The sequence below is a fragment of the Micromys minutus genome (assembly GCF_963924665.1).
Source record: "Micromys minutus genome assembly, chromosome: 14".
NCBI lineage: Eukaryota > Metazoa > Chordata > Mammalia > Rodentia > Muridae > Micromys > Micromys minutus.
In genome coordinates this window covers 41823067-41884029 of record NC_137983.1, presented here as the reverse complement: position 1 = coordinate 41884029, position 60963 = coordinate 41823067, and the positions used below count along the sequence as shown (strand labels likewise).

The window sequence follows — 60963 nt, the reverse complement described above, 5'->3', positions numbered from 1 at the left end:
ACAAGGCTGGGATATAGCTTGGTGGTAGAGGACCTGCCTAGAATGTAGGAGGTTCTGGAATGTAGTTCAATGCCTAATCCTCTTCTCCCTGTCTCTCTGTCTCTGTCCATACATATATTCCTCTTCCTCAAATTCTCTGGTCCTCTCTTCTAATGAGGACAAAGTCTACAGTCCTTCACTTATCTGTACATGTCACCAAGTCACTGTGACCAGCTCTTCTTGTTTCTGTCTTGCACCCTCCACCCACACTGGCCCCCACTCTTTCTTGAACACGAGATGCTTCCTGCACTAGCTGCTCCTTCTGCAGGCAATGCTCTGAACCTACCCTTTTGTTCCTCTAGAAATCATCTCTCAGGCACTTCCCCAGATGGGCTTTTCCCATAGTCACCATCCCTTACCCTGGTGGATTTCAGTCCAGTTGTCTTTTCCTCAGACACTAGATTTTGTATCTCTAGTGGGTTATTTGCATGTTGTCTCTCATCCTCTTCTGCAGTGTCAGTCACATGAAACTAGACTCTGATTCACTGCCGTGTCTGCGATAATATCTGGTGCACCACAGATGCTTAATCAATACTGTTTATATGACTATGCATGATTATAGCCTCAGCAAAGATTTGCCAATCATCTAAAAGAAGTTTCTATGATTATTTGTTAGGCATTAAGCTAGTCTGAAGCAGCCAGGTGGTGGTGGTGCATGCCTTTAATCCCAGCACAGGCAGGAGGATCTCTGAGTTTGAGACCAGCCTGGTCTACAGAGTGAGTTCCAGGACAGAGAAACCCTGTCTTGAAAACAACAATAAAGATAGTCTGAAAGATATAGAAATAAATGAAAAAAAAAAAAAAAAAAAAACAACTCTGAGGCTGAATTATTGTTGTGTGACACTGTCCTGGGAAGACCTGAACAAAAGTCTACTCACCCCAGATAGAGAACTGATGACGGACCAAAGTGGAGATGCCACCAAAGTCCAACTTGGTAAGCCAATGAGTTTTACAGGGGTTATTTACAGGAGTCTGGATGAGCGGTTACTTATAGGAGCAGAAATGACTCAAAGACAGTTGTATCACCAAAGTCCACCCCACCATGGGTGACATCTCACAAAGCTGGAAACCAGGACACCTGTAGGCAATGCAACAAGTGCAATAGTTATCAACCTGTTGCATTTCCACAGGGGTCATATATCACATATCCTGCATATAAGGTATTTACTTCATAATTCATAAAGGTAGCAACATTAGAGTTATGAAGTAGCAACAAAAAATAATTTTATGGTTGCGGGGTTCACCACAACATGAGAAGCTGTATTAAATAATCATAGCATTAAGGACATTGAGAACCACTAGTTAGAGATCATTCTTTGAAGGTTGCTCAGTTAGTCTGAAAGGCCCAACAGTCCTTATTTATGGACTCCGGGAGGGCGGGACTTAGTGAATCTGATCAGTTTCGGGGACTTCCTAAAGTTTTCATGAGCTACTTACTTCCTGAGTTTAAAGTGTTTCCTTGTAGGAGGGAGTATTTCACCTCTGCTTAGAACATTCTGTTGTCTCACCTGCCTGTAAACACCCTGTGTCTTAATGAGCTTCCTCCCTTTGATGAAAGGTTCAATCTCTGTGGAAACTGCCGTACAACAGGTATAGTTCAGTAGTAAGGTGTGTTCTTTGCATGTTCAAGGCCCTAGGTTTCCTCTCCAGAAGCAGCAACAACAAAAACATGACTCAAAAGAAGCAGCTGAATGGCTAACAGGTATAATAAACCTGAAAAGATCAAACCAAAACCAAAACTAAAACCAAAAAAAAAAAAAAAAAAAAAAACAATCAAACAAATAAATAAAACCATTTTCTGGGCCTGGTGGAGTAGGCCTAGAATTCCAGCTATTTCAAAGGCAAATAAAAGGAAACTGGAAAATTCTAAGGCTGCCTAAGCTACAGAGTTAGTTCAAGGCCAGCCTGAGCAAATTAATTCAGTCTTGTTTCAAAATGGAGTAGAAAGAGGAGAGCAGTGCAGCTCAGTGGCAGAGTGCTTACCCAGCATGCACAAGGTCCTGGGTTCAATCCCGAGTACTGAGGGGGAGTCACTACTATGGTGCTGCAAACCTGTAAACCCAGAAGCTGGGGGGCAGCTGTAAGATAAGGCAGCATGGTCTACATAGCAAGACCTTGTCTCAAAACAAACAAACACCCACTTGAGACATTCCAAGCATTTTAGAATCTCTGTTAGGAACCAGAAACTAAAACTAACTGTGCCAGGCATGCCTGCACCTTAATAACATCAGCTGCCCCAGCCGTGGGTGGGAGCCGGGCTGGGTCGGAAGAATTCCAACCTGGGCTAATAGTGAGCTTGATTTGACACCAGCAGCCAATTGTACATAGCTCTCTCCCGCTCTCTCCCTCTCTCTCTCTCTCCCTCCTTCTCTCTCTCTCTCTCTCTCTCTCTCTCTCTCTCTCTCTCTCTCTCCCTCTCTCTCTCTCTCCCTTCCCCCCCTCTCCCTCTCTCTCTCTCTCTCTCTCTCACACACACACACACACACACACACACACACACACACACACAGAGGAGGGAGAGACTAATATATAGCCTATAACACAATGATTATCATCATCACATCTACTCAGAATAAATATGATTGTTAAGTAAAATCTCCAGTTGACTGGGCTGGGAATGTAGCTGAGGGTAATCACGTTTACCTCACACATGCAAGAGCCTGAGTTTGACACAAAAGAAATAGTTGCCTTTAGAAGCCATTGGTTTGAACTGAATTCCTGCACTAGGTCCAATAGAACAAAACAAAATGGAGTCTGTTGAAACTCCATGTCTTCCAGCTAAATTAAGCTCTTTTCTATAAGCTTCTGAGAAGACATCGGTAGGGAAAATAGCCAGGTCCTGGGCAGGCCAGCTTTCAGACATGTCCACACTTAAAAAAAATGTTAAAGATTTATTTATTTTTATTTATATGAGTACACTATAGCTGTCCTCAGACACACCAGAAGAGGGCATCAGATCCCATTACAAATGGTTGTGAGCCACCATGTGGTTGCTGGAATTTGAACTCAGGACCTCTGGAAGAGCAGCCAGTGCTCTAACCACTGAGCCATCTCTCCAGCCCAGGTCCACACTGTTTACCCTTTTCCTTACCCATCTCCGATCCTGCTGAGCCTCACATCCCCAAGTAGTCATCCCCCTGCTGCTCCCACATCAGTTTACCTTATTTACTATTGTTGTATGTATATGTGTGCAAACATGCGGTGTGTGTGAGTGTAAGCATGCTTGTGTCATGGCGAACATAAGTCAGAAGACAACTTTCCCAGTCTCTGTTTCCACTGTGGGTTCCAAGGATCGAACTCAGGTGTCGGGCTTGTACAACAAGCGCTTTTATCCATGGAGCCGACTTGCTAGCCTAAGAAATTTATTCCACACACGGAAGAAAGCACGCCATATTTGTCTTTCTGTGCCTGACTTATTTTTTTCTTTATATGACATCCTCCAGTTCCTTCTATTTTCTGCAAATGACTTATGCTTGTTCTTTATGGTTGAATGTGTATATGTATGTATGTATATATGTATGTATAAATAGATAGATAGATTATGGTATCATGGCCTACTTTTTCTTTGTGTGTGTGCATATGTGTGTGTGTATGTGTGTGTGTGTGTGTGTGTGTGTGTGTGTGTGTAATGTTACTCATTTGTATGTTTTAGGTCTCACCATGGATAACAAGTGCTGTGCTCTTTCCTGGGGAAGACTATTTCAATCACACACACATACACACACACACACACACCTCAGTACTCCTTAGCTGCCTGTTGCTCTTTGTCTAGGATTGAGACCTCACGGGTGCCCCACTTCCATGTGAGCATGTCTATTGTTATCGTCCTGGTTCAGGTCATGTTAGGCAGCCATGTTGGTGAGGCTTCATGGACATAGCTTCTGATGTTTCTAGGAGACAGTCTCACAGCAACCCCCCTGTTCCTCTGGCTTTTACAGCCTTCCTGCCTCCAACCACATCATGTTCTTTATCCATTCATCTATTGGCAGGCACCTAATCTGACCGTCACTTGACCCCTGTGACTCGCACTGCACTAAGTACGGGTAGAAAAGTAGCTTTCGTCCTGCTGCCTTGGTTCATTCTGCCGCATACACAGAGAGTGTAGCCGGACTGTGCGAGACTTCCGGTTTCACTCCTACACCGCTTTGGGAAAACTCCATACTGATGTGCACCAGGTTACAGTCTCACAGAAGGTGTTGGAGTTTCTCTGCACCGTCCTCACCTATATGTCCCTCCATCTCTCTTTCTCTGCCTCCCCCCCGCCCCGCTCCTGCCTCTCTCTTTCCCTTTCTCCCTCCCCCAGCCCCCATCTCTCTGCCGGGTCTTATTAAGTGCCTCCGGCTAGCTTGGAACTCATATGTAGACAAGGCTAGTCTCATATTCATAGAGCGCCATCTGCTTCTGCCTCTTACATGCTAGCCTTAGATTTACAGCATGTACCACTCCAGTCTCTCATTTTCTTTAAAACAAGGTCTCCTGTAGCCCAGGTACCTGCAAATTCTCTCTGTAGCCAAGGATGACTTTGAACTCTTGGTCTCTCATTCTCCTACCTCACCATGCTTGGTTTATGGGGTCCTAAGGATTGAACCCAGGCCTCATGAATGCTAAGTTAGCAGTCTACAACTGAGAGGCATCCCCAACCATGCTGTTTTTTTTTTTTTTTTTTTTCTTGATGATAGCTATTATGACTGAAGTGTGGAGAGAAGGGTTTTGTTCTTGTTTTCTGAAACACAGTCTGGCTATGTAGAGCACAGGCTGTTCACCTAGGATGCCTCGGCCTCCCAATCACATGTATATAACACAGTGCTCATCTTCAACTCAGCATAGTTTTAATTTATATCCCCTTGGTGGCTAAGAATGTTGGGTATTTTCCTATACATTCAATGACCAAAGCATTGTCCAGTTTTTTGCCTCTTTATTAACTGGAATATTTGCTCTTCTGATTTGCGTGTTTAATTTTTTAAATTTTTAATAATGTGATGGGTATTAATCCCTTATCAGATAAATAGGATGCAGAGATGTTTCTCCAGTCTGTAGGAATGGATGTAATTACAGTATTTCCCCTTCCCTTTTCCTTTCCCAACCCTCCCATTATAGCCCCGTCCCTTGCTCTCTTTCACATTCATGGCCTCCTTTTTCTTTGTTATTGTATGTGTTTTTTTTTTTTTAATCCCGATAATTGTTTATTTTGCTGTGCAAAGCTTTAAAATGTGATGCACTTCTTTTTTTAAAAAAGATTTTGTATATATATATATATATATATATATATATATATATATATATATATGATGAATACATCTGTGTGTATGTATATATATATATATATATATATATATATATATATATATATATATATATATATATATATATATATATATATGATAAGTACACTGTAGATGTCTTCAAACACACCAGAAGAGGGCATCAGATCTCATTACAGATGGTTGTGAGCCACCATGTGGTTTCTGGGATTTGAACTCAGGACCTCTGGAAGAGCAGTCGGTGCTCTTAACTGCTGAGCCAGCTCTCCAGCCCAGTGTGATGCACTTCTATCTGTCGATTTTTAATGACCTCCGGACTTGTCAGATTCCTACTCAGAAAGTCTCTATTCATGTTTATAACTTTTTAAGAGTTACTATTAGTTGTGTGTGTGTGAGAGGGAGAGGGAGAGAGCAAGAGGGAGAGAGAGAGTACCCAAAGAGAGCAGAAGATATCACATCCCTTGGAGTGGGTATTATATGTGGTTGTGAGCAGCCCAGCTGAAAAGTGGTGAAAACCAAACTAATTCTGCAAGAGCCTGAATTCTAACCCATCTCGCTTATACCTCGAAGTGTTTCCTTCTAAGGGTGTCAAAGTTTTGCATTTTACATTTTGGGTCTTATATCGAAAACTCTGCTCAATTTTGAGTTGATCTTTTTAAATAGGAAGAGAGACAGGAATCTAGTTTCGTTTCTCTGCAGGTGGTATTGGTTTTCCTAATACCATTTCTTAAAGCTTGAGCTCCCTCCCCCCATGTTTATGCTTGACCCCTTGGGCTACACTCAAGTGGGCAGGGATGATGGGTTTGCTTCTGTTTTGCTGTTGCTGTTGTTTTATTCTAACCCATCTATATGTTTGTTTTTTCTGTCAAGAGAAATAACTTTGAAGCTGCCCATCACCTTCCTTTTCTGCTTCTGCTTTCCTCAGCCCTTTTTGGTAAAATCAGCATCTTCTGCCTGGCTGGAGTGTCACCCTCATTTTATAGACTGAAGCATCGCCTGGTTCTAGAACCACAAAGACACATAAAAGAGAACAGGAATCAAAAAAAAAAAAAAAAAAAAAAAGACAAACAAAAACCAATTAAGCTTCTTAAATTAACTGTGTTGTAATTATGGGTGTTTTTTGCCCCCAACTCTTTGTATTGAGATGGCATTTCTTGTAGGTCAGAATGGCCATCTATCCAAGGATGGCCTTGAACTCCTGATCCTCTGGAATGTTGAAATCACAGCTGATATGTTTCGGAGAGACCCAACCCAAGGCTTTGGGCATGGTAAACAAGTACTCTATCAACTGACCCACAGCCCTGACTCAGTTATGACTTTTGACACTTAATTTTATCCTCGTTCAAAGAGGAGAAAGAACAATAGAGATGCGAGATCAGAGTCCATCCCCAGCTTCGGCCAGCCTTCTGGCCAGAGGGTCCCATCCTTTGCCACGCCACTTTGGGTGAATCCGGCTTGAATAAAGGCAGAGTGTGAGCTGTTCCCTGGGAAAGTATGGGTTACTTGTGGGTGTTTCACACATGGCAGCATTTGACTGCCAACGAGACGTGCTCACTGGTGGGTAACTAGCCGGGTAGCTCCCGACAACCTGGGTTCAGTTCTAATTAAGGCCCAAGCCATGTCACAAACTCTCAATTCGTGTGCTCCAGCAAGGCAGGTTCAGGGCAGTGCAGAGGGCTCAGCCTTCTAGAGTCTCTGGAAATAGTCTCTGCCCGTGACTGGGCAGCATCGGCCATGTGCTCACTGTGGCTCAGAGCTAATTGGAAGCAATGCTCCAATACCACATTACATATCAAGCCAATGGCCCACCATTATTCCCCTGCATTGCCAGGATCCTGTCTCTGAAAGACAAAAGAAAATGCATTCACAGAGAAAATGTGAATGGCCTAGGCACAAGCTTCAGCTAGCAGGAAGACGGGGCAAGGCTGGGTTGCTGGGAAAATGATACAGCAGTGGGCTTCAGAGGCTCCTGTGTGCTTGTGATCTGTGTATTCTTGCATCCCACACCCATGTAGAACATGCTAAACACATGCTCTACCACTGGGCTAAACCCTCAGCCCCCAAATTATACATTTCTTTTATTCATTTTTCACTTTTTCCATTCTTTTATGTATTTAATTTTTGGATGTGTTTACTTGCTTTATTTTTTGAGGATGCTAGACATATACTCTGCCACTGATCAACACCATTTGGTGCTTCATTGGGGCTTCTTTTTAAGGTTTTGCTGTTTTTAGATATCTTGTTATTTTATGCCGCGCGCCTAACGTCTCGCCAGCAAGAACGACGCACGGCAACAGTATTCTTCTGCGAACAACCTTTATTGTACAGTACTCTTGAGCAGGGGACCCCAGAAGTGCACTGCTTATATATGCCCAGGAGACTCGTATCGCTACCTTATTGGTGCGCCCTCCAGTATCTCATTAGCATGCCCTGAGAGCGGGCTGTGATGTGTGGTAAATGCGCACTACGTCCCTCGGGCTGGACAACAGCTCTGTTTGCTGAATCATCGGCAGGAAGCCGGCGCCATCTTTGGGTGCGGCACAAACGGCTACCAACAATTTTATGTGTGCAAATATTTTCTCTGTATATATGTATATACACCGTGTGCATGACAAGTGTCTTCACATACCATATGAGGATGTAAATTGAACCCAGACCCTCTGCAAGGGTAGCACTGCCAAGCTCTCCAGCCATTGTGCTTGAGAATGTTGAGACAAGATCGTTGTTTCAATTAGGGTTCCTATTGCTCTGACAAAACATCATGACCAAAAGCAAGAAGAGTTTATTTTACTTCCACTTCCACACCACAGTCCATCATTAAAGGGAGTAAAGGCAAGAACTCATCAAGAAGGAACCTGGAGGCAGGAGCTGATACAGAGCCCTTAGAATAATTCTGCTTACTAACTCATTCCCCATGGCTTACTCAGCCTGCTTCCTATAGAACCCTAGACCACTAGCCCAGGAGTGGTACCACTTACAATATACTGGGCCATCCCACATCAAGATTAATGTACCCATCCCACATTAATCAAGAATATGCCGGACAGACTTACCCACAGTCTTATGGAGACCTTTTCTCAACTGAGATTCTTCTTCCCAGATAATTTTTATCTAATGTTAAGTTGGAAAAAAAAAAAAAGGTAAAATAAAAACACATTAATCTATTTTAAAAAGTGTTCTGCTGAGAGAGAAATCCAAGGAATAAACATACAGAAACCCACCGGGGGGGAGTGAAACACTTGAGGGAGCCTTGAAACCTTTGTTTCTCCAGAAGATCTTAAAGAAGGGCAGCTAAGAAAAATCTACACTTTCTGGGGTATGGTGATATGCCCTGTAATCTCAGCACTCAGGGGGCGGGGGCAGGAAGACCTGAAGTTCAACATCAGGTTAGAAAGATGTCTCAGGGGCTGGAGAGATGGCTGAGTGGTTAAGAGCACTGACTGCTCTTCCAGAGGTCCTGAGTTCAATTCCCAGCAACCACATGGTGGCTCACAACCATCTATAATGGGATCTGGTTGCCCTCTTCTGGTGTGTCTGAAGACAGCTACAGTGTACACATACATAAAATAAATAATTAAAAGAAGAAAAGAAAGATGTCTCGGTAGTTAAAAGCATTTGCTGCTCTCACAGAGAACTTGAGTTTGCTTCCTAGGACCCACCATGAGCAGCTTACAACCACCTGTAACCCAAGCTACAGGTACCTACATTTACACACACACACACACACACACACACACACACACACACACACACACACGCTAGCTGAAGCAGACATTTTGTTTTTTAGACAGAGTTTCTCTGGGTAGCCTTGGCTGTCCTTGAACTCACTCTGTAGATCAGGGTGGTATCGAACTTACAGAGATCCACCTACCTCTGCCTGCCCAGTGCTGGGTTTAAAGTTGCGCACCACTGTGCCTGGCAGCACACACATTTTAAAACGCTAAAACCAAAGCAACAGCAACAAACACCACCACAGTTCAGGATCATCTTCAGCCACATACTGGTTTGGGGGTCAGCCTGCCTGTCATACAGGAGGTCCTGCCACAAAAATAAATTTTTAGCCATGTGTGGTCTTATATATTTTTAATGCCAGTATTCAGGAAGCAGAGGCAGGTGGATCTCTGTGAGATCAAGGCCACCCTGGGCTGCACAGCGAATTTCAAGCCAGCCAAGGATATACAGGAGTGACCTATGTAAGAAAGGAAAGGACGCTGTTGGACTTAGAGCTGGAATGTGTGTCACTCTGCGACAGAACACGTTTGTTCTCAGTCTCTGGGTTCCAGCCCATCACTGGAAAAAAAAAAAAAAAAAAAAAAAAGAGTATGGTTGTCCTTGTCTTCTGTTCAAATCCGAGTTGTTTCATTTACTATGAAAGTTTGGTGTCCTTAGTTTCCAATCTGTTAGAACCATCATCTTCAGGGGTTAAAGATGGCTCAGTGTTTATGATGATTTCACTTGCTGAGCAATCATGAGGTCCAGAATTTGGATTTCAGCACCCCTGGGTAACCCTATCCCCTAACCCGATTCCAGATTCCCTAACCTCTAACCCCAACCCCCAGCCCTGAGTTACCTTAACCCTAACAGACAATGCCGCCTGCATGCTGATAACCCAAGCCCTGGAATGTTTGGATAAGGGAGGGTCACTGGAGTTTGCCAGCAGGAACGCTAGCTTCATGGCAGCTAAGTAAACAGGAGTCTCGGTTTCAGGGAGAGACCCTGCCTCAAAGCAATAGGTAGGGAATAATAGAGGAGGGTGTCTGTCTGTCCTAGCTTCCTTTATTGCTGGGTAAACACCCTGACCAAAAGGAGCCTGGGGAGAAAAGATTTTGTTTCACCTTACAGCTTATGCTTCATCAGGATGGGAAGTCAGAACAGGAACTCAACTCAGCCCTTAGGGACACAAAGCAGCTTACTAGCTTGTTCCTCATATCACCTTCTCAGCCTAGTTCCTCAGGTCACCTAGGACCCACATGCCCAGGGGTGCCATCCACCCTGGGTCCTTCCCCATAAATCACTAATAAAAAGAAATCTTGGAAATCTTGCCTCCAGTCTTTCTCTCTCTCTCTCTCTCTCTCTCTCTCTCTCTCTCTCTCTCTCTCTCTCTCTCTCTCTCTCTCTCTCGACAGAGTCTCTGTACTGTCTGGCTGTCCTGGAACTCACTCTGTAGACCAAGCTGAACTCAAGTAATTCTCCTGCCTTGGAGTGCTGGGATCAAAGCATTCACTACTTAACTGGCTGAAGGTATTTTCTCTATTGAAGCTTATCTTCTTGGATGAGTCTAGCTTGTGTTGAATTGACAAAAAAAAGAAAAAAAGATCAACAAATGGGACTGGAGAGATGGCTCAGCAGTTAAGAGCACTAACTGCTCTTCCCAAGGTCCTGAGTTTGATTCCCAGCCACCACAAGATGGCTCACAACCGTCTTCTGGCCTGTCTGAAAACAGCAACAGTGTACTCACTAAATAAATAAATAAATAAATAAATAAATAAATAAATAAATAAATAAATAAATCTTTTTTTAAAAAAATTAACAAACAAACAGCTAACCAGGACAATGTACAACACCCTCTTCTGGGCTTCACAAGCATACCCACAGGGACATGTGTCACACAGAAACACACATACACACACACAGATAGATGATGGATAACTTGAAAACAAAGAAAAGTTCAATTGTCCTCCCTCATGTGAGGACTAACAAGCCAAATCCTCTCTCTTCTTCCTCTGAGACAAGCTCCTGAGACACACCCTGGGCTGCTCTATAACTCAAGGTCCCTGTCTGGGTCTCCAAGACCTGGAGTTTCCATCACGCCACCAGGCTAAACTCAGAAATTGTGAGATACAGCATTTGTATGTGTTTGTGCAGAACAGCACACCAATTTTGTTTTTGTATTCAATATGTAATTGTCAAATTAGTATAATAAGCAGTTCCCAAGCTGGATATGATACATGCCTGTAATCTCAGCACATGGGAGATGGGAACAGGAAGATCAGGCATTCGAGGTCATTTGAGGCCCGCCTGGGCTACATAAGATCCTGTCTCAAAAAAAAAAAAAAAAAAAAAAAGTAAAAAGTAAAAGCACTTCTGTACTCCTCACACATTAATATTAATAATTCCTATGTGCTGGTGCTTTGACAGCTATTCTGAAATATGTCATATAGGCTAAGCATGTAGCTAAGTGGAGGAGTTCTTGTCCAGCACACACAAGCCTTTTATATTTGATACCCTGTACTACAAAGAAAAGACAAAACTGTACCATAGACTAAGATAAGCAACAGTTATCCTTCTGTGCTACAGAAAACCAGAACCAAGATGCCTATCAACAGATGACGGTGGTATATGTCCATAATGGAATATTAATTGGTCTTAAAAAAAACAAGATTCTATCATCTGCAGCAATACAGCCTATTAGTGAACTAAACCAGGCATGGAACTGAGTTAAATCCCACCAACGTTGTTTAAGAATATGGCAAGGGTTAAGAGCATGGTGACATGTGCCTGTAAAACAAGCACTCAAGATTTGGAGACTGGAAGGTTTTAAGGTTCCAGGCCAGCTTCGGCCACATAAGAGTATCAGTCTAGGGCTGGAGGGATGGCTCAGTGGTTAAGAGCACTGACTGCTCTTCCAGATGTCCTGAGTTCAATTCCCAGCAACCACATAGTGCCTCAAAATCATCTGTAATAGGATCTGATGGCTTCTTCTGCTGAGTCTGAAGACAGCAATGGTGTACTCACATACATAAAATAAATAAATCTTAAAAAAAATAAAAATAAAAGAGTATCAGTCTATCTGAGGCCACAGAACAGGAACCTATCCAAAAGGAAGGGGAGGAGGAAGAAGGGAGGAAGTAAGCTAGTGTATGTGAACTGACAAGACATTTATGAACAGTTTACTAGAAACAGGTGGGTTATCATCTCTGCTCTTGGCCAGCCACTCCTATTAAATACAGTTAGGGAGAACAGTATAGCACAGTGGTAGAGCTTTGTAGAATGTGTGAGGCCTGGAGTTCAGCCCTAGTGTGTGTGTGTGTGGGAGGGGTGCAGACAAAGTCTATGGAGTCCCACAATGCACCATATACACACACATTTCATATATTGAATACACACACAGAGACACAATGTTTATTTGCATTTCTTGAGATAGAAATTCAGATATCCTAGGCTGGTCTCAATTTTGATATTTAACCAAGGCCAGTCAAGGCCAGCTCTTGATCCTCCGGCCAACAACATATATGTTGGTCAGGCTCCTTAACTAGGTTGCCTGAGAATAGGAGTGAAGTGTGGGTTTCCCTTCTATTTCAAAAGAGAAGCCTTGGGCGGGAGGTAGAGTGGGGTTGTGACTCAGTTGATAAGGTGCTTGCTTGCCTCACAAACATGAAGCCCTGGGGACCATCTATCCCCACCCAGCATTGCACAATTTGGCAATGAAGCATACAACTGTAATCCTAGTACCTGGGAGGCCTGGAGTTCAAAATCATCCTTAGCTATACAGTGAGTTCCAGCTTATTCTGGTTGGTTTTGTGTGTCAACTTGGCACAAGTTAGTCATCAGAGAGCCTCAACTGAGAGAATGCCTCCATGAGATCCAGCTGTAAGGCATTTATTTTTTCAATTAGTGATCAATGAGGGACGCTCAGCCCATGGCATGTGGGCGGTGCCATCCCTGGGCTGGTGGTCCTGAGTTCTACAAGGCAGGCTGAGTAAGCCATGGGAAGCAAGCCAGCAGGCAGCATCTCTCCATGGCCTCTGCATCAGCTCTTGCCTCCAGGTTCCACCACTGCTTGAGTTCCTGTGCTGACTTCCTCCAGTGATGGAAGTGTAAACTGAACTAACCCTTTCCTCCCCAACTTGCATTTTGGTCATAGTCTTTCCTTGCAGCAATAGAAAACCTGACCAAGGGCTGGAGAGATGGCTCAGTGGTTAAGAGAACTGACTGCTCTTCCAGAGGTCCTGGGTTCAAATTCCACCAAACACATGGTGGCTCACAACCATCTGTTATGAGATCTGATGCCCTCTTCTGGTGTGTCTGAAGACAGCTACAGTGTACTTATATATAATAAGTAAATAAATCTTTTTTAAAAAAGAAGAAGAAAGAAAACCTGACTAAGACACAGGCCAACCTGGAGACATGAAACCCTGGTTGTGTTAAGACACAATCACATTAAGTTCCCTCAAGTAGCAGGAAATGTAGGTGAGTACCAGACCCCAGCCTTTTAACACAAAAAGATTGTTATGCACACACAAGGACAGGCAGGAGAATATGACTTTGGGGAAACACGCTGAGCGGCTCAGCAGGGCACTTAGGAAGAATTTCAGAGGGAAGTGGCCATTCCTGCTCTTCAAAATTTGGGCTTCTTCCTCCCTATATACAAAATGGAGATGTACCCCCACAATGTACCCACACTCTGTACATTGTGCAGAAGTCAAAAGGATGCCCATCAGAACAGGAGTGCTGCATAAACGTCCCCACCTAGAAGCTCATGTCCACGACAGTGCGACTCCCTTCGATAGCCTGCCAATGTTATCTGTCATTTGTGAGCCTCAGAGGATTCATGGGAAACTTGCTCCTGAGCCTCTTTGTCTTTTAGCAAAAAGAAATCACAGAGAAAGCTGTGACTCCTTCAGAGGCCTCTCAGCTCTTCCCTGTCTCTGGCCCTGGCCTGGTCTGTGTGCCTGGCCTCTGCCCATCGCAGGCCCCTTTCCTGAGGAATGCAGTCTCTACTAGGCCCTGCCTAAGGCTCCTGCTGGGAGTGTCCATTCCATTTCCTCCATTTGCAACAACTATTTATTTATCTTTGGGAGCACAAGGAAACAGATCCTGCAACAGGGATTGACCAGGGACTCTAGTGAGGGAAAGCTAAGAAGCTAGTGGCTGGGGCCATCGGGTCAGGGAGAGGGGCTACTTCCCTGGAAAGGAGATGGGAGATCTGCTTGACAGGCCACAGTGGCAGAAAAGGCACTGTGCCCCTCTGTAGGGCCAAGGTGGGGTCACTCTGTTGGCACAGAAGGGTCATGAGCAGGAGTTCTGCTCCGGCCCTGAAGCTGGCCGGCTACCTAGCAACAAGGATTCTTATTAAGTGATAGAAAAAGGTCATCGTTTTCGGGGAACCTGGGATGGCAGCATCCTGGGTCCTCCGACCTCAGCCTCCTCTTCGTTGGCACTATAGTACCTCTGTCACCCACAGACATCGGTTGCTGGTCATTGCTACTGTTGCTTTTTTGAGGTAGTGTCCTTAGACACTTTGACTCTGCTCCCCAGCTGTCCTACCTACCTACCTAGGACTGGCCCTTCTTCCTCCTTCTCACGCCACAGTTTACATTTCTCTACAATGCACCAAGCAAGGCCCAAAAGACTACACACCCCTAGGTGTTATTTGCAGTAACAAGTTAAACAGCTAATAAAAAGCATCAGCTGGGCAGGAAACCTATACTGGGCTGGTGGTACAGTCTGCCCACACCTTATAGATGGTTGGGCCTTTTATTTCCCCCTTATTCATTTACTGCCCCCTCCCAAAACACACACACACACACACACACACACACACAAGAATAGCTTTGGCAGTGTCTGCCTTAACCTTTGACCTCTCCTTGGCCTAATGACATGCACCTCCTGCTGAGCAAGGTCGCTGCTCACTGGGTAAGGTCTATGGCCTCCTTGTCTCAGTCTTGTGCCCTCCTGCTGTGGCTTCAATCCAAGTTTGAGGGTGGGAACAGGACTCTTGAGAGTCAACTTTAGATCGGCTCATCGTGTCAGGGACCAAATAGAAACCTTAGATCCTGAGCAAAGATCAGCCCCTAACGCGGAGCACACCAGACATCCCAGGCCCAACCCGAATTTCAACATAAGTCCTAGGATCGAGGATGTGTAGGCTTGGTGAGAGAGAGTTTTCTGGGAAGTGATGGTTGCCTTGGAAGTCTGAGCTGGGTGAGAAAGTCGTGGCCCGTGAAGAGTCGAGACTGAAGAACAGTCTTGGTTCAGGGTAGGTGTATAGGAGTGGGTGGCTGTTCAAGCCGTCCTTTAGGCTTGCACTTGAAGGAGGGCAGCCGCCTGGCAGGGTATCAGGCGGCGCTAGGGCCTCGCAGAGTGACGAGGCGGTGATGGAGGCGGGCGGGGGCTGGCGGCGGGAGCGGCGCGGCGCCTAGCTGCCCCCATCCATGGCACGGAGCTGCGGCAGGGGCGGCGGCAGCAGGAGTCCGGCGCGATCCGCTAGGTCTCAGCGGCGCGCAGAGCCAGCCGGCCACGCTCAGGGGCCAGGCTTCCGTCGGCTCGGAGCGCTGCGCTGAGACTCGGGCCGCGCCGCCGGGGGCCACCCGCGCTGCGCTGTCAGCGGCGCCCGCGTCCCGCCCGGCCCGGGTGCTCGCAAGCCATGCCCCCGGGGCGCCGCAGCGGGGACCCCGAGGCTTGCCTCCGCCCATGGCCCCCCGCCCCGCCCTCGGGCGCCCGGGGCTCCCGCTGAGCACTCCTCCCGCACGCCCAGGTCCCTCCGGCCGGCGAGCCGTCCGGCCCCTGCGCTGTAGGTCCCCGCGGGGCGATGGGTTGATGGGCGCGGGGGGACGCAGGATGCCGGTGCCGCCCGCGCGCTTGCTGCTGCTGCCGCTGCTGCCCTGTCTTCTGCTCCTGGCTCCTGGAACTCGGGGTGCGCCTGGCTGCCCGGTCCCTATCCGCGGTTGCAAGTGCTCTGGGGAGCGGCCCAAGGGACTAAGTGGCGGCGGCCACAACCCGGCTCGAAGGAGGGTGGTGTGCGGCGGTGGGGATCTCCCCGAACCTCCAGATCCCGGCCTTCTGCCAAACGGCACCATCACCCTGTGAGTACCCTAATCTGTGCGGGGTCAGGTCAACAAGTGGGATCTAAACAGGAGGGGCTGGGGCGGGGGGGGGGTGGATCTTGCCACTTGAGACGCTGGGGGAAAGTCTGAGTCCAGGCGTCAGCCGGGAAACTTGAAGTAGGAAAAGGATCGGAGTTTCTAGAAGCCCGGTGTGTCCCCAGAGCGAGAGGCATTGCGGAAGCCCGCTCACCTGCACAGGTGAAGCACGAGTAGCTCTGAAGGGACCACTCCGTGTTCTTTGTCCTAGACGGGCTAGTAATGCAGCCTTATGGGGCACTGAGCTGGGTGGGAGTGGGAAGGCTGATAGGCGTCAGGGACCCATTAGGTGGCTGTGGTCCTCACCACCGTTGAGGCTTTGGAGCCCGCATGACCCGGAGCCTGCTGGCTTCAGCTGGCCCGCCTGGTTCCTCTAACTAGGATAACTCAGTCTGCGGTGCTCCACGCCGGGCCGGCGAAGCTCTGCTCCCAGCAGGGAGGGCTTCCTAGGGCAAGGGGAGTTAGAGCTCCGCTAAGCCTGTCCTTGGAATGCAGGAGCTTCTAGTCTCAATGAAACACCCTGTGTCCCAACTCCTCTTGGGCACTCTCCCACTGCGCACGTTTGGGAAGTGAATTTCGGTTGAGCCCCGGATTCCAGCCTATCCCCCCCCCCATGGAAATAATTTGACTTTTCATCGATTAACATATTTACCCAAAGATTTGGTAGGAAACCGAGCTGAAGGGAGGCACGTGCCTCCCGGCCTCCTTCCATACTTCTCCTTTCAACTCGGGCCTGATTAAGCCCTTGCTTTACTGGCCACGAGAGCCTGTGCGCTTTAACCCGGCAACCTTACACGAAGAGCCTCCCGCACCCCAGCAGTTTCCTGTGCTGACCATGTGCTCCAAGCTCCACGCACGACGTGGAGTTAAGGGTCGTGCCCTAGCGGCGGCTCCTTGCTTTCCTGTTGAGGAGCTAGCCTAAAAGCGTTTCCCTTTCCCTGTCATCCTGACCCCGAAGGCAACCTTTTCTCCAAACCACCCCTCGCCCAGAGCTGGGGCTGGTTTCATCTTTTCGATTGTGCCCAGAACAATACAGTAAGTCCTCTGGTGGGTTCAGAGGCAGCTGGCTTCCTGACAGGACACAACTGGTCAGCCTGTGATGTTGACCGGCTGGCCTGCGTTTTCTCCAGATGGGATGTGTGCCTCACAGCGGAGACTGGATTTCTCTCTCTCCCACCTCCATGCAAGCTCTGGCTTGCAGCCTTAGTGGCTGCTAAGGCTGTTCACAGTAGGTCTGGGTGTGGTGATGTTTAAGGGTCCTGGAAAACTTGGGCATTCCCCAGCCTACTTAGTTCTGGGGGAGAAAAAAAAATGCTTTGCTGGGAGAAAATAGCTGGCCAGTGTTTGTGACACACAGCTGCACCATGATAGCTGGGCTGGGGGTGGAGGTAATTTGTGTATGGGTACATGCTCCAGAGGCTGGGCGAACTCGCATGTGGGGGAGCTGTCTCTTGTGTGTCTGTTGGTGGGGATTAGGGAATCCTAACATGGTCAAGGCAAAAGGAAGGGAGGGGGGAAATAGAAAAGTGGTTTTGCAGGACATCTTAGAATGATTTAGCAACTAATGCTTTCCAGCCATGGCTAATTCCCATCGACGCCACTCAAAGGAGAGGGACCAGTTCTTGGTGAGAATATATCATGGCAAAGTCGCAGCAGACTTGATTTACCTTCCTGCTCCAGCCTTACACCCTTTCCTAAGGAAAGGCTGCTCTCTCCTCTGGACCATTCACCTACCTGGCTTACAGTACCTTCTGGAGAAACTGGTCCCCAGACTGGCAGGACCCTGGAAAGGACAGGACAGGACAAGGAAGCGCACTCATCCACCAGTCTGGAGTGTAATGGAATCTGAATCTCCTTCCAGATGTTTTTTCTCAATTTTCCACATTTATGATCCTGATGGGTCCCCCCTCCCCGCCCCCAAGCAGTCTCTGAAGTGAAAAGAACAAAATAAACCAGAATCTCAGTGGAAGGTAGGAAGGAGACTAGGTCCAAGCACACAGTTGTGGCTCATCTTGAGATGGGACAGGAGGGCTGCAGCTTCCAAGGAAGAGGGTTTGGGAGGTTTGCCTACCTGTGTGCCAGGGTGAGGGTGTCAGATCTTGGAATTACAGTGAGCTGTCAGGTGGGTGCTAGAAATTAAACCCAGGTCCTCTGGAAGATCAGTCAGTACTCTTAACCACTGAACCATCTCTCCAGGACCTGAAGCCTCCTTCTAAGTGGGGAATTTTGCTAGGCGTGGGTTGGTGCTTATAATCCAGGGAGGACAGTGGGGTCATCCTGGGCTACATAGGGAGACCCTTGTCTCAAACAAAACATTAGCCTTCCCCCCCCCCACAGATTTTCCCTTTTTAAAAAATTTTATTATTTATTTATTTATATGCTTGTCACCAGGTTGAGCAGCAGCACTTGAGCCAAGACATTTGCTACATTCCCACTGAGGACCTTCTTTCCCCCTCCAGAATGAGCCCCCAGCTTCCAGCCACAGGAACTCTCAAGATAGAAGCCAGGCAGACACTTAGGGCTAGGACTCAAAGTGCCAGATAAGGTCCCTGTCTGCTAGGGAGGCCTCCCTGTTTACCTCACTGAAAAATCCTTCCTCTGGCCTGCCCCTGCCTTATCTCCAGTCTGCCTTCTGTTTTTGTACGCTGCAGGTCCCCTTTCCCCCACCCTTTGCTTTGTTTCCCCCATGGTGGACTTTCGTTCGCAGTTTTCCAGGAAAGCAGAGCTCTTGGCTTCCTTCCTGATCCATTTCTCACCCCACCCCCAGCCTCACAGCCCAGTCTGCAGGGCAGCTGTGGGTACAATGCCCAGAGCAAGAGCCTTTATAAGCCATCTCTCTGAGCGTGATGGTCCTAGTGGCTTAGGCTGGGGAGGATTTTGTTCCGAGTGGGAACCTCCCCAAACTGGGCAGTGGCTAAAGGGCTGCTTTCTGGTCCTTAGCTCTGAGAGTTAGAGGGAGGGGGGAGGTTTTGGGAAGAAGGGATTCCAGGAAGGGCTGATAATAGATAAGTACAGAAGGAAATCTCCCCAGGAGGACCCCAGTGGACACAAGCCAGTGTCATAAATTCCTACTTCATCTGCACTGAACAGGGTCTTAGAGATCAGCCAGCCCAGGCCCACAGTTTAAGGCTTTGTAGCTGAAGATGGAGAAGTTAGAGGGACCAATAGGTGGGATCAGTGTGGAATTAGCTCATAGGATCTCAATGTTTCTACCAGATGAAGATCTGTGGACATAAATGCTGCTTTAAAAACCAGTTTCTTCCCCACCCCTTGCCCCTCTCTCCAGCAGGACCAAAGTCCATTTGACCTGGGAACATTTCAGGCTGAGTGAGGTGGAGGTACAGACATGGGGTAAATCACTGCTCATTCCTTCAGAACAGGCAACCTGCTCAGCCTAAGCAGTTGTTCCTGTACAGGGCAGAAGGGGCTGTCTGCACAGATGTGCCCAGTACTAGCTGGGTTCTTACAATGGGACTTTGATGATCCCGGGTAAGGAGAGGTAGGATCCTTTGTTGGACCCTGTGCAATGCTCCTGCCTCAGGGAGGTGGCTCATGTGCAAAGTTCTCCCTTGGGACTCTCAGCTCTGGTCTGGAGATTCAATGCAACCACCGGGATCTAGTTAGGAGAGTGTGGGGCAAAGTGTGCCAACCACCAAGCACACAGCCTGAGGGCAGTGGAAAGATGCTGGCTCTAGGGGCGGGGCCCAGCCTGCCTCCCCACCCCCTTCTCTTCTACCCTCTTTCCCCCATATGGTTCTCATAAGGTCTGGGCTCCGAGACAGCGGCCAGAGGAAGTGGCTGTGTACAGAGAGCTTTTGTGAGCGGGGAGGGGGAGGGGGAGAGGAGACAGAAAGAAGGAAAGAAATGAGGGAAGAGGCCAGAGATGAGGAGTTGAGGGAGGGCTGAGTCTCTTAACATGCTCCCAAGCCCTTCAGGTTGAAGGTCTCACCTCACGAACTCCTGGACCCCTTGCCTATCCCAAGTGAAGGGCTAGGAGAATCCCAGGGCCTCCCTGACTCCTCCCACCCACCTTCTTGAGGGGCTGTAGGTGGTGAGCCCAGGTGCCAGAGATTTTAACTGTCCATGTTTGATAGTCTTGAGAGCCCTTCTCCTCCAGACTCCTGGTGCCAGATATTAGGGTACAGTGAGTGGCCCTGTTTCTGAGAGCCCTGTGAGGAAAGCAGAACCACCAGGAATTGGATTGTTGGTCCATTATTTACTGCACTGAGAGACCATTAGGCTGAGTCCCAAAAACATACATATACTTCAGCCCCAAATGGTACCAGGACCTAGCTCGGGAAGTCACTAGGATTTGGTCATTTGCCTGGAACCCTAAGGCCCTTTCTACAGGCTCCTGTGGGACTGGTGAACAGTATGGCAACCTAGTCCTTGGTAGTGAGCCTGAGAACCTCTCCCCAAGATGCAGGCAAAACAGTGTGATATGAATCGAATGTATGTTGACTCTTACATTTGGGGGTCCTATTTATAAACTGAGAGAGTGTTTCTACGTTTATCCACAATGGGTCGTAGGGATAAGACCCTCTTCTGCTTCTAAATTGATCCAGGACTTTCCACTGAATTTATAGCCTCTGTCTGCTGCTTCACTGAAGCCCAGAGAGGGTAAGACAACTAAGTCCCTGTTGTCACACAGCCTGCCCAGAAGCAGTAACTCTCTCATCACCCCTAAGAGGAGAGGCTGTCCAGACAGGAGAGGAGAGGAAAAGCAAAGGGAAATTGCCCTGAGCTGAGGAACCAGAACGAAAATCCGGTGACCATCAGGAAGGGCCGCTGAGAGGGGCTGTTTATTTTCTTTCCCCCAGCCTGGCTGCTGTGTTCTATTTAGAGCTCAGACACTGACAGGAGGGAGTTGCCTCCTCCCCTTCCTCCCTCCTCTGAGGGGCCCCCATCCTTCCCAAACTCCAGAACATTCCTTTGCTCTCAGGACTGGACCAGAGGGAGGGCAGTGGGGTGGGGGGAAGCAGAAAAACTGGAGGGAGCGGACACCGAGGCCCCACTCCCCCAGCCCTCGCCTTCTGTCAGGGAAGACGTGATGGGGGCACAACGGGGTATGCAAGATGGATGGAGCCAGGTGAGGGAAGGCTATGGGGTGACCTGAGTAGAGGAACCAGACATCTTCCAGCTGGAAAGGAAAGGAGAGGGATGGGCGCCCCTCTCACCCCAACCCCCACCGCCACCAGGGCTCATGCCTCACTGGGATTGTGCGGAGAAGTCCAAACCTGTGCTTTAGTCTGGAGGAGACATTAGCCCCAGAGTGGGAAAGGCTGATAAAGCCTGGGGCCTTCCGGTGTGAACTCCTGCCCCTCCCTAACTCACAAGCTTTCCTCTGTCAAACTAGTGCTTCTGGGTCCCTGTCACCTCTGCAGGTGACTTCAGGGGAATCAGGAGGAGACCCTGGGAACTGTGAAGCTTCCCAAGACCCTGAGAGGCTTCCTGATCCCTCACAGACTCCTGGCACTCAGAGCAGAGTGCTAGAGTTTGAATGAATGAAGGGGCTCCAAAAAATAACTCTCCTTTTCTGCACTTGAGTTAGGTCTCAGAGACAGAAAGGGTTAGTGGACAGAAGGACATTTTAAAAAGATGTTTTGGTTTAGTTTGGGTTAAAGACAAGGTCTCACTATGTAGCACTGGCTGATATAGCCCTGGCTAGCTTAAACTGGCCATGTAGACCAGGCTGGACCTGACTTGACACAGCTGGCTCTGCATTGAACCCCATGCCCACTGAGCATCCCTGTTCTTGCCCCATTCGCTCAGCCAGTGTGTACTCATTTACCCTCTGAAGGAGGTGAGAGACACACTCCTCGTCCCCAAAACCTTATAGCCTTGGAGACTAAGAGCTTTGAGCTGTACATTGAGAGACAGCTCCAAATTAACACTAGAGAGGGAACATTAAGGGGCTAACTTACATCTAAGTGTGAAGGATTGGTCAGCCATGGTGGTTCTGCTCCTCTGAGACAGGAGAATGAAGAACAGCCAGGACTACACTGTGAGGCCCTATCTCAGAAATCAGTGAAACAGACGTAGCAAATTAATCCTTTGGGATTGATTTGCTTACTGATTTATATAGTTATTTGCTTACTTATTGGGTATCAAACCCAAGACCTTTTTACACCCCAGCTCTCTTCACATCTTGGGGGAGTACTTTTCTTCCTCCCACTGATAGGATTTCATGTCGTTGTAGTAGTCAGTAGTCCTTAAAGTACCTCTCTCCCTCCCTTCCTCCTGCCCCCACCTTTCTCCCCTGTGGAATGTTTCTCCCTCTACCCTGTGTCTTTAAGAGCTGAGAGATAGGTTTAGGGAATGATCGGATGAAAGTCTGGGCGTCTGTTCCTTGCACTCCCCACCAAGTCTAAGCTCAGAATCACTCCTTTCTCATATAAACCCAAATACCTTGGTTTTGCCCCCTCCTTACCAAGTCCGGTGTCCTTGTAGAGATAGAGAAAGGAGATGGGACCTACAAGAAAAGTTTACTTCGAGGTCAGCAGATAAGCAGGAGTCAGGGTATAAGACAGCTTCTCCTTTGGTCTTGGCCTTGACCCATGGCTGTCTTTGGCTTGCTCTGTGTTCAGGTTGAGGTTAGGGGCAGTGTCTAGACAGGGCTCTCTAGTACTGGAGACAGTAGATCCACCTGGCTCTTCCATCGCCTGAAGTCATCCAGGACAGGCTTCCAGCCAAGCAAAGCAGTGGTAAAGCTGATCAGGAGTGGGCAGTGCAGGTCTTAGACACCAAGGTCAAACTCCAAGAGAAAGGAAACCACGGAGCGGCAGCCGTTAGCCTATATCCTTAACCAAATGTCATACGTATTACTCATTGATAAAGTAGGACTTTGGTCATCATGCAAATTAAGCATTTCTCAATGCTTCCAATTTGTAGCATTTATTTATTTATATTGGGGATCAGACTCAGGGCTTCGGGGCTTCGAGTATACCCAGTAAGCACTTTATCATCAAGTCACACACCTACTATATAGCATTTGTGTCCTAGAGGCGATGATTATATTTTAGGTTTCAGGCCCTGGAAATACTCAGAGGCCCCAAGCTCTATACTACAGAACAATCTGAGAGCTTATCTTTCCTCTGGATGGTTCAGCGTAACTTGTCAGCAGATGGACAGACAGCATCCCTCACTACTTAGCCCCTTATTACTACACACCAGCAGCAGGCATTGGGGCCAGGGCCCTCCCAGACTCTACAAAAACAGTGAGAGTCTAAACCCCTGGTATTCTGGGCCCTAGAGCGTGTGGGTCCTGACCATTCAGAGTCTGTTGGATCAGAGAAGGGAGGCTCTCACACACACACACTGACTTTCTTAGGCACGTGAGAACCTTTTGGCGCCAGCACATGTTGGTTCCATGCCCAATAGAACAGGACCCACGTGAGTCCTATGGGGTCACTTTTCATGTGGGAGTGGTATCTGGTGAGTTCCTGTGGCTACCCAGAGGCCACAAGGGCTCTCAGAGAGGCTAGCCACTCGCTCCATTGGTGGCTACCCCTTCACTCTCTTCCCTAAAGTAGGGCCCCAACCCTGAGAGGATTCTGGAATGGCTTTGGTATACCAAGTATTTGGCCTGATTTCAAACTGTAGAGAGAGGGGACCCCCAGGGACTAACCATCCTTCCCATAAAAAGTTTAAGCTGAGGGCAAGGGTGGGTGGGTGGGAGCAAAAACTGAAGATGCTCTTCCAGGTCTCTGAGGGGCCTGTAGGGTTAGTGCGGTTGGAAGGGACTCGCCAGGCTGGCTCCCCGTGAGGCAGTCGTCTGAGAGCAAACTATAGCCTAAAGATGGATCTGACTGGGGAGTTTAAAGCCCAAGCTGGTACTTTGTATAAAGTAGCTGGATGAGGTTCTGGGGGACACCCTCCTCCACCCAGGCTACTGCCCACTTTTCCTTGCCGGCCAACAATGGTGGGAATGTTTTTCTTCCCATTGGAGAGAGCTCTGTGTGTGTGTGTGTGTGTGTGTGTGTGTGTGTGTGTTCATTCACTCCACTATCAGATCTGCAATTTCCAATTGCTTTTGCCTGCCTGTAACACCTCTAGACGTGAGAGTATGATATACACAAGACCCTGGTCCCCCCCCCCCCCATCAGTAAAAAGACATATTCCTAAATCCACACACTTGGAAACGAAAACAACACAACAGCTCACAGATACTCTCTGGATGACGCAGGTTTAAAGTTCAATTCCCTGGCTCTCTTCGGGGAAATTAAAGCAAAAGATCCAGTTCTGGGTGTTGAGGGACTTGGGACATATAGCCAGCCATCTGCTGGAGTCTATCAAAAGTGGTGACTGCTGCCTAGAGGGGTGGAGCCCATTGCAAACGGATAAAGAATTCTTTGCCTCATGGCTGCCTCTGTGTGTGTGTGTGTGTGTGTGTGTGTGTGTGTGTGTGTGTGTGTATCAGAATCACGGTCTCTGCATGTAGAAAATATATGAGTTTTGAGGTTTTAGGAGCTGGCATTGGTGCTGGTCAAGCGGAAATCATGGGCTGTAGCTGCCCCCCGCCGCAGCTCTGCCTTCTCCCGTCACAGAGGCATATGGAGAAGGGACCCAGTTACAGGTCTCTGCAGAGTAGGGTGGGGTGTGGTCTAGAGCTGACCAGGCCAAGGGATGTGTTGTTTTGGTCCTGAGTTTCATCCTAGACTACCTCACAGGCTGGCCCCCATCTTTTGTGATGTTCCTGAACTGGACATTGTTAGATGTGCACACTTAGAGCGTGGCCGGTCTGAACTGGGATGTGCTGGTAGAAGTACAGTATGCTCCAGATTCCAAATATTTGATATGCACAAAGAAATAAAACATCTAACTAATAATGTTGTAATTAAATCACACGTTGAGATGAAAAGACGTTCGGTATGTTGGGTTTTGTCAGATTTTATTAAAATTAATTTTCAAGCTTCATAAAAGAGAGACTGATAGAAAAATTTAAATTACACATTGTGGTTCCCATTGTATTTCTATGAGTCCACTCGAAGTTAAAGGTTTGGGATATATGAAAGAGGTTAGGACCAATGGCTGAAGGGTCTGGAAATGTGGGGCCCCCATCGCCACTTGTGAGCCCAGTGGAACAGAGGTCTTTACCGAGGTCTCAGGCTTCCATTTTGGAAATTTGGGAGTATGAGTTTTTTTAGAACTCTGATCTCAATATATATATTTCAGTTAATTATGTATTGGAAAGCATTTTCAGGCTGGTGTCTCATGCCTACAATCCTAGCATCTGATAGGGAGAGAGAGTCATAGAGATCATGAGTTCCAGGACAGCCTACAAAGCAAACCCCGTCTACAAAGAGGAGAAAAGACAGAGGGGGGAGAGATGACCTGGTGAGAAAGAGCATGAACTGGTCTTCCAGAGGACCAGAGTTCCGTTCCTGGAGTCACATCAGGTGGCTCACAATGACCTGTTACTCCAGCTCCTCTGGCCTGCACAGGTACCTGTACACCCATGCACACACCCGCACAGCAGATACTCTAATTTAAACATAATAACATTTTAAAAAGAGAAGGAAAGCAGGACTGGCAAGATAGCCCAAAGGAGAAGGGCATCTGCCACTACCTCTGAAGCCTGAATTCTCCTCTCAGAGCCAACAGAGTAAAAGGAAAAAAACAGCTTCTACAGGTTGAGCTCTGATAGGAGTGCACACACACACACACGCACACACACACACACGCACACACACACACACGCACAGGTGTGCATGCCAGATAGAGAGATAGATAGATAGACAGACAGATAGATAGAGAGAGCAAGGTTCAGATAGGGAAGAAGAGAGAGGAAAAAAGAGGGAAAACAGAAAGAGGGAGTGAGAACATTTTGTCAGTAGATTTATTTATTTGGGTATGGGAGGTCCAAGGACAATGTGCAAGAGACACCCTCTTCTTTCACTATGTTTATCCTGGGAATCGAACTCAGGTCATTAGGCTTGGCAGTAAGCGCCTCTAGCCACTGAGCTGTCTTGCTGGCCCCTAATGTAAGATTAAGAAAAAAAAAATGTTTTAAAGATTTATTTACTTACTTGCTTAGTTATTATCAGATAATCTTACTAGGTAGCTCTCGATGGCTTCGAATTGAGAGATTCACCTGCCTCTGCCTCCCAAGTGCTGGGATTAATGTTGTACACCACCACACCTGGCCCACAGATTTACCCTTAAAAAATGTGCCTTTTTTCCTAAAGATTGAAAAAAGACTTTGTGGTTGTATTTTGTGTACACGTGTATGCATGTATGTGCATGCCTGCTGCCCTTGGAGACCAGAAGGCACTGGATTTCTTGCGGCTGGAATTTATTTTGAGAGCATGCCATACTATGCGTCCTCTCAACAGCCTGAAACTGAGTATATAGACTTCTGTGGCTTCGAACTCAGAGAGAACCAACCTCTGCCCCTGGTGTCCTGTGATTACAGGCAGGCAGGCTCCACTACCCTGGCTAGTGTGGGATTTTTAATGTCAGTGGTTTTTCTAACTGGAGTCCTCAGTCCTCAGACATCCCCCAGAGCTTAGACTGGTTTCCCACTCCAAGATAACATCCACTTCCCGAACTTGAGCACTAACGTTCTCTGGGGCTTCTCTGTTTGTGAGTAGGAGCTCTGTGCTGAATAACACAAGAAAAGGGGAGTTTGTTTAAAAGCTCTTCATTTTTCCTGTGTCTGAGATACCTTTCGATTTTCATTTTGTTTCTTCTCTGTGTGTTGGGACTGAATTCAAGGCTTCATGCATATTAACTACATGATCCATGTTCTTAGTCTGGGCTATAGCTCAGTTCTCATGTTATATACTTTTTTTTCTCCTGAGATAGTTTACTCCATAGTGTGAAGATTGTCCTTCCTTCTTCTGTCTCAGCTTCCTGCGTGCTAGTTACAAGTATGTGGCATACAGCTGGTACCTTTACTGTGCTCTTTGAAATATCAAGATGGAGTGTGTGTGTGTGTGTGTGTGTGTGTGTGTGCGCGCGCGCACACACACACATAGCATTTTGGAGACCTAGTAATATCCCTTAAATCATTCTTGTGCTGGAAAACATTACCTTGTCACCATTGGAAGGACGATTAGACTATTAGACTGTACTGGAAGTTGGAAGAGCTCTCCTGGGAGGTAGAAGAAAGATGAAGCATCTACCTCTTTCCATTGATCCAGAGACACCTTCCTCTCTTGCCTCCATCCTAGCCAGTGTGAAGCCTAGGATGTGGCCCAGTGGTGGAACACTGACCTAGAATTCCAAAGGTCCTGGACAGTTAGTTAGAGCCACGGGGGTCCTTCTCTGCTTCATTGGGCTATTCACTCCTATGGGGGTTTGAGGTCAGATCTCTTTGATAGCTCCTCTACATTTGCTTCCTGGTCCCTTTTCTCTGTATACTACAGAGCACAGAGGCTGTCTACTCCAGAGATGTCTTAAAGTCTGTACCTTGGACCTCTGGTGAGTTTTCCACTATTAAGAACAGAACAAAGAAGGGGAAACCCTTTGCTTCAGCCCAGGGCTGCTTGGAGTTTAGGTTGAGAGTTCTCATTATTAAAGCGTCCTAATAAGCAATTTACTGGAGGGGTTGAGCCCTATGGCTGGTCTGGGACTCCCTCTTCCTAACAAAAGTCTGGGAGACAGAAAGGCTGAGTGGGTGGGCAAAGACGGGGCTGGGGCCTCTTTTCCCTAGAATATAAACAGCAAATAAAAGTTTGAGCAGAGATTGCAAAGGGGGAAGTCTGGGTTTCTCTCAGATCCAGGAATTCATCAGTCTTTCTACAGGTTGGGAAGGCGAGGAGACAGTAACCGTGCAGCCCCTCTGAACTGGAGACGTTGCTGTCCCCAGTGGTCACCTTCCAGTAGAGTCCTTGACTCCCAGGAGAGTATTGGAAGCTCTCATTCACCCGTGTTTCCCTCTCACCCCCTTTTCTCCCCAATCTGTGCTTTGTTTCATTTTGCTTGTTCGTGTTTTTTGTTTGTTTGTTTGTTTGTTTGTTGTCTTTGAGACTGTTCCCTGGGTAGCCCAGGCTGGCCTCATACTTCTGTAGCTGAGAATGACCTTAAGCTCCTGTTCTTTTGCCTTACCTCCCAAGCATTGAAATTAAAGGAGTGTGCCTCTGCGCAGGGCTTTAGGGTTCCTTTTTCCATCCCTGACTTAGATGAGGCCAGTCTCCCCATCACTGTGCTCTGAATTTTGGATTGAGGGGAGGGAGGCTTCTGCAAGAATGGAGCTGTGGGGGTCTGGCAGGGGCTCATTGGGGTTGACACCGAGGCTCCAAATTGGAAACAAGCCATCGCAACATCTACTGAGCCTTATCTCAAGTTAGGTCTGGTGTACGGCCCTTTGCTACTTTACTGGGAGAAATAAATGACTTTTAGGCTCTCACTGTGCCTGGGCTGTTCCATCAGCTTCTCCTAGAGTGGCAGGTAGGGTCCCTGCTGCCTAACTCTAGGTGGTGGCATTTACATAGAGCTGCACTTTGTACTGCCTGGAGTCTGACAGTCCCCACCTGTGTTCTTCCCGTCCCTTCAGGCTCTTGAGCAACAACAAGATTACTGGGCTCCGCAATGGATCCTTCTTGGGACTGTCCCTGCTGGAGAAGTTGTAAGTGCTGGAAGTGTTTGGGCAAGGTGGGGTGGGGTGCGGTGCGGTGGTGTGCCATGGTAGCAAAGGGTGGGAGGGTCACTCTGGGGAGGATAAGGGAGAGGGGGATTAGAACCTGCTGAACCAGAGCTGGTATAGGACTGGAGAGCAGAGCCTGCTGGTCTGCGAGATGGAGCAAGTGGCTTTTCAGTAGGGTCTGCCTAGTGATCTGGGCAAAATATGGTCTCTACCCTGTTCTAGGCAGAGGTGGGGCAGAGGGAAGCTCATTAATTCTCCTTAATGAGCAATTAGCTAAGAGGGCTGAGTGAGCCCTTTAGCCAGCCTCACCCTCGCAGCTTGTGGGCCCAGCATGCAATGGCTGAGGGAGACTTAATGTGACTGAGCCCTCTTTCCTCCATCCAGAGAAACCAACCAACAGTCAAGGCCTAGAAGGGGCAGAGTCCTGGACTGAGGGTGGAGAGCTCAGTCATTTCCGAGTCTTGCGCCGCCCCCACTCCCAACCAACTTTAAGGTGCATTTGGAGAAGTGTCCTTACTCTCTCCTGGAGACCCTCAGCCCAGACTGATGACCCCTGGGGCTGGTTAGGGGCAGTTTGTGGGACAAAGTTACTGAGCAGGAGCCAGGGACCACAGGAGTTAGGGAAATGAGGCAGCAGAAGGCTGAGGGCTCAGCTGTGTCCCAGGACTCAGGGAAGGAGGGAAGAGGCCTGGATAGGACGCCTGACTCAGAGACCTGACTAAAGTCACGTAACCTGCCAGGTGAGGGTCTGGCACGGCCATGCTTCTAGAACCCGGTCAGTGCCATCACTTTGGGTTCCTGTCCCTCTACACCCATGTTCCCAACCTTCCTAACATGTGACCCTTTAATATAGCGCTTCATGTTATGATGAACCCCCCACCATAAAATTATTTTCATTGCTACTTCATAACTGCAGTTTTGCTTAGATGAAAAAGTCCTGGGATCTTTTCTCTTCTGGGGACTGATTCTTGCTTTTCTACCCATACTGACCTCTGTAACCTTTGGTGTCCCTCTCCAAGGCATTCCTAATTCATGCACTAGGGCCATTGGCTCCCTCTTATACCATTTTGTTCCAAAGCCTGGGGTCAGTGTGATGGAAAATACAAATGGAGAGGGGTCAGTGTGGTGCACATATCTTCATTCATGTGACCATAGCGGACTTTGAGGGCATCTTTCAGACAAGTCACCAAGACTAGAGACTTCAAGGGCAACAGAGATGAAGAGTCAGTCCACTTAACCATGTCCAGCTTTCTTATAAAAGCACCTCCCCTCCCACCCACTTCACAGGAGACATGAAAAGCTTGCCAAATCCACCAAGGTAAAGAGGGGGACCCGGTGCTCTTGGTGGAAGACAAGATTGGTCAAGACCATGTGGGTTCATAAAACCCTGATCTGGGGCAGGCTGGGCATGGAAGAGGGTCCTGGGCTGTAGTGTGGGGCTGTATGTCTGTCTTCAGAGTCCTCTGGCTCTGCAGTTCATGTTGGTGATATTGACAAAAGGCTGGCTTCAAGCTCAGGTCTGAGGCTCAACAAAATCCTCCCTCCGGGTAGTACCATTTACACAGACTGCAGTGCAGTACACTCCAAGAGGAAGTCTGGGTCCCCACTCCATCTGCAGTCTTCACCTTCCAGAATAACAGCATATTTGTTTTGATCTTCCTCCCTTCCTTCCTTCCTTTCTTCCTTCCTTCCTGACTTTTTTCTTTTTCTTTGAGATAGTCTTGTTATTGTAGCCCAGGCTGGCTCTGAACCCTCATGCTTCAGCCCACTAAATGTTGGGATTACAAATAAGGGAACAGGTTCATTCTCCCATATGTGATTCAGCATTTGGGAATGAATTTATGTCTTGATTTCCTCCTCGCCCCCCACCAGGACAGGGTTTCTCTGTGCAGCTCTGGATATCCTGAAACCCACTCTAGACCAGGCTGGCCTCAAACTCAGAGACCCTGTCTGCTAAGATCCAAGGCGGGTATTCCATCACCACCAGGTTTCTTGGGTCTTGCTTTTAAGAGGGCAGGAAAACAAACATCTCTTTAGGGGTCTTTTGGGAGAAAGGCAAACTTATATGTTTTCCTTCCTAGAACCTGTCCTGGAGCACTTCTGTGAATCTCAAATTGTCCTTCTGACATCTCCCATGGCTTCCTACTCCCCTTCCTACTTGTACAAAGTACCAAATTAGGTTCTTTCCCCCAGCGCCATGGAAAAAGTAGAAAGTACCTAGAAGAGGAGAAGAGGGTCTTAATTGCCAAGTTGTTAGGTATTAGAGGACTATGCCACAAAAAAAAAAAAAAAAAAAAAAAAAGACATAGCAAGAATTCCCAGCTCTGGGGCCTCAAACCTTAGGTACAGTCTCCAGCACCTGTAAACTAAGTGTGGTAGCAAATGCCTATAGACCTTGAACTCCTGAGGATCAGGAGTTCAAGGTTATCCTCTGATACAGTAAGTATGAGGCCTACCTGGATTATATGCAAATATAACTATAAATTATTTGCAAAGATCTCATGGGCTCTCAGCTCTTTGGGGATACAAACTGAGTTCAAGGCTAGTCTAAGATATATTCAATTCTGTCTCAAAAAAGGAAGAAGAAAAAAGAAAATAAGTGTCTAGAACAGTGGTTCTCAACCTGTGGGTCTCTACCCCTAGGTTCAAACAACCCTTTCACAGGGGTCACCTAAGACTACAGGAAATATATTTACATTATAATTTTAAAAAAATTATATTTACATTATAATTCATAACAGTTGTGAAATTACAGTTATGAAGTAGCAACAAAAATAATTTTATGTTAGGGAGTCACCATAACAGGAGGAACTGTGTTAAAGGGTCGCAGTGTTAGGAAGAGTAAGAACTTGTGATTATTTCAAAAAGAGAAGAGGCAGATGGTTGCAGGTGGGTATAGAACAGGGGGATGTTACTATGTGTGGCTGTAACTTAAAGCGACCAATAATGGCTGCTGCGTGTGGGATACCCCCACCCTTGTAAAATAGAGAGGGGACAAAGTGAGGCAAGTCATGGACTCAACTTCCTGTTCTGGGATCTGTGTGGTACCTACAGGGCTGCCTGCCTGGGGAGATCAGAACTTCAATGAAGAGGTGGGAGGGCCTTTGGGGCAAAGGGCTGTGCTGTGCTCAGCAGGGTAGGGAGAGCACCTAGCAGGGCTGGAGAACTCAGGCTCCCTAGCCTGTTGATCAATGAGTGTGTATTCTAAAACATCACGTCTACATGATTGTGGGGACTATCAAGTCCAAGCTCCTAGGCCAGGCCACACTGGTAAGTCAGACAGGAAAAGATGCTACCATCTGGAGATAGAATTTCCTCTTGACAAGATATTTTTCTCCTGAGTCTTCAGCTGATTACAGGATATCCAACTGCATTGCTGAAGAGATCTCGTTAAGGCCAGCTGCTTGTACATCTGCAGAACACCTCCACAGCGCACTCATGTTATCGGAATCTGACATTAGTGGTTTGTTTGTTGTTTTGATATGGGAGTCTCAGTGTGTAACTCAGGGCGGCCTTGAAATGCTGCACTCAAATGATTCTCCCCATAAGTAGCTAGTCCTATAGGTGGACACCCTAACACACAGCCAGATGGGTGTATGACTAACCATTGTGCTAGGGTAGGGAGAAGGCCCATAAGTAATGTAAGCCCTGTGTCCCAGTCCTAGGGGGTGGAAAGTCATTGGGTCAGATGGGGCCTGGGAATTTTACCCAGCGGGAAGGGAATTCTCATGCTCATCTGAGGTTGGGAGCCAACATACCAGACGACCCCTAGACTGTGGGCCTATTCATCACAACTGTGACATCGTAGCCTGGTGTGTAGTTGGTGTCCAGAAAACACTGATTTCTCTGTCCAGTGTGAGGACTCGAGTCCTGTGGGAGGTTTGGGATCTGGTCTAGTCACTGCAGTGGTAATCTATAGAATGTGCCTTCATGGCCCCAGGTGTGGAGAACCCATCAGGTCTTTGCAAATGAATAAAAGGGTATTGTGTGTGTGTGTGTGTGTGTGTGTGTGTGTGTGTGTGTGTCAGTGTGTCTTTGCTGGCCAGTAGATTTGCATGCAATCTGCTTTGGACTCCAGGGTCTTACTGAGTGAGGCTGGGAAAAGGGCAGGTAGGCTGACATCAGTGTGAATATGGGTTGAGAGGACAGAGGAAGAGAAGCAGAGCGCATGCAGAAGTGGAGATGTTAAGAGGACTTTAGTGGCTCATGTCTTTTATCCCAGCACTTGGGAGACAGAGACAGATCTCTAATCTAAGTTCGAGGCTAGCCTGGGCTACAGAGTGAGGTCCTGGACAGCCACGGCTACGCAGAGAAACCCTGCCTTGAAAAACAAAAACAAAATGAAAGGGTCTTAGTGGTGGATCTAGGATCCAGGGGCACCCATCTCTGTCAGCTAGGTTTGATGAATCAAAATTTCTGTCTGCCACAGGCAGCTCATGGAACTGTATGTGCATAAGGAACAGTCATGGCTAAAGCACTTTTCCTGATGGCTCCTCAGCCTGACTCAACCTCTTTGTAACCCAAAGGAAAGACATTTGGGGCAGGGGAGGTGGATGAGAGAAGCTGACAGAAGCGTACGCCAGGGCCAGCTGTGGTAGCCAGACATGGTAGAACACTTGTAATCCCAGCACTGGGGAGGCAGAGGCAGAAATACCATTCCAAGTTCAAGGTTGGCTTAGCACTCGATATGTAGACCAGGCTAGCCTAGGCTACATAGCTATACAGAAGACCCTCTCCAAACAAACAAATAAAGCATGACCCTTGCTGTGGTATAAAGAAGCTCAGGATCAAATCCTACTCTTTTCCTTCCTTTCGGAATGTTTCTACTATGCTTGCACGACCCGTGTGGAGAATGGGACTAGGAATTCTTCTCTGAGAACCTGTTATGGAGATAGATGGATTAGTTCATCTATACAGTGCTTCTGAGCATAGGCGTTTCCCTGTGAAAGCAGTGCCCTTCTTTCTAAAGAGTTCTATACATCATAAGGTATTTGCCTGACTTGTTAAGTGCAGTTGTCCAGACTTCCCATTGTGTGTCTTTTTTGTATGCTGAAGGACCTCTATGAAGACCAGAGGACATCTTACTGGAGTCTACCCTTTCTTTCCACCATATAGGCTTTGAGGCTAAGATGCAAGCTGGCAAGCTTAGAGGCAAGCACCTTCACCTACAGAGCCATCTCACAGGCCCCGGTTGTTCCGAGAACCTAGAACTCCATGTTCTAGAACCTAGAACTCCAAGGTGTCTCCCTTCGCCCTCTGGAGCACTGAGATTACACATGCACCAGCTGTGTGTCACTAGGCCCAGCTTTTGTTGTTGTGTGCGGTGCTGGTACTTAGCCCTGTACGTGTTAAACAAGCAGTGTGCCATGGAGCCACCCCACCCTCACTTGGAGGACCCAGTCCTTGGGTGCCTTGTACATTTCTCTGTCCAGATCCCCCACCAAGCACATGCAAACGAGGAACAGGTTGGTACCGAAATCTTCAGGGCTCTATGAGATGCCTCCATGCCTACCCATGAGACCACTGGACAGACATGCCCCAGAAGAGGTCAAGGGAGAGAGGGAGGGACTTAGTATGTAGAAGAGTGTGAGGCTCCATGTGAATGTGGACCCACCGAGGCTTGTGTGAGGCTAGAGCAAAGGGCCCAGGGAGGGGAGCTTGCTCAGCTCAGGATGATTTGTCATTGCCTAATGAGATTAATGAGCCCCGGGGGCTGGTATGCAGCGGGTGCTGGGGTACTCATTAGAAGCAGATGCTCATGGGAATGGGCCGCTCACTAGCCAGGTGGTTCCCATTAATCTGTGGGCGGAGCCAAGGGTGAGGCTTGGGGCTCTGTCTCTCCATTCCCACTAACATTGGGGAGGAAGGACACAAAACTCTCCTGAGCTCCAGTACAGCTGAAGCCCTGGGGGATGGCTAACAAAGTCAGGGACAGCCCTCTCTGGTTTGCCTCGGTCAGCATAAGTGCCGGGCACAGGGTATGTGCTCAATAAATACCTGTAGAATGTGGTTTTAGGAGCAGAAGCCCTGGGAGGTGGTGGGAAACCCTGGGGCCATAATGGATTTCCTTGGCCACAAGCTCCCTTCTTTTCTTCCTGGAGCAACCTCTATACCTGCAGGGTTCTGGCCAGTTTTGCAGCCAGCCTTAAGTTTCAAGTTGAACTCTGAAAACCTTGTAGGGCTCAGGGCAAGTTGCTGTGTGGCCAGCAAACCTATAATTTGGTTTTTAGACCTACAAGCAGGGAGGTCTGTGGGGACTAGGAGGAGCCAATACTGTGCTACCTTACTCTGCCTGAGTACGTGTGAGCGCGTACACACACAGTCGCGTCGGCTCGCACTTGTGACAACTCTGACATGATGTAATTTATGTCTCCCATTTAAAGTGCACGATCCAGCGGGGCCCCGATATATTTCAGAAAATTGTGTAACCGTCGCTCTAATCTAATTTTAGACCATTTTCATCATCCACAAAAGAAAACTTGAATCATTAGCTGTCAGTCTCGGCTCCTCTGCCAGACCTAAGCAACCGCTAATATCCTTCCCATCTTTGTGGATTTGCCTGTTATGGACATGTCATATAAATAGAATTATATAATATGTAATCTTTTATAACTAGATCCTCTCAGCCAGTGTAACATTTTCCAGTTCGCCGATGCTTTATCAGCACTCATTCCTCCTTGTGGACAAATAATAAATGGCTCACTGACCGAACACACTATATCTTAAATCTTCAATTTGTTTATACATCGGCGGATCCTCCGTACTATCACGGTCGAGTTCTTTTGGGAACTTCACCTGGTGGGCTTTTTGTTCTGTTTTGCTTTGGCGTCTGCTTTCTTTCTTTCTTTCTTTTTTTTTTTTTTTTGGAGACAGGTTCTGGATATATAGCTGTGACTGGCCTCAAACTTACAATCCTCCTGCTTCGTCCTTTGGACGGAAGCCTTGCATCACTGCTGGTGGCCAGCTTTGATCTTGCTGCTGTTCTCCCACACTCAGGTTCTGGAAAGGGTACAGGGCGCCACTGCCCTTGGAAATCTCCCTCCATTTTGCTGTCAGGGGATCCCTTCCTTCATGCTGACACCCATTGCCGGAGAAGGGTGTGCCTGGAGTTAGGGCAGCTAGTATATGGTCAAGATTGGACAAAAGGCAATGGGAATAGGGACACCCATCAATGCAGTGCCTCTTTCCCAGGCCTAGAGCTCTGTGGAAACAGATAGGGAGTCATGGAAGCCATTTCTAGAAACAGCTTCGTGTCCTTCAACTGGTTACTCTGGCCTTCGACCTCAGCTAATCAATGGAGATAATTTAGATAAGCTGGAGCAGGGATCTTAAAACAAAACAAAACAAAACAAAATCCCCAAAATATCCAGGGTCTCGATATGTGGACCAGGCTATCTGTACCTCATGAGTGCTGGGATTAAAGGTATGCACCACCATTCCTGGAGTGTTTTTCACTGTGGGGTGGAACTCAGGGCCTACCCACGAGACAAGAGCTCTCCCATTAAGCCCCAGCTCCAGTTCTGTGGAGCAAGGGTTCTTAGCCTGGGTTCCACAGCCCTTCAAGACCATGTGCCCACTGTTAAGTGTAGAACATTCTTCTAGGGTGGGAGTCCAGACTCCATCAGCTTTTCCCAGCAATATTCAACAGGAAGGGTTCAGAACAGCCATTTGACCAGAGCCTTGAATTTCTAAAATATACAGGTCCTGGGGTAGCATTTCCTCCTGTCCCTGGGGAATTACAGCCCTGAGCCACTTCCCTTAATCAGGGACCAGGAGACAGGGTTCAGCCCAGGGAGCAGCCTCCAGTATTTGCCTCCAAACCCTGGTGTCCCGGGGCTGGCCCACCCCCTAGGCAACTAACTGCAAGAGACCCTCTTGGTCACCTCCGAGCCCCACTTGAGGAAAGAGGAAGAAAGTTTGTCCCTGTGGAAGCTGCTCTGTAGAGAAAGCTCAGCTGCAGGAAACAGGGCAGAGAGAGGGGCTAGGGCCCCAGGGCTGCCTTGCTCCCATCTGCAGAGCATCAGTGGGGCAGGCGGGTGGGGTTCATAGGGGGTGGGGGGAAGGAAATGAGAATAAACACAAGTGAGCAGAGAGGGAAGGGGTGGGGGGCTGCCGCCTCAGCCCCTTGGCAGCCCATGAAGGGAAGTGACACACAATGAGGAATGTGTTTCCCTCTACCCGCCCCTGCATGGGGGTGGAAGGCAGATCCCTGAGAATGGCCAGACCCCAGCAGAGGCCAGGGGGCACATGCTGGATCAACAGAAAAGGGTGGGATGAAAGGGTGGAGCCTGACAGTCGAAGGGGGAGGGGGATGCACAGGAAGGGCAGTCCTGGGCAGGGGCACTTAGACTGTCCTCTTGACTGGGCATGCAGGGAATCTAGGACCAGGCCAGGCCCTTCCACATTCTCAGCCTGTGCCCAGCACTGGGGCACCTCCCCACAGCTCCTGCTTTCTCTAGGACGCTGAACCCTGATGTTAGCGAACCCTTCTTCCTAAAGGGGACTCGGCATCGTCCTTGTCTTTGGTGTGAGAGGAAGCTGAGCTGGAACTTCATCTCTGCCTCTTGTCTCTCAGCGTTTCTTTTCCCCAACAGGGACTGCACAAACAGGCCCCCTGGTGGGACAGGACAGCACCTCCCCATCCCGGACACCCATTTCCTCTTACCCAGCAGGGACATAGCTCAGTTAACTCTCTCCTGTCCATAATTCAGAGCTGTCTCCAAGGCCTTTAGCCTTGGCCAGGATGGCTGAACTTTAGAAATCACGTTGACTCCAAGTTGACCCCCCCCCAGGTATCTTTGTCATAATTCTGTCATCTTCCCCAGGAGCGGCTGCCTTCACTTGCTGCTTCCTAGCTTCCCCAGCTCTTTTAGGTGGGAGCAGAAAAGATGGTCCTTAGTGCCCTGGGCAGGCTCAGTTTCAGGGTTAGCTTAGAAAGGTGGGGTTTGGTGGGGCCTTGGGTAGGTGGGTCATGATCTGTAGCCCTCCGTAGCCATGTATAGCCTAGAGGACAGTGCAGAAGATGAGAAGGAGGAGACCCAGTTTGGCCTTTAGTATGGAGGCTTGAATGGTAGGTACTAGGCTGGTGCCATTAGATAGGCATGTCCTCCTGCTTGGGGGGAGAGAGTTGGGGGGGGAGAACCTGCAGCTGCTGGGGCGGAGAGGGGAGGTCAAAAGTTGAATTCCTGCCTCAGTGGTGTTTGAACCCCTGAATTGGGAGTCAGAGGCTACTCTGAGACTCGTCTGTGATATGTTTCTTCATACGGAGTGGGAATGACTCTGAGGAGCCATCATCCATCTTGCTGTGACCTGCTCAGCCTGGAGGCAGCTTCCTTGCCACCTCCTGACAGCAGGGGGGGGGTGGGTCTGAAAACATTGCATAGATTTTATTAGCCCTGGGCCTCATCTGGACCCATGATTGGCAACCCGAGCTTGGAGCTGTACAGGGGCACAGGGCATTGCTCACCCACCAGCCTTGCTGTCTTCTGCCTTACAGGCTGGGGGGGGGGGTGGAAGGGAGGGAAGGAAAGAGGGAGGAAAGGGAGGAGACAGAGACAGAGAGCGCCATTGGGATATAGTAACTGAAAAACATCTTCTGATGGCTAGGTATAGCTGTCTTCAAAGGCTCCCCAGAACAGCCCTGTAAGGTCTGTTGAAGTGGCTCTGTTGAAGGACCACAGGAAGCCAAGTCTTCTATTTCTTAATGCAAAGCTTTCTCCACCCCTGTCCCTGTGTCCCTATCCAAAGCCCTTCCTATCTTGTCTCTTGCCTCCTGTATCATCTTGGATATGTTGACATAAAACACAGCTCTTGTCCCAGAGGAGTAAGACGTTGTTGGTTCTGAGCCACAGATGGGTGACTGTGGCCTAGGAATGGATTCCACTTGCCCTGAATGACATGGAAGAGGTGACATAACTTTATAGTCCCAGAACAAAGAAATCCATAAATCAAGGCATTTACCAAATTAGCAAAAGCAGGTAGACATTACACTGAAGTAGAGAGATCAGCCGTTCTGGGCCTCAGATGTTATCTGAGGGCATTCTTAGCTTTGGGTTATCTGCTAAATTGTGAGGCCTTAGCTGATAGTCAAAAGGAAGTTTGGCTGAATACAAAGGAGCTATTAAGGGAACCAAAGATAGCCCAAGATAATTGTGGCTTTCCACTTGCAACCCAACTCTCTGTCATCATTAGGCAAGCGGCTCATGAATTCGTCCACTGGGGCTTCAGGGAAGATTTGTTGCTTTTTGTGGGACTTTAGCTTCCAAACATTTCTCTGACCAGTACAGAGAGGTTGAAGAGACCTGTTGGGTGAGGGTGTCGGGGAGCCGGCTTGGAAAGAAACCAAGCCCCACAGAAAGCCAGCATCTGGGGTGACAAAATGCCCCACCCAAGGAGCAGTGCAGCCCTCAGACAGAAGTGTGAAGGTCTCCCCACTGCTTCCCACAGGGACCTGAGGAGCAACGTCATCAGCACTGTGCAACCTGGAGCCTTCCTAGGTCTGAGAGAGCTGAAACGCTTGTGAGTGGCATGTCCTGCCCACCCTAACCCCAGCCCTCTCCTTATCTGCAAAGAAATTCCCAGATACCAAGAGCAGCCACCCCTAGTACCCACCCTGCCCTGTCCCTTCTCAGACACCAAGCCTTCACTCAGTATATTGGCTGGGGCTGAACATGGAGGCGTTTCCAGCTTGCTGTGGCATTGAGCCCAGGCCTACTGCCCACATAAGCTCCATCTGAATGTCTCTCTCTGAAGAAAATCTTCATCCTGTTGTATCTGAGGACTTGCTGAGTATGTGTGTGCGTGTGTGTGTGTGTGTGTCTCTCTCTCTCTCTCTAGAGATCTCTCCAACAACCGGATTGGCTGTCTCACCTCTGAGACATTTCAAGGCCTCCCTAGACTTCTCAGACTGTGAGTGATGGGCCTTGGAGGAGAGGAGAGGGAGAGCTGAGGAGGGGGAGGGGAAGACCTGGGAGGAAGAAGCTGGGGCCAAACTGTTTCTCCTTCCATCAATCTACTGACTTGGCCCAGGGAATCCCTAAGATCTCATCTCACCCTTCCCTGCCCTCTGCAGAAACATATCTGGAAACATCTACTCTAGCCTGCAACCTGGGGTCTTTGATGAGCTTCCAGCCCTTAAGATTGTGTGAGTATCTTCCTCAAGACAGAAGCAGCCCCCTAGTCCTTTCCTCTGCCCCAAAGGAGACACCCAGAACCAGGGGACATGGAAAGACAAACCTCAGCCCTTGCCTTAACCCTAAAGAAACTCCCAGATCCTGTGAGCAACCACTTTACCTGTCTGCCACTCCACCCTGTTCCTTCTCAAACTCCCATTCTTTATTCAGCACATTGACTGGGGCAAATGCGTGACCATGTCCAGCCCTGAGGGGTGAGCATCATGCCTGTTGACCAGGCAGATTGCCACATTAGTCATGTCCTGGGCAGCAGAGCACACGTGCCCGTGGTTGTCTTCTCCGACCCTTACCTGTTTAGCTTCATCCCTGGGATCCCACACCTTTCCTTGTACCTGCCCTGCAGGGACTTTGGTACCGAGTTTCTGACTTGTGACTGCCGCCTGCGCTGGCTGCTGCCCTGGGCCCGGAATCACTCCCTGCAGCTGTCAGAACGCACACTCTGTGCCTACCCCAGTGCCCTGCATGCCCACGCCCTGAGCAGCCTCCAGGAGTCCCAGCTCCGCTGTGGTAAGAAACCAATCCCAGGCCCCAAAGAGCAGGTCCCTCACCCACAGCTTATTAGGTCAATGCTTTCTGGGCTATGTATGTCTTTATACGATGACCATGTTTTTCCGGCCCTAGTTCCATTGGGTGACCCTCCACCAGCATGCCTAAACCTCTTGTAGATCTTTTTGCTTGTTTATATTTTCATCTGATCTCTCCTTCTGGGTAATATACCATACACCATACACTTCTCTTGTTTCTCTCTTTTTTTTTTTTTTTTCTGGGAGGATTCTTTCTGACTCCTTTCATAGATCACTAGAGGCAGAGGGTCTGGGCCTACTCTGTGGGGTCCCACTCTGCTATGTGTTGCCCTCTAAGGACAATGAAGGCACTCACTGAAGCCACTCACAGACATAGGCTCCTGTGAGCGTGAGCCCAGGCGTCATCCCTGATGTCTCACGCACAGAAGGGGCTCTGGAACTGCACACGCACTACCTCATCCCATCCCTGCGCCAAGTGGTGTTCCAGGGTGACCGCCTGCCCTTCCAATGCTCGGCCAGCTACCTGGGCAACGATACCCGAATCCACTGGTACCACAACGGGGCCCCTATGGAGAGTGATGAGCAGGCTGGTATCGTCCTTGCAGAAAACCTCATCCATGACTGCACCTTCATCACCAGGTACAGGCTCTGTTGTCTCTCAGTGGAGGGCAAGGAGACGGGTAGGCACAGTAGCCATCACCTTCCAGACATGCTCCTGGGGGAGGGAGGAAGAAAAGAGGGAGAAGGGGAGAGAGAGATTATAGAGCGCCGAGATGCGATCATAAATGGTTTGAAATAGAGTTTAGAACTAAATCCTCACTGCCTTCTGATTGGAGGGGCTTCCACAGTGCCCCTTCCAATCAGAAGACAGTAAGTATGTAGTATCCACATGAATTTGTTATTCCATTAAAGCAAGAACCTGGGGCTGGAGAGATGGCTCGGCGGTTAAGAGCACTGACTGCTCTTCCAGAGGTTCTGAGTTCAATTCCCAGCAACCACACAGTGGTTCACAACCATCTGTAAGGGGATCTGATGCCTCCTGGTGTGTCTGAAGACAGGGATAGTGTACTCATATACACAAAATTTTTTAAAAATTAAAAAGCCAATATACTTAAAAAAAAAAAAAAAAAGCAAGAACCTAAGCTGGTGTCCCAGGACAAGGCATGCGTAGATGTGCTGTCCAGGGGGCATGGAAGGGAGGCTCAGCTAGCCTGAGAGTGCTCATTGAGTGCCTTAGTTTTCTTTCTGTTGTGATAAGCACCATGTCCAAAAGCAACTTGGGGAGGGAAGGAAGGGAAGGCAGGGCAGGGCAGGAACTGGGGGCAGGAACTGAAGCAGAGACCACAGCTGTCTCACTTACTCCTTCCATGCGTTCTTAAACAAGCCTGGACCAGCTGCCCACTGCCCACCGTGGGCTGCGCTTTCTCATACATGAATAAATGTATTCATTATACATGAGTAAAGAAAACACTCATGTGATAGAAGCATTTTCCCGGTTAAGGTTCCGTCTTCTCAGTTGACCCTAGCTTATGCCAAGTTGACTAGTAATGATAATGATGATGAAAACTGATGATGGTGATGATGATGACGAGCACAAAGCTAGCTCCTCCTCCTCCCCTGCAGTGAGCTGACCCTGTCTCACATCGGCGTGTGGGCCTCAGGTGAATGGGAGTGCTCCGTGTCCACGATCCAAGGCAACACCAGCAAGAAGGTGGAGATAGTAGTGTTGGAGACCTCTGCCTCCTACTGCCCTGCGGAACGGGTGACCAACAACCGTGGCGACTTCAGGTTGGCTGCTTCTGCTTTATAAATTGCTGCCCCCCACCTCCCCCAGCCCTGAGCCTGTACCCTCTGAGAGCACAAGTGACCAGGGGCACCCATTTGCTTTCTCCCTCCAGTCCCAAAGCCTCCCTTCTTGTCACTTAACCCACAATCTTGCTGTTACATCTCAAGAAGACGAGCATCTTTTAATTGCTTCCTCCCACTTTGGTATGCAAAAGCTTTCTCTAAACACTCCTCTAGAGGCCCTCTGTACGGAGGGCCATTATTCTCCTTACTGTAGAGCTGAGAATACCAAAGTCCAAGAACAAAGTCATCAGCATATAGTAGCCAAACTTGTCTGTGAACCCAGCCAGATCCCTGCATTGTACGCCCACGTGTTCCCTGCAGGAGCATGGTCAGAACAAACTGGAGAACTTGGGAACCCCTTAAAGTCTGCCGGGGTACCCCTTACTGAACCCTTCAAAAAGCCCTAAGAGTCTAATGTCACAGTCCCGGGTTGGGGTTAGAAGGGGAGGACATTAGTCTCAAAGAGCCTTGGCCATGACGGTTCTCTATATCTACCACTAGGTGGCCCCGAACCTTGGCTGGCATCACAGCTTACCAGTCCTGCTTACAGTACCCCTTCACCTCTGTGCCCTTGAGTGGGGGAGCCCCGGGTACCCGAGCCTCACGCAGGTGTGACCGAGCTGGCCGCTGGGAGCCAGGGGACTACTCACACTGTTTGTACACCAATGACATCACTCGGGTGCTCTACACCTTTGTGCTGGTGAGGAACTTTTAATTCCTGGAATTGGCTGGGTTGGAGCCCTGCCTCGTAGGGGAGGCTGTACCTCGATTCCCAGGTGTGCTCTGGTGGGGGCGGGGGTTAACATCTGAGAGAACTATAGGCTGGCACCCTTTTCTCTCTTGTTGCTTGTCTTCCCCCAGGGTCAGGCCTCTCCTCTATCTTCTATATCTACCATCACACTGATGTACAGCCTTCCCATCCTTAGGCTAATGGTGCTCGACTTGAATAGCCTAGAGTTGTGATGATCAGGGACTTGCGTATACTTTTGTTCATGATGTTCTCAGTAGATGGTCTTGGTTCCTCTCCTGTGTTGGTCCTGGGTTCCAGGGGCCAGTTCTGGAACAGAAAGGGGAAACGTGGCTGATCTTCCCCCCCCCCATACCTCCCCAGATGCCCATCAATGCCTCCAATGCATTGACCTTGGCCCACCAGCTGCGAGTGTACACTGCTGAAGCCGCCAGCTTCTCAGACATGATGGATGTGGTCTATGTGGCTCAGATGATCCAGAAATTTTTGGGTTATGTTGACCAGATCAAAGAGGTGAGATTTAAAGTATCCTCCGGACACCCCGGAAGTGGCCCTCCTGTCGCCTCAGGCCTCACACACACTAAGTCCCAAATCCCAGCCCTGCCCGTAGTAACAGCTGCCTCCCTCCCTCAGCTGGTGGAGGTGATGGTAGACATGGCCAGCAACCTGATGCTGGTGGATGAGCACCTTTTGTGGCTGGCCCAGCGAGAAGACAAAGCCTGCAGTGGCATTGTGGGTGCCCTGGAGCGAATTGGAGGAGCTGCCCTTAGCCCCCATGCCCAGCACATCTCTGTGGTACCGTAGGTTGGCGCGGGAGGGACCCTTCAGGGGCTAGCACTGGGAGAGGGGAACCTGAGAGTAGCGGTCCATAGAAAGGAAGTGAGTCCCTGTCCCTTTCTCTGGGACACATAACAGGCAAGGTGGCAAGCACAGCTGTGAACTGTCCGGGGAGCATGAAGGAGAGGGTGGATTTGATGGTGACACTGGTGACACTGTGTGGGCCTTTCTGGTTGGGAGAGCACTTTCAGTGGAATGAGGAGAGGAGTGCCGAGGGACAGTGACATCTCTAAACCGGTGGAATGAATACACACGGTAGACTATCTCTGTATAAGACGTTGTGCTAGATACTTGGGGACTTGCGGGTGAACAGATATGGGCCCTGCCTGACAGCTGAGATGCGGGCAACAGAAATAGCAGGTAGAAAAAGAGAAGGAGAATGCCTCGTGGGTGAGTGTGTGTGTGCCCAGGCACACGCGTGTGCACATTGGTGACTCCATAGCACATGTGAGATTTTCCATGCTTTGAAGAGACAGTGAAGAATGAAGGATAAAGGGAGATGTGAAGCCAGGAAACGTGTGGTCTTGTGCAGAAGACCACTATACCTCAGACACCAGGTGACAAGTTCCCTGTCCCTAGAACTCAAGGAATGTGGCACTGGAGGCCTACCTCATCAAGCCTCACAGCTATGTGGGCCTGACCTGCACAGCCTTCCAGAGGAGAGAGGGAGGAGTGTCGGGAGTACAGCCAAGCAGCCCTGGCCAGGATGTCCCACTAGAGCCTGAGCCCCTAGCAGATCAGCAGCTTCGATTCCGATGCACCACTGGGAGACCCAACATTTCTCTGTCATCCTTCCACATCAAGGTGGGCACCAGGGGGAGGGAAGAGTGTGGTGTGGGGATCAGAAGCTGAGGAGGATGGTGCTGAAATGCAGGTTTCAGGGGGGGGGGTAGGGGTGGAGGTTGGAGGCTGGACAACACAGGATACAGGAAGAGGCTGGGAGACACCAAAGCCCAGGGATGCTGAGTATCTCTGAGGACCTCCTATGTCCCCCTCAGAATAGCGTGGCCCTGGCCTCCATCCAGCTGCCTCCCAGCCTGTTCTCAACCCTTCCGGCTGCCCTGGCTCCCCCAGTCCCTCCAGATTGCACCCTGCAACTGCTGGTCTTCAGAAATGGCCGTCTTTTCCGCAGCCTCGGCAACACTTCCCGTCCTGGAGCAGCTGGGCCTGGCAAGAGGCGTGGTGTGGCCACCCCAGTCATATTTGCAGGAACCAGTAAGGGACTAACTTCCTGCACGTCTGTCTTGCCCCTTTCACCTCCGTGGCTCCCCCACTGCCCTGGTACAATTAGCAGAGGATAGCAGAAACCTTGCCTCTTTTTTTTTTCTCAAGGAGGGTGGGAATGGATGTTCTGTAGAGAAGGAAGAGGTTGGTGAAGAATAAGCTGAAAATGACATGGTTTTACATCTGAGACAGAGGGCAGTTTTCTATTCTAAGCATTTGACATATCAGAGAGCCTACAAGTACAAAACCTCATTTCCTTTCCCTCCACACCAAACCCCCGACTTCTTGCACTGACATTCGTGGGCTGGCCCCCGGTCAGGCAAGCAATATAGCACAAGCACAGCCTGGAAACTCAGCACTACCTTTGGTGTTAAAAGGAGGAAAGCATGAAGGCCATAAGCTGCCCCATGAAAGCTGCCTCCCTGTTTGAATAAGACCCCCTGAGCTATTCCAGCCAGAGATTCCTCAGACCGATAGACCAGCAGCCTTGGTGAGAAGTATCCGAAAAGGCAAGACAGCCGAGGCATTTGGGTTAGAGGTGGGACCGACAGAATCAACCCCAAGGGGTAATCGGAACTTACAGGTGCAGCATACAGGCTAGAGCAGGTGGGATAACTGTGGGGGGGGATACACTGCCTTGTTGGCAGTCTGGTCCCCAAGAACTGAGTGAATCACTGTAAGCCTGTCCTTAATTGGTCTGCCCCATAAAGAGCAGCTTCTCCCCGACTGTCTGCCCACATGTGTCTTTCTGAGTCCCTATTTCCTTCTACCTTCCAAATTCCGGCCTTGCTCGCTGGACAACCTCCATCTACCCTGGAAACCACACTGTCATTGGGTTTGCCTTCTGAAAACAAAACAAAAACACTAGACACATCAGAGGCCCTTCAGACACCATTGGTTATCATAACATACACATACACCTTCCTCTACATGCCATGCGGGGTCTCCTGTGTGCCATAAAGGTGTTGCCCTTACTACCCTGGGATGCCTTTCCATCCCTAAAATGGGCTCTTTCTAGTCTCAGTGGGAACACTTATTCAGTACCTAGCATGTGCCGGTTTCTGGTGGGCTGAGATGTGCTTGAGGAAAGACAGTCGTGCCTGGTCCCTTAAGGATGCACACTTCAGCTGACAAGGCTCAGAGCAAGCCATTAGAAGTGGTCTCACCTGTCGCTTCCCACTCCTCGGCTGAGTCTTCCTGGGTAATACTGAATGCAGACTGTATCGAGTTCTGCCCCCAAGGTCAGCAGTGTCCTGCATGCTCCAACTACTCTCAGCAGCCTTCAGGACAGGTTCGTGTGTCTACACGGACTTCTTCATTCCTGCAGGCGGCTGTGGTGTGGGAAACTTAACTGAGCCAGTGGCTGTTTCACTGAGGCACTGGGCTGAAGGAGCGGACCCCATGGCAGCTTGGTGGAACCAAGACAGACCCGGAGGCTGGAGTTCCGAAGGCTGCAAGCTCCGCTTCAGCCAGCCCAACGTCAGCTCCCTGTACTGCCAGCAATTGGGCAATGTGGCTGTGCTTATGGTGTGTATGATGGTGGTGGGGTGAGGGGTGTGTGCAAGGAGGGAGGGAGGAACTATGTGTGGGAGGGAGGGACTGAGGTACTTTGATCACTTGGAGCCACAAGAAAATACAGAAAGGAGGGCAGCCTGTGCTCTGCTGAAGTCACAGTTCATGGGAAATGACCCCCTAGTCACACCCCTCCGCCTTTCAAGAGGGATCTGGAAGCATCTAGCTTTGGCCTCAGGCCCTTTATTTTTTTTGTTTTGTTTTGTTTTTTTGGTATGGTTTGTTTTGGGGTTTTGTTGTTTTTGTTTGAGACAGGGTTTCTCTGTGTAGCCCTGATTGTCCTGGAACTCATTCTGTAGACCAGGCTGGCCTTGAACTCAGAGGTCTGCCTGCCTCTGCCTCTAGTGCTACGATTAAGGGCATGTGCCACTGCCATTTGGGTGGTTTGTGACTTTTGAGATAGGGTTTCTTGTAGCCCAGCCAACTACATAGCTGACCTCAAACTGTTGATCTTCTTTCTTCTGCCACCCAGATACTAGAACAGTGAGCGTGTATCATTGTGCTTGCTTATTTTGACACAGATTCTTCCTTTTAAAAAGCAACTTGGGAACATGTCTAATGGCCCCTTCCCTCGTCCCATCCCTCACACGACTTTTGCTGATAATGTGCAGATACATAGCAGTATCACAATCTTCCTCTTAAGTTTTTTTTTTTATGATTTATTTCTTTTTATTTTATGTGCATTGGTGTCTTGCCTGCATGTGTGTCAGTGTGAGGGTGTCAAATCCCCTGGAACTGGAGTTATGGACGGTTGTGAGCTGCTATGTGGGTGCTGGGAATTGAACCCAGAACCTTTGGAAGAGCAGCCAGTGCTCTTAACCGTGAGCCATCTCCCCAGCCCCATAAAGCTTGGGTTTTCAACTGGGCATCTGAAAAGAAGCCCCCAGAGAGGCAGAACACTGAAAGATGTGAGGTAGACAGTGTTCCCTGAGGCCAGCTGCTGGAGTAGCTGTCTTCACGGTTACAGTCTACCTACCAGACGGACTGAAACATTCAGACGTGGGTTCAAGGCCGGCAGGGGTCAAGGTGAGGGGAATTGGCTTAGGGACAGACAGGGACGGCTCACTCCCCACTCCCTCTTTCCCAGGAGCTGAGTTCATTCCCGAGGGAGGCAGGAGGCTCTGGGGCCGGGCTGCATCCTGTTGTTTACCCCTGCACGGCTTTGCTGCTGCTGTGCCTTTTCTCCACCATCATCACGTACATCCTCAACCACAGGTGAGAGGTGCTCAGGGGAAGAGGGGGTGGAGAGGTCCGGCCTAGACCGGGCAGGTGTGACCTGACCAGGCTCTGGATTGGACAACCTATTTTGGGGGTGGGGGTAGGGAGATGAAGGACTGCATCCCCATTGCCTAGTATTTATTTATTAAAGATTTATTTATTTATTTCATGTGAGTACACTGTCAGTGTCTTCAGACACACCAGAAGAGGGCATCACATCCCATTACAGATGGTTGGGAGCCACCATGTGGTTGCTGGGAGTTGAACTCAGGACCTCAGGAAGAGCAGTCAATGAGCCATCTCTCCAGCCCTAGAGCACATTTATACACATGCTCACAGAGAATGTGTCTCCCTCTTTTCGGCTCTCCCAGTGGTCTTGAGACTCTGTGGGAGGCTAGATAGCTCTTTAATAAAAGACTCTTTCCTGAGACAGCTCCATCCACGTGTCCCGGAAGGGTTGGCACATGCTGCTGAACCTGTGTTTCCACATGGCCATGACCTCTGCTGTCTTTGTGGGGGGCGTCACTCTCACCAACTACCAAATGGTTTGTCAAGCGGTAAGAACGGGATGGGGACTCTAAAATCCAGAGTAACTTCAGAGGAGCAGGAGAACATAGCCACAAAAACAGGGTGCATGGGATTAGCCCCAGTTCCTCCGCACTCGGTGCTAGCTTTGTAGGGCTGGGAAGGGGTGATGTGGAGAAGGCGACTGGTCCAAGATCACTGAAGATGGGACCATTAGGAAAGTAGGGATTACAGTGAGGAGGGGTCTTGTACCAGCCAGACAGCTACACCTGGGCCCCAGAGAATCCCTGGGGTGGGAGAGAGCCCTGGATGGAAGCAGAGAGGACACCCACCAAGGACCAGTGTGATGAGTACCCGGGTGGGCTGCTGGAGACGTGGGAAGAGGGAGAACATGCTCGGCCATTGACGTTCCAGGGTGTAGCCCAGTCAGCAGCTCAGGTCCCAGCCTCAGTGCCTTGACCTTATAGGTGGGTATTGCTCTGCACTATTCTTCATTGTCCTCGCTGCTCTGGATGGGGGTAAAGGCTCGAGTCCTCCACAAGGAGCTTAGTTGGAGGGTGCCCCCTCCAGAAGAAGGGGATGCAGCCCCTCCGGGTCCCCGCCCCATGCTCCGGTAAGTGCCTTCGGCTATGAGCTGTGAGATGGGCCTCAAGACCCAAGACTTGAGGGCAAGCTTCCCATGCATGACAAGGGTTAGGGAAGGAGGTGGCACCAGAGAGCTTTGGGTAAGGATACTGAAGAAACGTCCCTCACTCAGATTGCTTGGGGCCTGAGGGAGAACCGCTTTGGTTCTTGTTTCTTAGAACAGTTCTTAGCCAAACTCTGAAGAAGCTGCCCAACTCTTAGGGGTCTTCTATACCTGCCCCATCCCTCCTCCCCAAATCACAGATTTAAAGAGAACAGAGGAAAAGACAGAGACATCAGTTTGGGGGTTCTGAGCACCTGGTTCCTTTATCGCCAGTGGTCCATCACTCTGACCTTCAAACCCCGCCCCCCCCCCAGGTTCTATTTGATTGCTGGAGGGATCCCCCTCATAATCTGCGGCATCACCGCTGCGGTCAACATCCACAACTACCGGGACCACAGTCCCTAGTGAGCACCACTCCCTTCTGCCTCAACACCACCATCTTCCTGCCCAGCTTTCACACCAGCCCCCATGCCTGCCGTTCCGCCCAGCCAGAGAGCCCCTGCATGCTGACTAAAGCCAGGTCCTGCCTCACCTACTTCCCACATCCTACCTCATCAACTACCCAGCCTGTGCCCCACCTCCACGGTTCTCCAAACTCTTCATCCACATCCTCTGTCTCCCCGTAGTTGCTGGCTGGTGTGGCGTCCAAGCCTTGGTGCCTTCTACATACCGGTGGCGTTGATTTTGCCTATCACCTGGATCTACTTCTTGTGTGCCGGCCTTCACTTACGGGGTCATGTGGCCCAGAATCCAAAGCAGGGTAACAGTAGGCTCTCCCTGGAGCCAGGGGAAGACCTGAGGGGTCCCACCAGGCTCAGGAGCAGTGGCGTCCTCCTGAGTGACTCTGGTTCTCTTTTGGCTACAGTTAGCGCAGGAGTAGGGACACCTGCGCCCCCAGAGGATGGTGATGGCGTATATTCTCCTGGAGTCCAGCTGGGGGCGCTGATGACCACGCATTTCCTGTACCTGGCTATGTGGGCTTGCGGTGCCTTGGCGGTGTCTCAGCGCTGGCTGCCCCGAGTGGTGTGTAGCTGTCTGTACGGAGTGGCAGCTTCAGCTCTGGGCCTCTTTGTCTTCACGCACCACTGTGCCAGACGCAGGGATGTCCGGGCTTCCTGGCGCGCCTGCTGCCCTCCACCTTCACCTTCAGCCTCCCATACCCCACCACGGGCCCTGCCGACTGTTGCGGAGGACGGATCCCCAGTGCTGGGGGAGGGACCAGCTTCCCTCAAGTCCTCCCCAAGTGGCAGCAGTGGCCGCGCGCCCCCGCCTCCCTGCAAACTCACCAATCTGCAGATGGCCCAGAGTCAGGTGTGCGAGGCAAGTGTGGCTGCCCGCGGGGATGGAGAACCAGAGCCCACCGGCTGCCGTGGCAGTCTAGCTCCCAGGCATCATAACAACCTGCATCATGGCCGCCGAGTACACAAGAGTCGGGCCAAGGGGCACCGAGCTGGAGAGACTGGTGGAAAGAGCCGGCTCAAGGCGTTGCGCGCTGGCACGTCCTCAGGAGCTCCTGAGCTGCTGTCCAGTGAGAGCGGCAGCTTGCACAACAGCCCGTCCGACAGCTACCTGGGCAGCAGCCGCAACAGCCCCGGCGACGGCCTTCCACTTGAGGGTGAGCCCACGCTTACACCGTCGGAGGGCAGCGACACAAGCGCCGCGCCGATCCCTGAGACGGGGCGCCCCGGGCAGCGCCGCAGCGCCAGCCGTGACAACCTCAAGGGCAGCGGCAGTGCGCTGGAGAGAGAGAGCAAGCGCCGCTCCTATCCGCTCAACACTACCAGTCTTAACGGCGCCCCCAAAGGGGAGAAGTATGAGGATGCCAGTGTAACTGGTGCAGAAGCCATAGCGGGAGGTTGTATGAAGACCGGTCTCTGGAAAAGCGAGACCACCGTCTAGGGCCAGATTTAGGATGGGCGGGACACACAGGCTTGTTACTCCCAAATCCTGGGCAGTCCAAGCCGTGTATGTAGGTTTAAAGCAGCCTTGCTGATGGTTGTCCTTGGGTTCACCATCTTTAGTTACCCAGCCTAGGGAAGGGGGAGGCAGAAGCTTGCCACTACTCTGGTGAACTATCCCTCAGCAGTAGCGACAGACAATCCTAAATCAGTTTTGATGGCCAAGTTCCTGGTATCCTCCCAGGTAGGGATAAAACCTCCAACAGTCTCTAGAGTGACCCATAAACTGAGTGGAAGAGCCCAGCGCAGGCAGGCTCAGGAGAGAGGTAGACTTGGGAACTTCGTTCTCCATACCAGCCTGGCAAGATCCCAGGCCTCCCCAGTTTTGGCTTGGGAAACCATCCTAGCAGGTGAGCCAGGGGGAGTAACAGATGCTGCCTTTCAGATCAACTATGCAAGGGGATGGGATGGATAGGGCAGTGCTGGTAGGCGGCTCTAGAGATCAGCTAGTATTAGGGAGACATACTCCCTAACTGTGGGAGTGATAGCAAGCCCTGAACCCCACACACCTGAGAGCAGGTGCCTGAAGACTCAGGGGACAGGGAGCTGATGTTTGGGTCTCATAACCTACACAGTGGTCTGCAAGTGGCTCCACTTAGCTGCTCAGTTTTAATAGCCACTGCCTGCTCTCTGCCCTCCAACTCCAGGGGTCTGAGGGGAAATGCCTCCATGAGGCTCCTATGGCAAAGCCATGGTAATAATCTGATTTCTAACTGCAGTTAGAAACCTAGGATGCCAAACCCGCTCCAAACTCACTGAAACCCAACCAGACTGAGGCAGCACCTGGATTCAGGCTGCTCAAGAGCCTGTGCTTCCACTCTTTGCTCAAAACTCCACACACCCCACCCCACCTTTCCTCAACTTAGATGCCTTTTACTACAGAACTGCATGGAAGCAGAGGCATCCTTGGGGCCTGTGAAGTAGCAGGGAACCCAGGTCTGGTCCCGGGAGAGCACACAGCGGGGAAGAGCCCATACTCTGTGATGGGTCTCATTATTCATGCTTGCTGCAGACAGTATTAGAGGAAAGGCTTTGTATTATCTCCCACATATGCTGCTGCTTATGTGCCTGCCAATGCCTTAGCACTGGAGAGCTTTCTGCAATATGCCGGGAAAGGGGAGGGGGGAGATGAAGTGCCAAAGAAAACATGTTTTTAAAGCTCTGGTTTTATACAATAGAATGTTTTCTAGCAGATGCCTCTTTGTTTTAATATATTAAAATCTTGCAAAACCCTGAGTGACAGCTGTCATCCACCCATGGTCCTTTTGTTAATGATGTGAAGGGTCTTGTGAATACTCAAAACCACTAGAGCCTACACCAGACACGGCCAGGAGTCGCTGCTCCTGCTCACGAAATGGTTGATACCACTAGAATGCCAGCCTTACTGCACTTACTGCACACCCGGGTAGAAGAGAGCTGGACAGATTTCTTAGCGGTCTTAGGAAGGTTCCATCCTACGCTATAGACAACTGACTTGGTTACCTGCCCCAAAGGTCAGGACTTCCCCTCCCACCTTCTCTAGGACCTTGCGTCCACTAAGGGACTGCAAGGCTACTCTTGGTTTCATTAAAAAAAAAAATACCCAAGGGTCATATATAGTCATTTCTTGCAACACAACAGGCCTGTTAATAAATTAAAGTCAGAGCTGAATACACCTTAAGGAATGTGCATCAATCAGGGAGGGTTAGGGACACTCATGGCTGCCTGGGTAGCAGCTTGGGCTCTCTCAAAGTCTCTAACTTCCTGAGGGGTGCGCAGATATTGCTCAATTTCACTATCAGAAATGTTTTCATCTCCAGTCACTTCAGACTCAGGGAGGATAGTATGGGTCCGCTTGGGGGGCTTCAACATGCAGGGTGGGAGGAGGAGGGCAGGGCCGGCGGGACGTTTCCTCTTGGGCAAACTGAAGGCACTGTCCCCCACCTCTTCCTGCTGTCCTTGTCCCTGCTGCTGCTGCTGCTGCTGCTGCTTCTTGGTCTCCTCTTCTGCTGTTCCATCTCGAAAAGCCATTCGGACCAGCATATGGCGGTGCTGAAGAAGGTCCCCAATGTGTTTCACCACCGACCGCTTATTAAGTTTTAGAACTTGTAGCCAGGCCAGCTGGCTGGCCATCTGAAGGAGCACAGCCAGGAGCTCCTGCAGGCGAGAGGCAGCTGGGTAGGGCAGGTCCACATTTGCCAATTTACAAAACTGGGCAAGAGAGCAGGTCAGTCGATCTGAAGGCCGCAGAGACTGCCATGCCAGGAAGGTGGCGGCCGTGATGACGGGCAAGGGATGCCGTCCAGTCACCAGCCACGTCTCATTTGCCAGCTCCACCAGCAGCAAGGTTCGAGACAGCATCTTGTCTTTGTCCTCCACGTATTTGGCTGGCATAGATGGGGACGCTTGGAACAGTTTGAAGCTGAAACAACCAAAGTGAGGGTCAAGTGAATGATAGTGGTGCCCTTCCAGTGTGAGAAGCATCCTCCTCCCACGCTGGATCAGGAAGTTGTTTTGTCCTAAAGACACCCCAGCTCTCTGGGGAGAGGGACTGAGAAAAGGGGGCAGATGCTTGCCAGGTGAAGGGCACTAAACTGCACAGTTCCTACATCCTCGCTCACTATACAGAAAGTGTGCTGTTACTCCATCTACTTAGGCCAGCTTATGACCAAGTTTCAACCAATACTGATTTTTGTTTCTTTTTAAACATAGGATCTCATCATGTTGTACAGGCTGACCTAGAACTCCTGGTCCTCTTGCTTCAGCCACCCAAGTGCTGGGATTAGGAAGGTGTGCTACCATACTTGGTCAGCTATTTCTGGTTTAGTTTTAAAGTATACTAGTGAGAAAAAACTAACTTATCAAAACAAAACAAACTGAGTCAGGCTGAGGATAGTGGTGCACACCTGTAATGCCAGTATGGGGGTAAGATGGCCAGACGTGCAAGCGGAGCCTGGGCTATAAAAATAAAACAACGACCAAAACCCCCAGTAAAACCATAGCCTCTAACCCTGTTCCTCCATTAGCTAGCATCTTTGACTCCATATAGAGGTAATCCTGCTGGAACAGGGCCACTGCACCATGACACATGGCCCCTGCCACGTAATTCCAATGACTGCCAATCACGAAGCAGGAATGGGCAGTTCAGCGGCACTCTGCCAAGGTTCGCCTTTAATTATCACAGTCTTATGGCAGAAACGGATCTGAAGATTGCAATACTTTGGAATTGTATAAATAGTAGGAAGCACAAAATAGGAAAGACCCTCCATCCTTTGAGACGGGCTCTGGTTAAAAAGCCAGCCACAGGTCAGAGAAGGCACAGGATCCACCCCAACCCAGTGCCTCGCCTGGACAAGTACCTGCTGCAGTAAGACTTCACCAAGTCTTCCAGGCACAGGGACGGCACATCCAGCCCCAGAAGTTTCACAATCTGCATGTAGGTGCCGGAAAACATGTCCAGGTCTGCATACAGCAGAGTGCAGATGGTGCCCATGGTGAGCGGCCAGTTGTGTTGCCGACAGGTGATGAGAACACAGCATCCCACTACCACTTCCTTCTTCTGCAGCCTCGCAGCACGGATGCCGGACAGCTGATATGCCTTTTGGTAGTAGGAGACTGCTGTATCCTCAAACGCTGGTGGCAACTTCAGAATTCGACACAGGTCTCTTACTCGACGGAGGTCTAGGGGAACACATAGCAAGCAGAGAGTCAATAGAACTAGTCCACAGTCACTAGCAAGTTCTGCTAGGGCTTAATGTAGTCCAGTTGGCCTTGCCAAGTGCACCAGATGCACCAATAATATGCCCTTCCGTGCTGACTGGACACTTGATGTGACTGTGTGTTTGTGGTGCTGGAGCTAGACTGGAGAGCCTCAAGCTAGGCAAGCTTTTTATCACTGAGCTAAACTCTTAGCCCTTTAGAAGTATGGTCCTTCCAATGGTACACAGCATTTATAGAAAGGTCACACTCAATCCACCACTTTTGTATGCGATATTTTAACTTACGGACAAGGCACAGTTTCTTGTTCTTTTTTGGTACTGGGGCATTGAACCTCAAGTATACATATACATGATGGGTACATATTCTATCACCGACCTACCCCTAGTTCCAAAGCCATGCTTTGACTCAGGCCCCTTGAGGCTACTTTAATCCCTGTGCAGAACCAAACCTTTCTTTTATCTCTATTCCTTTGGGTTTTTTAAGACACACTTGGTATGTAGGCTGGGCTGACCTCAAACTCTATCCCCCTGCCTCGCCCCCAGAATGCTGAGATTGTAGACACACACCACATTAACAATTGTTCTCTTGTAGCCTACTTTACACCAGTAATGCTGAGAACGAGAACACACAGATGGACTAGGTCATCAGAACACCATCTTTAAAGCCACAGTGTCATAAAAGGTTGATGCTCTGGGCTGGAGAGATGGCTCAGCAGCTAAAAATCACTTGCTGCTATTGTAGATGATCTGAGGTTTACTTCTGTCTTAGTCAGGGTTTCTATTCCTGCACAAAATATCAAGAAGCAGGTTGGGGAGGAAAGGGTTTATACAGCTTACACTTCCACATGCTGTTTATCACCAGAGGAAGTCAGGACTGGAACTCAAGCAGGTCAGGAAGCAGGAGCTGATGCAGAGGCCATGGAGGAATGTTACTTACTGGCTTGCTTTTCATAACTTGCTCAGCCTGCTTTCTTATAGAACCCAGGTCTACCAGCCCAGGAATGGAATCACCCACAATGGGCTGGGCCCTCCCCCCTTGATCACTAGTTGAGAAAATGCCTTACAGCTGGATTTCATGGAGGCATTTCCCCAACTGAGGCTCCTTTCTCTGTGATTAACTCCAGCTTGTGTCAAGTTGACACAAAACCAGCCAGTACAACTTCCCAGCATCCACAGGGCAGCTCATGACCACCTATAACTCCAATTCCAGATGATCCAAACCCTCTTCTAAGTCTATAGGCACCAGGCATGCACGTGGTGCACATACATGCATGCAGTTAGAACATCCATACACATAATATCAAAATAACCATTAGACAGTGACATAAATAAAAGCAAAGCTGAAGTTTAAGGGGTGGGGGGGAAGGTTTGATTCTCACCTCGTTGCTGGCTGCGAGTAACTTGTTCGTTTTCCCCTGTGCTTCGAGAATATGTCACTTCTGTAAAACAGCAAACAACAAATTACAACAAATTGCACATCTCACCTCTGTTCCCACTGACTGCATAAGGCCAGGGAGATTTCAAATGACTGTGTATCTACTTCCACCTCAGAGAAGATACCCGTCCATGTAAAAGTAATCAGACAGAACTATATTTAAAAAAAAAAAATAAAAGAAAAAGAAAAAAGAAAAACAAAACCCTGACGATTCTGATTTCCCAGTTATTTCTCTGATACATTCGTTTTTGGGGGCTGCATTAGTCAAGAACTAGAGTAGAGGTTCTCAACCTTCCTGATGCTGCGACCCTTTAATACAGTTCCTCGTGTTGTGGTGATTACCCCAGCCATAAAATTATTTCTGTTTCTATTTCTTAACTGTAATTTTGTTATGATTGCATGAAAACTGCATTAGTTATAGAACAAAAAGAATTATGAATTACATTATGAATCATTATGTAAATAGCTGATATGCGGAATGGTCTTAGGTGACCCCTGTAAAAGGGTCGGTTGTTGGACACCACAGTTGGACCTACAGGTTGAGAACCGCTGTACTAAAGCAATGTTGTGGAATGCAAAGAGCATTTGCCAATTTGTGCTAAAAACTACTATGAGGTAATGGTTCGTGTTCTATATCCAAATAATTGACCGGTACTCCTTCAACACTGACCAGGTCTGACCAGATGAATGTAACCTTCTTCGTTCCAGTCATTCACTAACCGGTATACCCACCAAGTGCCAGACACCGTAGTAGGTACTGGGAAAACAGATGTATAACACCCCCCCTCCCAGCTAATTTGTTTATTTAAGCCAGCTTCTCCCACATTTAACTGTGGGCGTGACCAAGAAAGAGAGGAAGCTAGAGAAAGGAATCAGGGTTTATGGACCATACCGCCCAAGGCTATGCCCGGGGCCCAAGACCCGTACCTCTGAGGTTGCCCTCGTCGCTGAAGGTAGTAGTAAGGACCCCTTCGGTGACCACGCAGCCGCAGTCGGAGCACACCAGCTGGCTCTGAGAATAATGTGAATCTTCCACGAGCTCAGAGGAGCCGCAATCTGGGCAGCGGCTACCGTTCGGCATCTCACCATTTGTCAAGCGCCGCGGTACGGCCAGACACCAACTCCTAAGAACTTATAATTGGGCAGCAGCAATATTACAGTGGAGGGACGCTTATTCAGGACACATCTTCCCCTTCCGGTCAGCTGGCCAATCGGCTGGAGGTATGCTCCGCCCCGCGGTTGCACGCCACTTCCGATCCCTTCGGTGGACTCGGGTAGAAACATAGAGTTAGAAAAGGAGGTTCCGGGGTTTAACTGTGTCTCACGCTATCTAGTGTTTTGTGGTTGGGCCACGTTGGGGGTTGACACAAACCACACATTATTTTTGTAAATATATTATAAGATTTATCATTTACTTTTAGACTTTCATGCTTATGTAGCCTAGGCTGACCTAGAATTCCCCCTGCTTCTGCCTACTGCATGCTGGGATTACAGGCTTGTGCCACCATGCCTGTTTTAACCTATGTAATAAGGAACGTTGACCATAGTAGAAATAGATCACTCTGCAGTGAGAGAGCAGTAGATTGTGTTGTACTTTACGGACCTCCCTACACTTAGTTGCCTTCTCTCTTTCAGTCTGTTTTTGTTATTGTTTTTCGACAATAAAATGAGAGATTGAGCCAGGCATGGTGGTACACACCTATCATCCTAGGGCTTGGTAGATGGAGGTAAGGATGATCAGGAGTTCAAGGTCATCCTCTATATAACAAGTTGAAGACTGGTCTGTGCTACATGAGATGCTGTCTCCAATAAATCAAAATAGCTGGGTATGGTGGCATATTTCTTTAATCCTACCATTTGGGAGACAGAGTTTGAGATCAACCTGGTCTACATATTGCATTCAGCCCAACAAGAACAACTTAGTGAGGACCACAGTTCTCACCACAAAGAGGATACACAAAAGTCTGTGCACTAAAAAAGAGGACTAGAGCCCAGGAACAGATGTAAGTTTCTCCAAATAACACTTAGAACTGTATAAGTGGTTACATGAAGATGGCATTAGTTATAGAACAAAGAGCCATATATCATACAATGCTAGGGGGGCACTGATAAGCATGTTACAGGATATGGGAAAACCTTTTCTATGGGTTTCAGGTGCTATCTGATGATATTAGAGCTTCTGGATTGGTAGAAGCTAGGGTTTTGGCTAAGAATACAGTTTAAATTATTGGGTTTTGTTGTTGTTTTGGGTTTTTTGTTTTTTTGTTTTGTTTTTGTGTTGTGACAAGGTTCACTATGTAGCGCTGGCTGTTCTAGAACTCACTATATATACAAGGTTAGCTTTAAACTCAGAGAGATCTGCTTGCCTCTCTCTACCTCCTTCATGTTGGAATTAAAAGCATGTGCTACTACATCTGGCATTCAATCCATCACCCCCTCCCTCCTCCTCCTTTCCCTCTCCCCTCCCCCTCTTTCTCCTTCCCTCCCCTCCCCCTCCTTCCCCTCTCCCTCTTCCCCTCCTCCCCACTCTCTCTAATACACTCAGATAGACATGTTCTCTCTCTCCTATCTCCCCTTCAGCTTTTGGCAAACTTAAAGATACAGGTTGATTCAGAGACATTTAAAACCTTGAACTTTTAGCTATCCTTGTGACACACACCTTTAATTCTGACACTCAGAAGGCAAAGGCAGGCAGATTTTTTTTTTTTTGAGCCTAAGTAAGTTCCAGGCCAGCTAGGCCTACCTAGGCTCTCTCTAAAAAAATTTAAGAGAAAAATGCAGGAAAACAATCATTAACTTTAATATAACATGCCTGTTATTCCAACACTTGGGAAGTAGAGGCAGCAGGAGAATCAAGAGTTAAAAACAAGCCTCAGCTACTGGAAACCATGTCTCAAAAATAAATAAATAAATAAACCAACCAACCAAAGTAAACAAATAATAAGGATAAAATAAAACTTGAGCTTTGGGCTAGAGAGATGGCTCAGTGTTTAAGAGCACTGACTGCTCTTCAGTACTGACCAATACTGACTGGTCCTGAGTTCAATTCCCAGCAACCACATGGTGGCTTACAACCACCATCTGTAATGGAATCTGATGCCCTCTTCTAGTGTGTCTGAAGTCAGTGACAGTGTACTCATATACATAAAATTATAATTTTTTTAAAAAAGAAAAAAACTGAGCTTTTAGATGCCCTAAAATTCTGACTCTGGACTTCTTACTTTCATATAGATCAAAGAATCCTAAGTAAAATATTGCTCCATTGCATCATAATATGATACCATTACAAAAACCAAAATTACAAATTAGATGTGCTTAATGTGTTGGTGCCATTGTTCTAAACACTTGTGTTGGAAATTTGGTTCCCATGGAAACAGTATTAGAAGGCGGGGTCTTTGGGAAGTTTCGGCCATGATGGCTCTGCACTCAAGAATGGACCAATACGGTATAAAAAGGATATATCTCATTTGCCTTCAGCCATGTGCCTTGTGAGGACATAGAAGTCCATCCCTCTGAGGGATGCAGTCTTCAAGACTCCCTCTTGGAAAGAGTAGTACAGTAGTCCCCACTAAACACCAAGTGTGTACCTTGATCTTAGACTTGCCAGGACTGTGAGAAAATAAACTCACGTTTCTTATAAATGACTAAGACTTGAAAGTATCCTGTTTTGGCATCACGGATTAAGACATGGGGTAATATATAAATATGAGTTTAAATTAAGCCATGAAAGTGTTTTGTTTTTTAAAGGGATTTGTTCTTAATGACATGGATATGTCTGTGTATAGGTACCCGCATACCTGTGTGTATGTCCTTGTATGCCAGAAGAGGGCATCAGACCCCTTGGAGCTGGACTTACAGGCAGACATGGCTCTGGCAATTAAACTCGGGTCTTTGGCAAAAGCAGCAAGCATTCTTAAACACGTAGATATCTCTCCAAACTTTTTATCTTAAAGTAGGAGGCCATAGGCTGGAGAGAGGGCTTGGTGGTGAAGATTAATTGACAGTACTCTGAGTTTGGTTCCTACTAAACCACATCGGGCAGCTCACAACAGCTTGTTACTCCAGCTGGCTCACCCACAGGCATGTGTGCATGCACACACAGACATATACACACAAATAGAAATAAAATAAAACACGAAAGATACAGGATCCTATGTGTCCCAGTATGACCTCAAATAAGCTGTGTAGCCAAGGATGAATTAGCTCTGCTCTGCCGCCAGCACCTCCAAAGGGCAGGAATTACAGGCCTATGCCACCACTCCTGGTTGAGTGTGTTTTCTTTTTGATTTTATTTTCAACGTGTGTGTGTGTGTTCAAATAGATATGTACACATGTGTGTGCAGGTGCAGGTTCATGAAGTTGCCCATACTGCAGAATAGGTGTGTGGGTGGGTGGGGGGTCTGATCCTCTTTAACTGAAGTTACAGGTGTTTGGGAGCTTCCTCATGTGAATTCTGAAAAAACAGTTTGGCTTTTTGTAAGAACAGTAGGTGCTCTTAATGGCGGGACCATCTCTCTAGCCTCTGAGATTGTTTTACAAACCAATCCCAATTTCCCTCACCGGGCTAGCTCAGCAACAGAATACTTATCTATCAGCATCTTATGTTTGATCCCACAACAACAACAACACACAGGTTTTTTTAGAAGGCAGGATCTAGCTATGTTGCCCAAGAGAGTATCAACCTCCTGGGCTCAATGCCAGGTGCAGCCTATGCCTTTAATCTCAGCACTCCAGAGGCAGAGGCA

At 48.9% G+C, this 60963-nt stretch overlaps 2 protein-coding genes across 3 annotated transcripts; one reads left to right on the top strand and one right to left on the bottom strand.

Annotated features, from left to right (window-relative positions):
• Window positions 1-15638: 15638 nt before the first annotated feature.
• Window positions 15639-52391, top strand: ADGRA2 (adhesion G protein-coupled receptor A2). 2 transcript variants are annotated; one of them, XM_080928525.1, is made up of 20 exons: window positions 15639-16105; window positions 28662-28733; window positions 39198-39269; window positions 39588-39659; window positions 39823-39894; window positions 40287-40450; window positions 40893-41106; window positions 42091-42255; window positions 42817-43015; window positions 43427-43576; window positions 43697-43858; window positions 44480-44704; window positions 44899-45115; window positions 46452-46651; window positions 47784-47911; window positions 48348-48471; window positions 48907-49052; window positions 49442-49531; window positions 49754-49887; window positions 49993-52391. In XM_080928525.1, exons 1-20 carry the CDS (start codon window positions 15714-15716, stop codon window positions 51024-51026), a joined length of 4032 nt encoding a protein of 1343 aa, XP_080784651.1. In that variant the 5' UTR covers window positions 15639-15713; the 3' UTR covers window positions 51027-52391. The 2 variants fall into 2 exon arrangements, with proteins under 2 accessions (XP_080784651.1, XP_080784650.1); XM_080928524.1 differs by having other exon boundaries at window positions 49754-52391.
• Window positions 52392-52537: 146 nt separating this feature from the next.
• Window positions 52538-57328, bottom strand: BRF2 (BRF2 general transcription factor IIIB subunit). The gene is made up of 4 exons (XM_080929056.1): window positions 57146-57328; window positions 56163-56222; window positions 54424-54745; window positions 52538-53486 (listed from the first exon to the last, which is right to left on the bottom strand). The coding sequence occupies exons 1-4, from the start codon at window positions 57297-57299 to the stop codon at window positions 52760-52762; spliced, it is 1263 nt and encodes a 420-aa protein (XP_080785182.1). The 5' UTR covers window positions 57300-57328; the 3' UTR covers window positions 52538-52759.
• Window positions 57329-60963: the final 3635 nt, after the last annotated feature.

Bases quoted from the DNA above. Each gene is read 5' to 3' on its own strand.
- BRF2 (XM_080929056.1), bottom strand. From the start codon at position 57,299: ATGCCGAACGGTAGCCGCTGCCCAGATTGCGGCTCCTCTGAGCTCGTG. The intron at 56,223-57,145 runs GTACGGGTCTTG...GCTGTTTTACAG, and splicing joins CGACGAGGGCAACCTCAGAG to AAGTGACATATTCTCGAAGC. The intron at 54,746-56,162 runs GTGAGAATCAAA...GTGTTCCCCTAG, and splicing joins TACTCGCAGCCAGCAACGAG to ACCTCCGTCGAGTAAGAGAC.
- ADGRA2 (XM_080928524.1), top strand. From the start codon at position 15,714: ATGGCCCCCCGCCCCGCCCTCGGGCGCCCGGGGCTCCCGCTGAGCACT. The intron at 39,660-39,822 runs GTGAGTGATGGG...TGCCCTCTGCAG, and splicing joins CTCCCTAGACTTCTCAGACT to AAACATATCTGGAAACATCT. The intron at 41,107-42,090 runs GTACAGGCTCTG...CCTCCCCTGCAG, and splicing joins GACTGCACCTTCATCACCAG to TGAGCTGACCCTGTCTCACA.